Raw genomic sequence first — 71,597 nt, forward strand, 5'->3', positions numbered from 1 at the left:
GTCTGCTTCAGTTCCGTCTCCTGCAACAATATTGAGTTATAAAGTCCATGAAGACAGTCCTGACGTCCACTAGAATGGACATTTATAAAAGGGCTGTTATTTGAAAACTTAAATTATTTAATTGCTTTCAGAACTAATTATATAGTTCCTCACATGTTAATAAACAAGGACATATATGATTTTCATGGTAAAAATTACAATTATTCAACAATATTTGACTTGACAATATATGCCAGCCATTTTGGATGAAAAGAAAGAGGAACTTCCCAGCATGTAATTTTAACCAATGACATCACTGGAAAGACCAGGATGTCCTCTGTACAGCACATCAGGGATTGATAGAGTAGCTCAAACGAGTAAAAGGAGATGCATGTTAACAAAATGTCCACTACAGTGGACATTTTCAATGGGCTGGGTCCCAGGAGGATGTATAGTAGGCCTACTAGTACTTTCACTTTTAAAGGGGGCATCTAAATCTGGAAAAACTGGTGCTCTGGCTGCTGGATTTGGCACCCTATCTCTAACTTTGGCCAGGATGGTCATCATCTCACCAAAATCAGACAGGTGTTAGTTATTCCACTCTAGTATAAGCAAACAAAAGCAATTTACTCCGAGCCTATCAGCTGAAATATTAAGGGGCCCTATTATGCTTTTTGGGGGTTTTCCTTTCCAATATTATGTTTAATAGTTTTTTTGTAAATGGTATAAAAACACTAAAATCCTGTGTTCCCTCCAGAGGGATTTTCTCTCCCACACACTCCCCCCCTGCCTGAAACGCCTCCATTGGACTCCTTTGTTTACTTCAGTAACATAATGACATCTTTACTGTGTAACACTTGCACTTCTATTGGCCAGTGCTTCAACACATTGTACGTGATCACAACAGAGCAACATCCATCTAATCAATCTCAGGCAGAAGGAGAAAAATAAAGACCTTTTTCAACATTAAAGCATCTAAAAATGTCACAGTAGAGGCGAAAAATACAAGTAAGAACCTAAACATTTGCATAATATTTCCCCTTTCAGTATATTTTAGTGCAAATAGTCTTCTACTTTTGCTTAAGTAAGGTTTTTTCAACAATAGTATTGCAGCTTTTAAAAGATCAGAGAACTTCCTCTAACAGTGCAGGTAAATGTATTGTTACAGCTGCAGAACATGCATCTCACAGTAGGCAGATGTATGGTCTTTAAAACAGCAGCTGAACTGTTTGCCTCCTACAGCAGGCTGGAGGACTAACTGGGGCGGTGAGGCCTGGCTGCTCTGTTTGTGCTTTTAATCTGAGACAAAGCGCGCCCTGAGGGATTCACGCTCAGCCAGCCAATCAGAGTGACCCTTAAAACTTTTCGGGTTAATCAATGCCAGGCAGGGATACTAAATGTGGCTAATAAGGCTACAAAGGGGCCCTGTATTAAAGGTCTCCTATTATACTATTTTTAGGCATATATTATAGGTCTTGGATATATAAAAAAAACATGTCTGAAGTGTTTTGCTCAAAATACCAAACAGATCACCCATTCCAGCCCTGCCTCATCTCATACCCCTCTATTTCGGCCCTGTTATGGTGCGTTCACACCGGACGCAATGCGATTTTTGGGGGCGGCGCGATTACATGTAAAGTCAATGACTCCTCTCCGGTCTCCCAGCCAAATCCATCAACCGCTTGCAACTTGTCCAGAACAGCACAGCCAGAGTTCTCACCGATACAAAAAGGTCCGCACACATAACCCCCATACTTGCACAACTACACTGGCTCCCAGTCCACTACAGGATCCAGTTTAAGGTTCTGCTCCTCACGTACAGAGCCCTGAATGGACAAAGCCCAAAATACCTCTGTGACCTCATTCATACCAAGACATCTACCCGCTCTCTCCGCTCCAGCCACGCTCCTCTTCTTTACATCCCCCGCACACGTCTCCGAACAATGGGAGACCGAGCCTTCTGCTCATTCGCCCCGCGCCTCTGGAACTCCCTCCCAGATCAGCTGAGATCTGCCCCTTCCACCGAGGTCTTCAAAACCGTCCTTAAGACCCTCTTCTTTCGGCAGGCCTTCCAATAAACTTTGAGTACGGTACACCTGGAGTACTGCCATTTTTATCGCTATCTCCGACTTTTATTTTTGTACTCTATTTTATATTTTATTTTTTATTTTTTTATTTCTTATTATTATTACAATTATTTGTTTAATCTCTCAAAGTGTATCAGTATCCCTTGTTGTGAAGCACTTCGAGATTTGTCTTGGCAGATGAGAAGCGCTATATAAATTAAATATATTATTATTATTATTATTATTATTAATGCAAAGACGCGGACAGACGCAAATTCACTCCGGCGGCGCGCATGACGCGGTTGATGCGAATGCCACGGCGCGATTGAGGCAATTGACGGGGGCCGCGATAATCGCTCGAGTTGAATTTTTTCAACTCGAGCATCAAATTCACATGACGCGTTCGCACGGTAGCCAATCAATAGTGAGGATCTCAGCCTGCCACTGACGTTGAACCAGAAAACCAAAATATCAGCCGTTAGCTGTTAGCCCTCAGAGCTCACAGCTCCTCATATCTGTTCAGAAACTAGACACAAGTTAAACAAGTAAAAACCACAGACGGTCTGTGTCATGGTGAATACAGTCGCTGGTTTATTTATGTCTGTAGGCCATTTGTGAGTGTGGACGGAGCGTATACAACGTTAGCTTAGCCTGATCGATCTCCATTCAGAAAACACGCATTTTAAAAGGTGTTTCACCTGCCGTCTTGTTTGCACACTTGTCAAAGAACTAAATTCATGGTTTTCACGAACCGGTATCAGTATGTAGTCATTCCGGCATCATTTTGAAACGTGTATTACAAATACCTCACAGTAAAATATGTTAATTTAGTTGTAGTTGGTATCTACCATTATTTACATGGATATAGGCCCCGCCCCCTGGCCAGTGTGTCTTGCTTGAATGACGCGAATAAACACAGCTGACAGCCGCGGTGAAACTCCAGTGATTAAAGTCATGCGAATATTCGCATCGCGTCCGTGTATAGACTGTATATATAACGCAGCATTAGAGAAGTGCTGATTCTGGGTCTGTTGCTTTAAATGTTGCAGAGCTGCTTCTGGCCATGCCCCTTTAGAGCATGCATAAGCTCTCCTCTGTGAATAGAGAGGTTTCTACTCAGATACTCAGCTAAACGCTGCCGTGATTAAACGCCATATTATGTTCCAAACCACAACAAGGATTATTTCTGAAACAGTATGGAGCTCAAATGCTTGTTCTCTCGCGGGTTTACTACAAGGTGAGTACCTTTTTATATCCTGATTTTTTACATTTATTCTCTCCAGTACAGGTGTGCTCTGTGTGTTAGCGATGCTTGCTAATGTAAACACAGACCATATTAATTCCAAAACACATTGTGAATTGTTTCTGATACAGCAACGTTTCTGATAGGGTCGTGGGTGTAAATCCAGCCCACATTTCCGATAAGACGTCATATCGGCAGAAAATCTGGATCAGCTCCGTTGTACCCCCGTTTTTAGAGATGTGGGTAAGGAGGAAAAGAGAGAGGGTTGTAATTTCTGACACTTTGTGAGTCTCCTTACACAACGGGGACACATATGTATAAAAGACATCAAAAAGCGCATTTTATTCAAACCATATTGTTATTCCTTTAAACTGATCACATTTATTATTTTAACAATCAAAAGATTTATGCAGATTCTCAGAAATGTGAATGAATTAATGGTGTCAATTAGTTTAAAAATCATATAATAATCTGTGACTAATCATATGTCTAAAATACTACCATTGTCTTGTTTTTTGCAACCCGGTATCACGGCGAGACGTGAACATGTGACGATTTACCATGCTGGGAGACGTGAAGATGTCACGGTTTCGTCCCTTCAAACGTGACAGTTACACGGTATTGTTAACAGGTATGGAGGACAGAACATGACATAAGTATAAATAAATAAATAAATGTGTAAATAAATGTATGAAGAAATACAGGAATAAATAAATACGGAAATAAATAAATACAGGAATAAATAAATACAGGAATAAATAAATAAATACAGGAATAAATAAATGAATGTATAAATAAATAAATAAAAGTCGAAAATAAAACAGTTCACACGTTATTATCTTTAATATATTTCTACATTTACGGTCACTTACATTTATTTATGTATTTCTGTGTCCATATGCTAATGAAGTGGGCGGTCCTAACCTCAGTCTGAAGCATGATTGGTTACAGGAGTGTGATCATTTCTGGCAGATTGGGCTCTACTTCTAACGCCTGGCTGACAGCGCTGATTCGAATGCAGGAGGAGCATTACTGTTTAGCCCTTATCTTTATACATCCATGGTTTATCCACAGTTGTAATAGTTGACAATTCAAATTTACTCAGGTTTATTTATGGTTGTTGGTTTAAGAGCCATTGGAGATCATTGGAGATCATTAGCGGACCATTTAGAGAATGGAGAACCAAAAGACTATGTTCAGTTTCGTGTGGAACGATGTATAGAGGACTTGCCCCCAAATGTTATTGAAGCACACGTTCGATTGCGGTCACCTCAAACCCAATCTGTCAGAAATGATCACACTCCTGTAACCAATCATGCTTCAGACTGAGATTAGGACCGCCCACCTCATTAGCATACGGACACAGAAAACATAAATAAATAAATGTAAGTGACCGTAAATGTAGAAATATATTAAAGATATATAATAACGTGTGTTCTGTTTTATTTTCGACTTTTATTGATTTATTTATACATTCAAGTATTTATTTCCAATGTTTATTTATGCATTTATTCTTTTATTTATTTATTTATTTGTGTATTTATTTCCACATTTATTTATTTGTGTATTTATTTCCTTATTTATTTATTTCTGTATTTATTTCCTCATTTATTTCCGTATTTATTTATTTATTCCTGTATTTCTTCATACATTTATTTACACATTTATTTATACTTATGTCATGTTCCGTCCTCCATAAACATGGCCCAACCATGGTAGTAAGTGAACACCATGCTACCGATTACTATCCGATGACCATGAACGCACCGGACATCGGCTACAACTTCCTGTCTGTCTGACTTCGCCAAGCAGGTAAGGTGCTGCACCGCATGCCTCTAATATTTTAATGTTTATTGCAAGTAAATCAGTTGTAGTTACATGTTTTTTTAAAGCACGAGCTAGCTAAACACATATTAGCTTTACTTGACCGGAGATATAGTGCAGTGATGAGTCCTACAACTCGGAAGTGAGTTAGCATTTTACAACTATTGGTTCCCTCGTATCAGAGTCAATGGGATCTCTCCATAGGATTTTGGAAAATAGCTCGTAATAAGATCTGTGGAAAACGAACCTGTTTGATAAATGCACGTTTTGTTCAGCCGAATAATCTCCACATATCTACCCTACTTTTATAATTTTCGAATCATAAATCTAATAGCCAGAAGCAAAATGCTAACGTTATGCTATTGTCACTACCCGATCTGCTGCTCTGCCCGATCTGCAGTGCGCATGTGCGAGATGGACAACTCCGGTCGGCAACCCAAGTAGGACACTTGACACAGTGGCTTTTGGCAAAGCTCAAAAAGAAAACTCGAGAGAGATGAGTTATTGTTATTACAACGTGACTTTACTATTATTTAACAACTCTTTTTATTGGGTTATTTTATTTGGGGTACATGGTCAGAATAAGTGAGAAATGGATTTAACTTCTGTTGGACAGCTATATGCCATAAATGTTTGCATACATTCACAGTAAATATGTATTCAGTATGATAGCTGTCTAACAGAAGTTAAATTCAAGTTAGCTGTTAAATTGAAATAAATAAATATATCTGAAATAAATGGCAATAAATTGACAGCGAGCAAATAACTAATTACCTTTAGAAGTACACCAAAACATAACTGCTAACAATGTAAATGTTGTGTTGGAAAAAAAGTTAATGTAAGAAAATGTTGAGCTAAATACTTTTGGCACTGTATATACAAAGCTTGGAAAAAGGCTTATTGTGGCTGTCATACTTGCATACAGTGGCAACTAATAGTATTGTGAAGAAATGTCATGACAACCATCTACAGACTGTTACTGCACGCTGATTGTTGTGGTCCTATTTAGGACAACACGTTCAGAGCTGTCCTTGTTCCAGTCCGCCCCTGATTGATTATTGCTTTAACTCGTCATTTACCCCAATGTTAAAGCTTGTTGATGATATGTGAGATTGTAAATTGTCATGCATTCAAAAGTGTTAACTGTATTTTTTCTTTCAACAGATTCCAAACCAAAGCAAGATCAAACAGCACTTTTTCTATTTCTTCTCTTCTCCCTCCTCAGAGCTACATTCCCTACATTTCTTCCTGTCTTCTCCCCATTCTTACCATCTTCATCTCCGTCTCTTTAACACTTTCTCTTTTGTATTTATAAGCATGTGTACACACACACACACACACACACACACACACACACACTCTAGGGAGGGACAGCTAGAAGACGCCATTTTCCTTGCCGATTTACTTTGTAAACAACGAAAGGTAAATTGTTTAATTTCAATGGTATTGGTTGTGTGCCCGATGTACTGATTAGGTTGATTATTATGTGCTTGTAATTCAAAGTGAATAGGAATAAACTGGGAATGAAAAGCAGCTTGTTGTGAAAATGCATGACTACTTTATTGAAGGAGGAAGAAGACGGGGCCAGAGCAGCATCTAGCAGGAGCAGAATCCGCTGGGTCGGCAAAGATGCTCAGGGGCGTCCTCTAAAGAGGAGGAGCAGAAGTGGGGCAACCTGCCGACGTACTAAAGGTTTGTGCATGTATACAGGTATTCATGATTAACATATCATTTTTCTTTTGATTGTTCGCAACATGATTGGTACAGCATGTTTCAGCTTAGAGAGGTATTGAACAAATATCTGTTATTCCGTCGTACGTATAAAAATAGGCCATTGTAATAAATAGTTAGAGTTGGTTAGAACTGTTAGAACTCTTTTCATGCATAACATTCGCCTGCGATTGCCTCCTGTTCTCTGTAATTATTATCCGTTATCAATATATCTATTCTTCCAGGTATTTCTCCACTGGTTGGGCCATGTTATCAATACCGTGTAACTGTCACGTTTGAAGGGACGAAACCGTGACATCTTCACGTCTCCCAGCATGGTAAATCGTCACATGTTCACGTCTTGCCGTGATACCGGGTTGGTTTTTTGGGTGGAGATGAAACAAAAATATGTGTGGTGGTGTTATGAAGAAATGTATTACACACTGTTGAGAGAAATTAGAGTTTGTTTATTTTATTATAACTTATAGATAGATCTTTATTTGTCATTGTACAGGTACAACGAAATTACAATCGACTCAAGGTGCCAACACGCAACAACAGGACAATATAAAAACAACAGGACAATATAAAAACATTATCAGCCCTGCTCTGATGATTTCAGATGTATTGGCATGAAGTCCAAACATTACACTCAAAGGATCAACAAACCAGCTATCAGACAATTCATCGTAAAATCCCATGCTGGAATTACGGGAGGAAGTTGGGTTCAATGTTGTCAATGTGTTTATTTTATTTTTTAAAGTTTAAAGTGAGAGAAAAGTGTAAGCGCATTTACACCCTAATTATAAAACTAAAACTACCAAGATTGTTCAAAGCCTATACTTATTGTAAGGGTTCTTATGGGGAGTTCTTTCTCGTCAGCTGCAACAGTCTAAGGACTAACTATGAAAGCCCCCCGAGGCAATTTGTGTCATTGGGACGTAGGATTTGATTGATATAATGAATAGTTTAGTTTATTTCCTAAACATTTTAATTGTTTGTCAATAACTGCTATGGATGGAAATACAACAGTAAAGAGATAATCATTGTGTGGCAGTTTACATTGACTTCTGGACGGGGGGCCAATTTGGAAATGTTTCTTCTCCTTTCCATAATGCACGAGTAAATGTTACTTTTGTACCACCGAAATGTAACTCTTGCAAATCTTTAAGTTCCAAACAAAAGTACCTTACACCCTGATCAGAAATGATAAATAAGATCTTTAAAGAGTGATACTTAGAACAGCAGTTTGGAGTGAGATATTGTCTAAAATGCCCTCGATAGGTTTATACAGAAATGAAACAAAACTGGTCTGACTTCTGTTTTGGGTTTACATTGTATTGACATGTTATATTACAAATGCATTATTTAATATTTATAAAATATATATATATGTCTTAAAAAAATGATTTACAAATATAATAATTATTGAAATTGTATATGTAAGGGATAATGTGCAGCGCGGCGGTCATTATGGGCAAAAGAACACCCGACAGGCAGATCACCTGATGCAGTTTGCTTTTCAGCCAAACTGTATACGGTTCAATCGACCGGACTTCTTTGTGCAGATGTGAGCGTCCTTAACAACGGTCTGTCTGTTCTGGATAAACTACGTGTCACATGTTCTGAATTGACCAATCAGAATCGAGTATTCAACTTGTCACGGTCGAGTGAAGGAAGCAGGACCCAAATGCAGATAACTTTTGAGAAACCCTTTATTTCCAGGATAATGCCAAAACACGGAACACTCACCGGTGAACTCAGTCACCAACAAACAACGACCCAACACTGAACACAGAAAGAGACGAGACTAAATACAGGGAGGGGTAATCACGACAACGAGAAACAGCCGGGCAGGGGAGGAGAAACACAAGGACAACAGGTGAACACAATCGGGTAATCAGGGAGGGAAGCAGACAGAAAGCAGACAGGCAGGAAACGGGGGTGAACACTTTACACAATAAGACAGGAAAAACACCAACACAGACAAAACTACAAACGTGACATAACATGAGAATCGTGACACAACTAAGCCATGTAATAAATGTACATAAATATATGTATTACATTATTTAAACAGTTGATATTATTATCACTATCATTACAATTGGTATTTTTATACAAATTATTATCATCATTACTATTGTTGTTATTAATATCATCATTACTATTATTATTACCGTTACCATTATTTTTATCATTATTACTATGTATTTTCTTTTTGTTGTTGATTAAAACTAATATTGATGCATTAATGCAAGGGACTTCAACAGGGGGGCATTACCCATAGGGGGGTCCCTAATCCTCCACACTTCCGCATCCAAACATGCGGACAACCCAACTCCTTCTGGGGGACCTCCTGGTCAGGATCTGTTGAAACCTCCCCTCCCAGTCCTTCTCCATCCGCAGCAGCACTTTAGAGTCCTCTTCACGCTGGTCCACCAGCTGCTTCTGGGCCAGCACCAGCTGGTCCATCTGCTCCCGCTGGCTGCTCAGCAGGGGGTCTACGGTCTCCCACACCTGCTTCGTTGCGTCCTCTGTTATTTCCTGCAGCTGGCTGATCTTGATGTGAACCATTCCCTGTTTTACTCTCTCGATAAACTCGTCTTCAGCAAGGTCTTCTCCACTATCTGGAAACCTTGGGAGACCTCCAAGGCTCTCCCTGCTCCCTGGGGTCTCTGCAGCGGGTGCATTTTTCTTCTTTGCTCCTTGGAGCGGTCCCTCCTCCTCAGCTGTGAGACCGATATCTGTTCCTGTAGCTTCTGCTTCTGGCTCTTCCTGCTCATCACTAGACAGGATGTTGGCAATCCAGTACAGAAATCCTGGGGATTTCTTCAGCGGCAACTCTGGCAGATCCTCAGGAGCCTGTCTGCTCATGTGACTTGGAGGCGGCTGCAGCCGTTTACTGGCCACCTCCAGCTTGTTTTGGAGATCCATGTTGATGGCAGATGCAAGGCTCAATCTGGAGGCTGACCTTACCTGGGTCTCCTTCAACTGACTGCGGAGGACCTTGTTTGTTGTCTCTTCGTCCAGTTTAGTCTTGGACTGCTTTGCATGCATTTTCTGAAACTGGCACTTTAAGTCCTTATTTAATTTGATTTGGAATTTAAGGTTTCTAGCAGTGTCTTTCTCCCTGCCCACAGCCGCATTCAGCTTCAATGTCAGACTTGCAATTTCGTCTCGCTGCCCAGAGCTTGACCCTTCTACTGCATCTACGCCACGCAGCCGATCAACGACTGCACTCAGGGTCTCATACTTCCTTTTCAGTTGGGCTCTTTCTCTTGCCTTACACGACAAAAGGTCGGTCCTGGTGCAATCAAGTTCTTTACAGGTGTCCATCACCCAATGTGTATTAATATAGGCATCCACACGGCTTCTCAAATCCTTGTTATTTGCCTTTGCCATGTTTGCTTGTCTCTGGTTTGTGTTGAACTGAATAGATTGAGGAAGAACTTGTGTGCAAACCTGTAACTTTCTACTAATGAGAGTAATATTTGAACAAGTAAATAATGAAAAATGTAATGTCTTGCTACTCAAATTCACTTGTGCTAACCTTTGCCTAATGACAGAAAATGAGTTTCCCAAATGATTTTATAACATTCCATCCGACAGTAAAATTGGCTTTGATGATGTCATCACATTCCATGTGATGTGTACAAATTGCAGTTCAAAACAAATCCACTGATTGTTACCATGGTAACAGTAAGAAATAAACACATTCATATTTTACAGGTGAATTAACGTAAAAGTATTAATGAAAAAGCAAGAGGAAGGTGCACTTGCTTCTCGAGTGCTAAGTTAGTTCACATTGGCAAAGTAAGGCAAATTCAGCAATTCATCAAAAAAAAGTTATTCGCATATTTATTTTTGCGTTTTTTGTGCTGAGGCGCATAGTGCGTAAAAGTGGCCAAAGCTCTGCAGAGTTCCAGCTCTGGCATTAATATCAGCACCAAACTGTGCGCCGGGAGCTTCATGGCCGAGCAGCTGAATCAAGCCTTACATCACCAGACACAATGCCAAGAATCCAAGTCATCTTGGACAGCTTGGGGAAGGCCCTTTTCTGTTCCAGACTGACTGCCCCACAAAGCAAGGTGCATGAAGGCCTGGTTGGATGAGTTTGGTGTGGAAGAACCTGACTGGCCCGCACAAAGCCTTGACCTCAACTCCATTGAACACCTTTGGGATGAACTAGAACAGAGAGCCAGCCTCTGGTCCAACATCAGTGTCTGACCTCACAAATGCTCTTCTTGCATTCACATACACACTCCAAAATGTTGTCGAAAGCCTTCCCAGAAGAGTGGAAGCTGTTGTAGCTGCAAAGGGGGGACCAACTTCATATCAATGCCTGAGAATGTGGAATGGGATGTCATAAAAGCTCCTGTAGGTGTAATGTGTAGGTGGCCCAACACTTTTGTCTATGTAGTGTACGTGTGTGTGTTTTAGTCTTGTTAGAGATATGAATGGACAACTAGTCCGCTTTTTCAAATCTCCGCGCGTCCCTAAACAAGCTGATCTCTTACAGGAAGGAGTCCAGAGCATACAATTAACCGTTCAACAATAATCCACTTTAATGGTAATATGACAATGCAATACAATCAATACATTACCATATCATATCATATGCGTAATGTCAGGAGTAGGCCTACTCCTGGCCCCTGTTCACAGGCCGCCACGACCTTCCGGTCCAAGTGGCGCGAGAAGAGAGAGGCAGAACAGAAAGCTGGATAGGCTTTCATACCAATGATACAGGAAGGGGTGGAGTTTAAGGACAACTGGTCGTCTTTTCCAGTCATCTCAAACAAACACCTCTGACACTCACTGTCTCCTATTTCTGCAGCCTCCACACATACACACATCCCCCCCACATTCCAGAGACCACAGTGGGGTCTTGCTCCAGCTCCCCCACAGCAATAAAACCCTTAACAGCCCTTTGTCTACCGCCATTTTAGTCCTCACATTTATGAAAGGATGAAACAGATAAATCAATATAAAACACAAACACAGGTATTGTTTGAACAGTATTCACTTAACTGCTACTATTTGATAATTACCAGAGGAACTCAAGGGACCTCTTTTAATATCTGGAAATTGCAACAAGACTTTCTGCCATTTTCAAATGTAACACACTTCTTAAATATCAGATGCTGCAGTCTGCATATATACATTTTTAAGTATGCAATTTACTTTTTGCTTAATGGTGTCTTCACAATTAACAAAGTTAACTACATTGATTAGCATTATAATTATTTTTAAATAATATATGTATTCATATTGTGACAGAGTTCATATGCACTCGTGTTTTTCTTTAAAAATAACCTCTTTTTATGTTACACGTCATTTCACCTACATATTCTTCATATTTGTATTATCACTAGTATTGGTTCTAAAAGTGCTGCTATTGTTTTTCTTGCATTTTTACATGGTATGTTTTGGTCATAAAAAAAGAATAATAAAAAAGCAACAGGGATCAGATCTGAGGCGGGACAGTGTTCAGGATCAAATGAGAGACTAAGACACAAACATGGCCGCCTGTTGTGACGATGATCTTCAGAAACCTTTAACCAGTTATTTTAATATTAGGGATACATGGATTTGTCCTTGTTGAATGTTAAAATCTAGTTTTTACAACAAGGATGACACTAGGATTGTAAGGGTATAAAGGTATCTTGGTATTAAAGTTGACCAATTTATCAAATTGTGTACATTTGTTTATATACAGTGTTGAAAAGAAATTACGTTTAGGTGTGTGAGTAAAAGGTACACACATACAAAATATGTTCACATTAGGACATTATTAAACTTTAAGCTGATGTCATTTTCATTCATGAATTGAACATGCTAAAATAGTGCTTGCATGTACACTACATGCTTTAGTTAAATTAGGAACTAATTCATGTCACCCCCTAATCCCACCAGGAGCGTCTGCGGCGTTTTTAGCGATCGCGGCCACTCTAGTCAATGGGTGCTATTCCACCAGACCCGCGGCTCGAAGCGCAGAAGCTCCTCGCCGCAAGGAATTTCTAAAATATAGGATGAATCCTATTTTTGACGCAGCGCGGCGCAGGCAGGAAGTGGAACGTTCATCCAACAACTGCGAGGCTGCACACACAACGCTCCGCTTCCGCAACGTTTTGAAACGCGCCTGGTGGGTTATGACGCAGGAGGAGGTCGCAGCGCAGCCGCTTCCGGTGGGATCAGGGGGTTAGTCATACAGCATCTGCATATGAACAGAATGCAGCAAAAAGGCCTTCACAATTCATCTATCATAACAGAGGTATGTTTTTTTTGTATCAGATTTATACCGTAATTCGGGTCCTATTCTTTAAAGGGTCACTGTAAATAATAAGAAAACTAATTTGAATAAGATACTGTAATATTTGACTATATTATACTTTCAAAACCTTATGCCGTTACAACCCTAGCTGACAAATCAAGAGCGGGCTCATTTATTTGTGTTATTATGCAACGTACTGTAGGTATTTGATAGGGTTGATTTTAAAACAAACAAACTCAACGATTGAAGCAGCAGTAGACCTATAGCTCCCATGTTCTGCGAGGTAAAGATTGGAGACTGGTTGCAGCTTCAGTTCCCTGACAGAAAATGTAAGCTTTGAAAATATTATTTTAAAGCATTCACTTAAACGGATATAGATTTTATTTAAGAAGGCCTCTTGTTTTTTCCTCTGTTGTGTTTGTTTTTCCAAACGGCTACCGCCATGTACTGTAGGTGTTACACTGACTATGGATCGGTACCTCATATAACCCAGTTTAAAAAAAACTATAATAATTGATCAACTATAACTTATACTGCATTTAGAAATCTCAATGTCAGTTAGGATTCCAGTCGCTGCAACAGGAGACACCTTCATTGCCTGTTCACTGTTCACCCAGGACATGTTAATGCATAGTGAATCTAAAACGGCAATGTTCATATCGCTCACTAACCCCCCCCCCCCCCCACGAATACACTTCACAGTAGTCCCTCCACCTTCTGACAGAAAAATATCAGCCCCATAACTCTAATGGAGCGTTCACATCAAACGCAGAGCTAATGTTTCCTGTGGTTCGATTGCTTACAAATATAATGCAGAGGCAAGATTATGAGTGGATTTGTTCGGCGTCATGATCGAATTACTTCAGTAACCTTTGGATCTTTTTATTGAAGTTTAGCCATAAGTAAATATATTTTATTTTGGGTTTGTACCATTGTAATAAACAGACCACTAAAATGTCGCTCTGCGTTTGGTGTGAATTTCCCGCTCTCTATAGCAGTGCTCACGCAAGACCTTTAACCTCGACAACATTCAGGACATTATCGTCCAAGACCATGCGTACGCCATTGTTTCTTATTGATGGACGGTGCAGCCAAGCAGGGCTAAAAATAGTCCAATTATAAACAGAACGGGGGGGGGGGGGAAAACACCTTCTTGTTCTCCTTTGCCTCCTCTTTCTTCTTCTTTCCTCCACCCCTCTGTCCGTCCTTCTCTCTGGCACAGTTTGGGTGTCAGTCGAGTTCGTATAAAAAGAGAGGCGCTGGTCTTCCCTTCCTCCTGCCGCTACATGATGATCCGCGGCTCTGGGACCGACTCGTTGATGGATTTGTGAGGCAGCACGTTGGCACCGTTCAGGTAAAGCTCGTCGTTCACGATCACATCCTCCCCCAGCACCGTCACGTTCTCCATACGAACCTGACGACACAGAATTACCCAGAAGTCAGTTAACCTCCGCTAACATCAGAATCAGGTTTATTGCCATGTAGGTTTACAGAAACAATGAACTTGTTTGTGTGCACAGTGCTGCAAACCTAAACACAGTATAGGAAATCATTTGTAAGAGAAGGATCAAAAATAGAAAGATGATTAAAAAATAAAGAGAAATATTTTCACAAGCAATATCAAATATCTACATATCCATAATGAGAAGAGATTGAGAATGATTTCTGTTACTACATTTTTTATTTGACGTGTCCGTTTTATAAATATATTTATAAATATATATATTAATAAAACGGACAAGTCAAATCAAGCAATCTGATTGGTTCTTAGCCGTGATATAATGAGCGTATATCACGGGTAGAATTGTAGTTACTTTTCACAACAAGTCAGTATCCCCCCGCGTCTGAGAAAAACTGTATACAGTTGGGCTGAACCACGGCCCTTAGCTGTGATATAATGAGCATATACCACGGCCTGTCGTGAGCTGTTGCTTAAATATATATTCATATCTAAATACAATGCGGTCATTATTCCATGCAAAGTTACTTTTCCTATGATGACCCACTTGCTGCATAGTATCCTGCTTATTACACGACTTCTTACTAAGTAAACATATATATCCTTTATTTAACCAGGTAAAAGACTCATTGAGATTAAAATCTCTTTTCCAAGAGTGACCTGGCCAAGAAGGGCAGCATGTACGAAGTTACAACAGATAAAACACAGACATGACAGGCAGACAAATACAGCTGTAAAACACAAATAAAATGGCACATTAGCCAGTCAATATGCGAAGTAAAACAAACTATTCAAAATCATTAAAAACTGGCAACATTTAAAACGATTTTAGGATAAACGAGCACTCACATCTACCAATGGTGTCATGTTCTCTGTCCTTTAAGATGGACCTGAATTTCCCAATAGTGACTACATCTGAGAGTTTCAGCTCCTCCTTCTGTACATTGTTCCAAGCTGTGGGGGCAGCATATCTAAAAGCTGTTTTTCCCAGTTGTGTTCTCACTGTAGGAACCAGCATCTTGGGAGCGCCGGCCATATAGACTTTCTCTTTGACACATATATGTGCAAATGTAGGAGGGAACCAACCCAAGCAGAGATTTATAAATAAAACCCAACCAATGGGAAAGTCTGCGAGCAGACAAAGATGGCCAATTAGCAGCAGCATATAAAGTGCAATGGTGTACTCGATATCCACATCCAGTGATAAATCGTAAGGCACAATGGTACACAGTATCCAAGCTCTTTAGGCACTGGTCGGAGGCATTCATGTATAGCAGATCACCATAATCTAATACAGGTAAAAACGTTGCAGATATCAAATGTTTCCTTGTCTGAAAAGAGAAATAGGATTTATTCCTGTAAAAGAAACTTAATTTTATTTTTAGCTTTGAAACAACATTTTCCGTGTGTAACTTGAAAGACAAGTTCTGTTCAATACGAAATCCCAGATATGTGTAAGTAGTGACCCTCTCAATGTGCAGTACAAATCTTGGGTAGAATAGATGGTAACTTTTTGCCATTCGAAAATATCATCACTTTGGATTTTTCTTCATTTAATACCAACTTTAGTTGATACAAATGGGTTTGTATGACATCAAAGGCAGACTGGAGGAAATCTAGACTTTGCTCTATAGAAGCGGAGGAACAATAAATAACAGTATCATCTGCATAAAAATGGTAAGAAGCATTTGCGAAATTATTACATAGATTATTTACATATATGGTAAAAAGAATCGGTCCTCATATGGAACCTTGTGGCACACCCTTTGCTATCGGGGGGAAGGAAGAAGAGGACCCAGAAAATTGGACACATTGGGTTCTCGCTGATAAATAATTTAAAAACCAGCAGGAGTTGTTGTGCTGTGTTGTTTTCTAAAACCGGATTGGTGCTCTGACAAAATATCATTTGTGTCCAAGAATAATTTAAGTTGTTCACTGAGAAGCTTTTCAAGGACCTTCGCTACAACACATCATTTTGAAATTGGCCTATAATTATTAACAGATGAGGGATCCCCTCCTTTCAGTAAAGGAAGAACATATGCAGATGTCCATAAGTTAAAAATCTCATCGTTGGAAAGAGATAAATTAAAAAGATAAGTAAGCGGCTCAGCTATAAAATATGCAGCTAATTTAAGAAAATGAGGAGGAAGTTTGTCCGGACCTGCCGATTTGTGGGAATCCAGATACTGCAATGCTTTATGGACCTCAATCGCCTCGATAAAAGTGAAACTGAATGGCTGAGCCACGGGATGGGATGGAGGTGGTGAGGAATCAACGTTCTGTTCAGGGTCCGAATGTAGGGACTCAAACAAAGAACCAGAAGAAATAAAATGTTCATTAAAGCAGTTGAGAATGGCCGATTTGTCAGTGAGAGTCTGCGAGTCTGTAACAATGCAGGCTGGTAATTCCTTTGTTTTCAAACATCATATTGTGGTCTGTTGAATGTCGAAGTTTACCAGAATTAAATGTACACCTAGGCCATGTCAAAAATATATCTTATTATTAACCATAAAAATAACTATAAAATGTATTGCCTTTTTTACATTTTAGGAAAAAAATGTGTTCATAATTAAGACATATGTCTTAATTATATACGACACACTGATTTTAAGCAATTTGAGATATATAATAAAAGTCATGCTTCAGTGACTGTTTCTGCAGTAAGAAATCAATAGACTTTTACATTACTAAATGGAAAACAATGATTAAAGAGGACATATTTTGCTCATTTTCAGGTTCATATTTGTATTTCTTGCTTCTACTGTAACATGTTTGAAGTCTCCATGCTTTAATGTTCAGAAAGCCCCTTCCCTTTCCTGTGAAGGAAACAGGAAAGGGAAAACCCCCAAAGGCAAAATAGGGCCTCTTTAAATGTGACTTCTGAAATCTACTGCTAACTAAACTTCAAAAACAGCTACATTTGTATTGCCATTTTTTTGTACTTTCTAAGAATACTTTTTGACTCATCGGTTCCTGATGGTTTCTTCCCCTCCGCTACCGGACTCATCAATAAGGCCCGCCCCCCCACTGACACATAACATCAGCCACATCATAGACTCTTGTGTGCATTACATTAAGAGTACAACAATATCTGTTTTCTTTTCTTATTACTTTTTATTTTTATTTCATTACATTGCAATGTAAATACTGTTATATTTATATTTTAGTATATATTTTATTATTTTTCTAGTTCTCTATCTATGTTTTAATTGTTGTTTTACCCTTAATGTATGCACCTAGTCAAATTCCTCGTACGTGTCAACCCACCTGGTAATAAACCTGTTTCTGATTCTGAAGTGTTGTTCTTTATGATTTCTTAATGTCTGCACAATGAACACAGTTAAAGATGAAATTGCCTTAAAAAATGTTTTTAAACTTTCTATAACTTGTAATAATATAATTCCCGATGGTCTCTGTCCTGTACTCACCCACTGGCCCACAGAGGAGCTCCACCCAACGATGCAGCTCTCCAGCCAGGAGTGAGATCGGACCCGCGCCCCCTTCATCACCGTGCAGCGCTTTATCCTCACGCCGTCCTCCACCACCACCCCCGCACCGATGGTGACGTTCGGCCCGATGGTGCAGTTCTCCCCGATCTGCGCTGTGGGGTCCTGGAGTCAAAGATTCACTGTCTTAAAAGTCATGAGCACAACAGCTACAGCCTAGTGATGCAATGTACATCTGAAGACCAAGACTCCTCCAACAGTGAAACATACAACATGCTTATAACATACCTATGTTGTAGAACAAAGGGTTGTAATCTCTTCATTAACCACAGACCATATTTCATGCATTTTAGCAACACTTATTTCCGATCTCTAGGACTCATTCCTGCACCACTAATTATAACCGTGTTTATTTGACATCATGTGGCGGCCATCAGCAGAACTCACCACAAGAACGTTGCCAAGGAAACCGAGTCCCGTGCGTAGCCTCTCAGGAGCGTGTTGCCGTAGCGACTGAAGGTACATACACATCCCTGTGAGGAAGTCTTTAGGCTGACCGATGTCCATCCAGAAACCTACAGACAGAGCAGTTAGTAACCATTGCAACAAGGTGATGTTTCTATGGTTACATGAACAACAGCAAACAGCGACAGCTTTTGGTTAGGGCTGGGAAATATGAAGAAAATCATATTTTTGGACAAAATATCTCAATATTGATATTCCGCCATATAGTAGGGTTGACTTTTGGTTCTTTCAAAAACAAATATGTACACAATTAAATGGTTGATAGATAATAATAACAAAACATTAAAAAAAGAAAATGTAATTCTACTTTACTCTAATGCAGCTTTTAAAACCAGGGAATTAAATGCGATGTAAAGATATTACGATATCCCAAAAAACATATTTTCTCAGATCACGATATCGATATTATATCAATATATTGCCCTAATTTTGGTAAATGGACTTGCATCTGTAGCGCCCGTTTGCACTACATGCCTACATTTACACATACCAAGCTGCTCTTCATCTGATCGCATTCACAATTTCCAGTTTAGTGTCTTTCCCAAGGACACTTTGGGAGAATTGAACTTGAATTGAATTTTCCACAGATTCATGAAGCTTCCTGAGAGAAACAAAGCCACTACAACCTGCCAGCGACACAGACTACAGCATGGAAGGAGGCTGGTCGATAAAGAGAAGGATAAAGTATGGAGAAGCACCGATTCCAGATTCTGATCAATTAGATATGCATCTGAACACGACTACAGGATCCAAGATTGAATAATAACCAGAGAGCAGTGTTGATCTGCACATTGTGTTCCTGATGTTTGGTGAGAATCGGTGCTTCTCTACAAGCGTTTCCTCTCCACAGACTACGTGAGTTTGGGTGTGAGGAGAAGCCCAAACACTTACGTCTGGTGGAGCAGTGAGCGGTGAGGCCGGAGGGAGCACACAGGTCAACCTCCCACAGTAACATGTTAAAGTACTTTCTTACAGAAATAACAGTGATATGAATAAGACAAAAAGATCACGGGAAATATGACTTTTTATTTCTACCCAAAGTGAAATGAGGAGATGCATCAATTTGATGTCTACTTTACTGCACTTATTTATTTTCAGTAATTTGACATTTCTATTTTATAATTTTTTGTGCATTCATATTTAAAAAAATGTAAGGGTTAAACAATAGTTTTACTTATATAAATATCTATGTGCTCTTATATGCACCGTTATAAAACTAAGAACAATCCTTAAACCTACCAATAAAACAATAAATAATGATCCTCGATCAAACTGTCTGGTTTCTCTGTTATATATGATCACGGTGTGAAGATTTTGCCTTTTCAAATGTTGAGGGACAAATCAAGACTTTGAAGAGGTCCCATTTCAAAATCTTTCGACATTGTAACTTTTTTTATGTAAAAGTGTCATCTGTTAGAAAAGTTAACTGATAAAGAAAACGTTTGTTGGATGCAGCCATGATTAAAATAAATATTAATGATCGTTTAGATAATATTGCATATAAGATTTGTGCTGTAGTAGTTACCTTGTAGCTCCATCGTGTACAGCTGCCCTTCCTCTGCCATGACAGGAAATATCTCTTTCTCTATAGATGTTGGTCTTAGCTGCACACACACACACACACACACACACGCACACACATAATTAAATGCCAGATCAACGTATCAATACGTAGAAATATTGTAAGGTTAAAATCACTTGCTTTTGTATGTGTGTGTGTGTGTGTGTGTGTGTATGTGTATGTGTATGTGTATGTGTATGTGTATGTGTGTGTGTGTGTGTGTGTGTGTGTGTCACCTGGATCCTGCTGAGCATGCTGGGATTGAAGATGTAGATGCCAGCGTTGATCTTGTTGGAGACGAAGACCTGTGGTTTCTCCACAAAGCGGTGTATCCTGCCGCTTTCCGCCTCAAACACCACCACGCCGTACTTAGAGGGCTCCTCCACCCGCGTCACCTACACACACAGAGCCCAGACTGATTCATAAACAAACTTCACAGAACAGGTTCAGAATTCAATTCAAGCTTAGAATCAACCACCATTCAAATGAATTTAATGTGAAACTTTTCACATTTAAAAACAAACCACGTCAACTGTACTAGGAAAACACAGTATCTTACATGTAATGTCTTGAAAATGTCTGTTTGATATCTGTGCGAAAACTAATACAAAAAAACCACATTCTATTCAAATGCCCTGAAATGAAGTGTTTATTGTTCGTCGATGTTGAATTCAGTTACTGAAACGTTTGCCCTTTCAATACCAACAAATGCCCAGTACGGAATTATTCCACTAGATGGCAGTAAAACATTTAACAACAAGTAATTTAATTAAATGTTTACCTTTTTCTCTTTTGAATTTAAGAAGTCAACTTTTGTTCAAGTTGCCACTTACATCATTCATCATTCCAAAATGTCATTCCAGTTTTTGTTTTAGGAATAGATATGATATGATGAACACAACAATAATACGTTGCAATTGTCCATATCCTCCTTGATTACAAGTCTGGGTAAAAGTATCCTCCATTGTCTTTTGTCTCCCTCACTACTGTAAATGTTTCGCACTGAAGTTTTACCACATATCTGTCATGATTGTCAACTTTCATCTAAAAGAGCTAAAGTGACTGATCAACCTGTAGTCGGGATGGAGTCTGAAACACACTTTGAGCAGTGGTAACTCACCACGATGGTCCCCTCCTTGCCGTGGTTGCTGTGGAACTGCAGCAGGTCTTTGAACGGAAAGTCACAGATAACGTCTGAGTTCAGGACGAAGAACGGCTCGTTGTCGATGTTCAGAAGCTCTCGAGCCAACGCCAGGGGGCCGGCTGAAAACAGACACACGTGTTCATTTCAAATTTTTATACAATTTAGTGACGTTTTCGCGGTTGAATTGTGTGATTTGGGCACAGGGTGCAATTGTATATATTCGAGACGGGTGGTGGTGAGCAGAGCACTAGTAGACATGTTTTTTCAACAGGGTGATTCGAGCAGGATTAAACAAAGAAAGCCATAGGAAAGGTTTCAGGAAAGGAAATAAGAAACCCTTGTCATTGGACGTTTGGTGAATATTGGAACGTGGAAATAAATGGAACAAACCGACTCCTGCCTGGACTTGGATCATTTCCCCCCTGCGTAAGATTCGCCATCTGGTGCCTTGACGGCAGTTCATTTTCTGTTTGACTTTTCTATGAGTTTGGCCACTCCAATGGATCGTACACTACATGGAGTGGAAACCTAGTGTCTGAAAAAGCTTAATGCCCAGCCTTCCCATCGGTCACTTGGATACAAAACAATTGAAATATTATTCAGGTTGAAGAAGTTAGTTAAGTGTGCACAATGAATCCCAAATGTAATGGATATTGCAATGTTGACTAGTGTAATATCCAAATCACAGGACCCCAGTATTTTCTTTTAAAAGGCAAAATATGTGTAGAAATACAATTCTGAGGCAAGTATTGTGCTAAGAGATATTGCAGCTTAGTAGCGTTTACCGCTGACTTCAGAACAAATCTTTGTATGATGCAGAGAGAACAGCTTCTGCAGACTTGCACCGTTTCAAATCACTGGACACTGTTACAATGCACTTTGCTGTGTTGCATCGACAGTTTCCCGTCTGCAGAGAGGAGGAACTCACCTGTGCCCAGAGGCTCCTTCTCATGAGACAGAGAGATACGAATCCCAAGCTGAAGAGAAGACAAAAAAACATTCAGGATTCTGTAGATGGAGAACAATGAGCATTTCTGTATCGTTTCCTTTCATTCTAATTCAGAGACAGAAAAGGGACGTACTCTCTCCTCCTGGACTCTCATCTCTCTCTCCAGCAGCTCCGACATGTAGCTCACCGCCAGAATCACATGGTCCACCCCCGCCTACACACACAAAACATCAGCAACAAAATGATTATAAGATGGAGTCCAGCCAACACAATAACATAAGATTTTTTTCTAAAAGGTATTTATGTTTAATTAGGGCTGGGTTATAATTAATCTAAAAGTATGGAGGTCAACAAATAAGAAGTCCTCCTCCTCCTCCTCCTCCTCCTCCTCCTCCTCCTCCTCCTCCTCCTCCTCCTCCTCCTCCTCCTCACCTTCACCAATGCCTCCAGCTGGTGCAGCAGGATTGGTTTGTTGCAGAAGTCCACCAGAGGTTTTGGGACGCTGAGGGTGAGCGGTCTCAGTCGCGTCCCGTAACCTCCGACCAGGATCAAAGCCTTCATGCTTCTGCCGTTAGCAACAGCTACCAAGGTGACCACAGCTCATCAACGCACAGCAACCAGCCTGAGGAGGACAGAGGAGAGGAGTAAATGGTTATCCATCGATATCGTGATATTAGACCGTTGTTTTAAAGGCTGCAATACAGTGCTGTACTTTTCTGAATTGAACAGACTGTTCCAGCTGCTTTATTATGTTCCCCTACCCACTTGGTCATTATACATGTTTTCTACAGTTTATATTTAAGATGTTTTAATGCCACTCAGAATTCAATTTAAAACCAATTTTACTCCCAATTTAGGAGAAAAAGGTGATATTCTGTTTGTGCTTTACAACAGAGCATGATCATGTCAGTGTGGAACGGCTGCACACTTGTTTTGTATTGTGCAACAGATGCAACATGTTCACTCTGATAGTTTGAAACATCTTTTTCTTCTATTTCAGAAATACCTTCAGAACAGCAAAAAAGTCAGTTGACAACTAACTGTTGCTCAAAGTCAATAAGACATGTTGACACAGTGGAGCTAGGTGGGGCTACATTGCCTCACTGTGATAACAGACTTTAGTAAGGGTCTCCCAACAGAGTATGCTCCCAGATACTGTTTTCCATTGGAATCCTCGAATGGCTTTATCACTCTGTGCTTGTAGCAGGGCTACACATGCAGCCCCCCATGGTGCATTAGTGTTGTCTTTCTTCACTTATTTATTCAGAGTTGTCCTCTGGTCTGGAACCCATCAGTAAGGTCATGAAAAGACGCATTCAAAGTCTGGCCTAAGAGAGGGGATACTGAGATGACATATTTGCACCTTTTTCAGCCAGAATACCCTTTACATCAGGGGTGTCCAAACTACGGCCCGGGGACCAACTGTGGCCCGTTGTCCATTTTGAAAAGACTAGTAGCAAATTCTACAGTATAATGGAATATGTCCCACACATGAAACTTGTGCTCGTCTTATGTTGTACTTATTAAATAGATATGTTCAAATATATTACACAGTATTCATGTGTTAATAAGCTCACTTTTCAACTAAATTCAGTCAATCTTGGTTGATAAAAAAGCCCAATGACTTATTAACATAGTAAGCTTGAAATATACCCTTCCTATTTCCCCTTATGTTAAGCAATATGAGGCTTCTGTTTTAAGACATGAGCTGCTAATACTTTCATCACTTACAGCGCCCATCGTACAGGGCAAATTAAAAGTGTAACCGGGGTGAAAAGGGTGTTACCTTGACTTAATTATGAATGTTGTTACACCAAGGCCGAAAATTAGGATGAGCGCAAAAAAGTACAAATGTTTTTTTCCCTCCCAGAGCTGCCAGCGCAGTTTGGTTAGCGTGTTTGACAGGTATGAATGACTCGTTCAAAAGTCCCATGACATAAAGAACCGTCACCGTCTCCTAATGAACTGTCACCACAGATAAAGACTTCATTCATAAGGAAGTCTGGCTGTAGTCTTATGTTAGTGTCTTATTTAATCAACCAACCAGCCACATACAGGTGTTCAAAACAACTATTACTTTCATCACCAGCAGCTACATTGAAAGTGATTTCCCTACTGTAATATTGTGATCATTTATGAATGGACGCTGGTATTCTTAATATTAACTATAGATTTGTGAAATAAATACAAACTGTGCTCTTGTTTAATAACACAAATGAACTCACAGTGATTTAAGCTAAGCCATGTTAGCTCAGCTAAGCTAACTGATTACTTGATTTAAAGCTTTTAAAACGACAAGCCGACAAGAGAAGTAAGCAAAATGCTCCTGTCCTCAATCTGTGGCAAAGTGAATAAAGACAATGAAAAGCTACTTACTGGGATTTTGTTCACCAACAGTGTCCAGGAGGTTTGAGACTCTGGGAATGACACGTATAATCGTTTAAATCCGAATTCCTTGTTTAGTTTCCGGTGAAGCAGCTGAGCGTCAATTCAGAAAGCGTGATAAGTCAAACATCCGGTGCAAGGTTTCAAAATAAAATTATTTTTTTCAGTACGTTTTTTTATAATGATTCTTTATTGAGTCTTATGATATTTTCCTTTTATAAACTCGTTATACAGTCTCTCAGTCCGAACAGTATTATTTGTATACTTTATAAATAAGGCTGTCACATTGAGTATTGAGTAGCCTACTATGCAAATAATAACATTACAAATAAAATACAATGCGCATATTATGTAAGAAAGTCAGACCTAAAACCAATGAAACCTCCATCCACAATTAACCAATTATTAATATCAGTGTGTAAGTATAGATGAGAGCAGTGGCGTAACTATCGACGGTACAGCCGGTGCAACCATATATCGAGCCCGATCGTCGATTTCTAATTATTTAATGTAATTGTTTGCCTGTCTGGCCATCGTAATCGGGCTCTTTGAAGATCCAAAAATCCATGGTTTTCTTACATTTCTGATCGGATTGGCAAAAACTTCAGAATTTGTATTGACCGCCATTCAAATGACAGCGTTGTTTTCCCCAAAAAGGGGTCGGCCGTAATTTTTGCCCGGAAGTGACGTTACTCTCATCAATATTTAAATAATACTTTACCTGGCTGGAACCAAGCCCCCAGGAAGTGCGCCGGACTCAGATGGAAATATTCGTGCTGGCCAAACGGCGGTACTGCACATCCGTTTGGTTGCCAGGCCCGGAAACACTTTTTCCCATTGATTTACATGGGGAAAGAATGGTCTGTAACTCGTTGGATAATTTTTTTTAAACTACATAAACTACCCAGTATGAACACTTGTATAGCCCTTATTTACGGTGGCCCTGAAGTGCAAGACACCACAGCATTTCAGAAAACACCACAGCATTTCACAAAACACTACAGCATTTCAGAAAACACCACAGCATTTCAGAAAACGCCACAGCATTTCACAAAACACTACAGCATTTCACAAAACACTACAGCATTTCACAAAACACTACAGCATTTCAGAAAACACCACAGCATTTCACAAAACACTACAGCATTTCACAAAACACTACAGCATTTCAGAAAACGCCGCAGCATTTCAGAAAACACCACAGCATTTCAGAAAACACCACAGCATTTCAGAAAACACCACAGCATTTCACATTGGACGGAAAGGGTATTCCTTTAGGGAGAACACTTCTTGTTTGTGATTGGACAGAGCCAGCCAGAGAAGCACTGCTGTGATTGGTTGTTTTTGCTGCCAGTCAAGAAATGACGCTTCGTGATTGGTCAACACCCGACAGCGAAATATGTCCCAACCATGGTCCCAGAACGTATGGTCCCAACACATCAGCCGTTAGCACACACTGGACAAAAGTTAAACATGTACAAACCACAGGCTGTCTATGCCATGGCGAATACAGTCGCTGCTTTATTTATGTCTGTATGATGTTGTTGTGAGTGTGGACGGAGCAGCTACAGGTTAGTTTAGCCTGATGAATCCGATTCAGAAAACACGCATTTTAAAAGCTTTTCGCCTGCCGTCTTGTCTGCAGACGTATCAAAGCGTTAATTCATGGTTTTTACTAACTGCTATCAGTATGTAGTTACTTCGGCATCACTTTGAAACGTGTATTACAATTAAATCACGGTCAAATATGTTCATTTTGTTGTAGGATTTACATGGAGATACGCCCCGTCCCCTCTCCAGCGCCTCTTGTTTGAATGACAGCATTGACAGGAGCAAACACAGCTGACAGCCACGGTGAAACTCGAGCGATTAGAGCGATGCAAATATTGGGTGGTCTACCATAGTATTTACATGGAGATAAGCCCCTTAAAAACCATGTTAATAAAGCATTAATTCTGTGTTTACTCCTGTCATTCAAACAAGACGCTGGAGAGGGGGCGGGCCGTATCTCCATGTAAATCCTATCGGAATCGGATCCATCAGGCTAAACTAACCTGTAGCTGCTCCGTCCACACTCACAACAACGTCATACAGACATAAATAAAGCAGCGACTGTATTCACCATGACATAGACAGTCTGTGGTTTGTACATGTTTAACTTTTGTCCAGTTTCTGAACAGATATGAGGAGCTGTGTGCTCTGAGTGTGTGCTAACAGCTAACGGCTGATGTGTTGGGCCAATCACGAAGCGTCATTTCTTGACTGGCAGCAAAAACAACCAATCACAGCAGTGCTTCTCTGGCTGCTCTGTCCAATCACAAACAAGAAGTGTTCTCCCTAAGGAATACCCTTTCCGTCCAATGTGAAATGCTGTGGCGTTTTCTGAAATGCTGCGGCGTTTTGTGAAATGCTGCAGTGTTTTGTGAAATGCTGTGGCGTTTTATGAAATGCTGCGGCGTTTTGTGAAATGCTGTGGCGTTTTGTGAAATGCTGCGGCGTTTTGTGAAATGCTGTGGCGTTTTGTGAAATGCTGTTGTGTTTTGTGAAATGCTGTGGTGTCTTGCACTTCAGGGCCACCGTACATATTAAAAACATTCGTTCCTCAAGTTGTAAAAATGTGCTAATAACGTTATTCTGAGAGTTATTTCCCTCGGCATTATGAACGTGCATCTCACCCACGGGACCGCGCCGCCCGGCACGTTCATGTTACGTGTTCAGCACTACATGAGTTTCTCTTTACCCATGGATGCACAATAACAACGGACCCATAGCCCACGGAGCTGAAATAATGGATATATTGCACATGTTTGCTGTAATTCATCATTTGTAAAATATTATACTACATGGGCTGTATGATGTAAATCTTGTACCGTAAATGTTGTATTAAATAAAGTTAATATTACCGACGTAGATTAACGTTCCTGTAGCTTCTTATTGCACTAACAAGTTTATTGCACTGTGTGTATATATATATATACAGTGCAATAATTATTTCATGCTAAATGAAGCTCTGTTGGATATCACTAGATCCTGTTACAGCATAATAGAAGTACATAACGATTGATGTGCACATTAGCATAATTACTAGCTAGCCGCTAGCTGCTAACTGCATAATAACAAGCCACTAGGCTTGTTTGATACAAGCAAGACCTGCGCAGACCTGCGCAGTTGCGATCAACGTCTTGCTAGTGCGTTGCATGATGGTTAGTCATTTTGTCCGACTTGCTCTGGAGGCTCGCCCACATGAGACTTTGAAATCTCGCGGGACAAAGACGCCCGCAGCCTTGAGAGCGAGGCGAGGCGAGTTGGCGCAGTTGCTCTCCACGAGCTGCGGAAGCGAAATGCTTGATGGGAAACGGCTCGCTGGTATCTCGAGCTGAGCGCTCATTGGTGGTTTTTACCACGTGCTGCTGATTAAACTCTCCAATTGGCTGGCAAAAGTTTGTTGTTGTTTTGTGTCATTTTGCCATTTTAAATGATGTATTCAACAAATAAGGTTAAACCAAATCATTACATTACAATAGATTTTATTTTAATGATTTGGTTTAACTTAAAGAGAAACTTTATTGTTATTGCACATATTACAGGTACTGAGACAATGAAATGCAGTTTAGCTTCTAACCAGGTGCAACAAGCAGTGAGGTGGAAAGTAATGTACACAATCTACAGAATAACATATAATGAATTGAATGATGAATAAACAGTGGGGTATGAATACACTAGATATCAGCCTGTGAGCAGTATGAACAGTGTGTATGAATATGCTAAGATATATAAAGTATGAAAACGGTAAGCAGTATAGTATAAAATATATAGATATTAATTTCATGATGATAAACATTGTGGAACAATGAGGAAAAATGGGAATGGATGTGGCGACGTAAAACGGACACAAAACAACAACAAACTTTTGCCAGCCAATTGGAGAGTTTCATCAGCAGCACGTGGTAAAAACCACCAATGAGCGCTCAGCTCGAGATACCAGCGAGCCGTTTCCCATCAAGCATTTCGCTTCCGCAGCTCGTGGAGAGCAACTGTGACTACCCGATCCATAGATATATATATAAACACTAGATGGCTCACACGCGCTGCTGGCCAATGGAGACCGACGTTGCCACTTGGCCGCCATCTAGCTACAGGCAGTGCTCTCATTCATAACATTATGGTTTACTATTTAAATAACCATAGCTTGCTCAATTTTCAACCGATTTTCAAACGGTTTGGTTTTTTATAAACATCAAAGGTGTAGTTATGATACTGCATACTTATAATCATGGACTTTCATATGAAAATAACATTAATCAGATAAAGCAATAGCTATACACACACACAAGGTATTTATATTAAATATTTGCCGGTGTATATATTTCCATTTATTTTATTGTCAATATTTAAAATAAATTATAAATAAATTATAAAATTAAAATACATTTATATTTTATATATAAAATCGGTCTCATGTTACCACTCTGTAAACCAAGAGTTGTTAATTGAGCAATGCCTTAGCTTGAAGAACAGGGACACAACTAATGACAATAGCATATGTTGGTATATTATTTAGATATTCACACCTTTATCAGAAGAACCAAACCAACATAAAATGTGCTCACAGACAGGCCAGTTCTGTCTAATTTATCACAATTATTTTTGACATGAGATCTTCATATCATCCTAGTTTTGTATTTAGTTTCTAGATTTGTAAACAAATCCAGAACCTTTGAAATATGTTATTGAAAAAAGACCAAGAATAATATAAACTGTACCATATGTCCTTCTGTAGTCCATGTGTGGTTTGTCTTGACTCACCCCGGCTGATATATCACAAAATCCACTGTTTAAATTGTTCCCTATATTGCCCCTATGCCCCTGTAAGGTGTCCTTGGGTGTTATGAAAGGCGGCCCCCCAACATAAATGTATTATTATTATTAAGAAGAACAACTTGGTGTGGTGTGGAGGGGATGTAGGAAGCAGGAGCTGGGGCCTATGCTACGAAGCTGGTTCAACCTAACCTGGATATGTTTGAGTTAGCCGGTTGGCCTAATCCAAAACATACGCGCTCTCGCTAAACTGTACTACGACGCTGGTTATCAAGTGGATCGCTCAAGCCAGCCGTGTCCTATCTAGTTAGGTGCGCGTTCACATAAAATGGGTGGTATTTGGAGCATTCGACCAATCACAAACATGGAGAAGCGTACTGACAGCGCAGCGTCATACTTCCTGAATGAAAAGTGAACTTTAATACTAGTCAAAATGAAGAAGTTAAACTTTAAACATCCATGACTTAAACACTTTATCCAGGATCAAAGCCTCAGAGCTGCACCTGCAAGGTGAATACAGCTGGCAAAAGAAAAAGTGTTTGAATGCGTACATTAACAGGTTTATGATATCACTGCCCCGTCTAAAACACGATCTGACTTCAATTACATTTGTCTCGAGTGTTTCGTCAACTTATGTGTTGCTTAAAATAATACTTCTGCATACAGTATGTGACACAGTGAGTGTTGCACGGCCAGATACGGCTCAGCTGACTCAGATAAGGAGAGATATGATACATTATGAAGTGATATGCCGCGGACTGTACTTAATGTACTCTGATCCGGTTACTTATGTTGTGGCCGATATTTAATTAAGCTTTCTTAACGCTAATGTTATAATAGTCAGATTGCTCTGAAGATGGAGGTGATATTCTATTCATGTTCACGTTCACACAGTCGGTGATTTTTGCCGGCCGTCTTTCCTGCGACGGCAGTTTTTCTGTATTTCCTTTCTCCTGTAATATGACTTGATCGCTTTAAACTCCGCACACTGAGCTCTGATTGGTCAGCAGGCGGTGCTTTCACTGAGTTGATCTCTTAGCCTGCAACCTAACCTGGTCCCGACCAGGTTAGCTGCTTAGCATATATTACCATGGAGATCTAGCCTGCTAAAAAGAGAACCAGCTTCGGATGACCGGAAAGCCGGAGTTTTCCCTGAATTTAGCCGGCTAAGCGAAAATCCTGCTTCGCAGTATACCCCCCAGGTGGGGAGAGATGGGGCTTCAAGGTTATTTGTTTTAAATGTGTCTTGCACACAATAAAATAAAATACAGTATACCACAAAACCAATAAGACACACAGTGACACATGGCACACTAACAATCAATCATCGTCCAGCCTCAGCTTTGGTATTCTTTCACAACCATGTTATGGGTTTATTAGACTGAGCAAACATAAACATATGTGGTGATCCCACGGGTTCTTGTTTGCAGACAGCGGCGATTGGAGCATCCGTAGGCTGCACAAAAGTCCGGCATAGTCAGGTACTTCTGTAAACACAAAGCCAGCAAATTCCTGTATCATAATGCAAGATGTTTTCAACAAGCCAAACCACTTGGAAGAAATCATGTGTAATTTAAGTTGTGTTGAAAAGAAAGAGCAGTTCTGCCTCTCCCACTGGTGTAAAGTTGCTGGGTGAACTTTGTAATACTAGGTCTCACTGACAGCCTCTTGTTATTAGCCAGCTAATAAATACAACCACATACACAAAGAAAAGCTGCAATTTCAACATGTCCAAGCATCCTGTATCATAGCCATGCTAATAATGTTTATAATAAACCAAACCGTTTGTAAATCAGTCAAGATTTCAGCGAGTTAAGAGTATTTTTGTGCCGATCACTCACCTGACAACAGCTACCATAACGCGAATCAGAGTAACTGTTGACTGTAGCAAGATGGCGGCCAGTCAGCTACGCTGGAAAATCTCCCATGAGCCATCTAGTGTTTATATATATCTATGACCATAGACATATAAAGAGTCTTTATATATAAAGACTTTATAAATCGCTGCTGTAACAAGTGAATTTCCCCGTTGTGGGATGAATAAAGTAACATCTAATCTAATCTATCTAGGAAGAAGAAGGAAGAAAATAAGCTTGACCTCCTTCTTAAAATGTTTTTGTGTTGACTCTCAAATCTCCCGTTTTTATTTTGAAGGTTTCCCAAAGACAAAGATATGAGAAAGAAGTGGGAAGTTGCTTTGAGGAGGGAAGGGTTCACTGCAAGCGAGTCATCCGTGATTTGCAGTGAGCATTTTAAGCAGGACGAGTTTGACAGGACAGGACAGATTGTCCGACTCAGAGATGGTGTTATTCCCTCCATCTTCAGCTTCCCGGTTCACCTCCAAAGAGTAGGTGTATCATCATAAGGCTATTAGCATTCATAAATGTAAATATTCTATTATCAATAACAGGGCAGGGTGACATACCTGTGTGTGTGTGTGTGTGTGTGTGTGTGTGTGTGTGTGTGTGTGTGTGTGTGTGTGTGTGTGTGTGTGTGTGTGTGTGTGTGTGTGTGTGTGTGTGTGTGTGTGTGTGTGTGTGTGTGTGTGTGTGTGTGTGTGTGTGTGTGTGTGTGTGTGTGTGTGTGTGTGTGTAGTATTCTGCTTTTTCATTTTAGCCAGAAAAGGGCAGGACTACGTCTCCTTCCAGAAAAGCTGAAGAGAGCCTGTCTGTGGCCCCTTAGGACGACCCAGAAGCTTCACACTCACAACCTCAGCCTAATGATGTGAGTATTTCTATTTTCAACATCATTCATAATGGTCCTAGACAAAGTAAAATCTCTCTTGTTTGCTGCCACTCATATTAAACACACTCACAAATAAACACATACACACACAATTGAAGACATGTTGAACATGCATTCCTGGCACACGCGCACACACACACACACACACACACACACGCATGATGCTGGCAGTGGCTTTGACAGGTGATGACTATAAGAAAGAATGTGGGCCATACTCTAGTTGTGTCAAAGTGATGTGTGTGAAGTGAAACATCACTCAAACCATGTTCATCCCTCTTTCTAGGATCATAGCTATGTCTCGCCTGCTTCTCCTACTGCTCTTAAGGCCAGACTCAATGAAGCTTTAGCAAGAGTGGAGAGTCTCGAGCGAGAGAGGAAGAATGCCATGGCTAGAGAAAAGAGGGCAGAGACCACAGTGAGGAGTCTTTTGGGGGATTTGAGGGAAAAGAACCTCATTAATGAAGAACTCAAAGAGGCTTAATTTCTACTCAGGTAAAATTAAATTAGCACTTTGAAATTCATGTACATCTTACTCTTACACTCTTTATTAAACTCCTTTGTTATTATATGAAGGGGACTTATTAATTTTTTCTCATACAATTTCAGATCTTCAAATAGACTTGAAGGCAAAGCAGGGCCATGAGTACTCCAAGGACCATAGAGAATTTGCCCTCACACTCCATCTACATGGTCCAAAGGCATACAAATACCTCAGAGAGACTACAACAAAAAGGTAGTCTTAATGTTGTTCAATTTCATTTTTGGAAATTACGGTTGCAAGTACATTAAATAGCTACTTCTCAATTTTTTTACAGGTGGCTGTGTTCGGTGGATGGCAAGCCTGGCCTGAACAAGATGATGCTGGATATGCTGGAGAGAAGATGCCAGGACGACCAGGCTAAATATGGATGTGTTTCACTCATGTTGGATGACATGGCCATCAGAAAACATGTGCAATATAATCCACATAACCAGTCAATGTCTGCTTTTGTAGACATGGGTGATGGAAACAATGAGACCGATGCTGCTACTGAGGCTCTTGTGTTCATGGTGGTTGGCCTACACGGACATTGGAAGGCTCCCATTGCATATTACCTGACGAAGTCTTTGTCACCTGAAACACAAAGGGTCCTAATCTAAATCTAAAATCTAATCTAATCTATCTAGGAAGAAGAAGGAAGAAAATAAGCTTGACCTCCTTCTTAAAATGTTTTTGTGTTGACTCTCAAATCTCCCGTTTTTATTTTGATGGTTTCCCAAAGACAAAGATATGAGAAAGAGGTTCTCAGTCATGCTTTGGAGGAGCCGCATGCACGGGGCATTCGGGTGTCATGAGCAACTTTGTGTAAATATGGTTTGGGCGGGGTGGTGTCATGTTCTTGTGTTTAACTTGAACATTTACATTTTTTATATAGATGTAGAAGTACATTTTCATTTTTTATGACGTAGATATTCATTTTTACTGATATATAACTTCTGTCTATGTATAATGTATTATTGTTTCTTCATTTTTCAATGTATTAAAATAGCTGAGTATAGGCCTACACAATATGCTTCTATCATATATAGACCATTAGTGTTTTTTTATGTGTGTGTATATATTATATATCGTGTGTCTTTTGCAAAATACCTATCATACATAACATAGGCTATCAAATACCAGAATATTCTATTGCTGTTAAGCCTACTATGAATATTAAAATACGCCGAATCATGTGTCCGGTATCATGCCTACATATATGACGTTTGCAGAAAACCCCCCCCCGTGAAAATCAGTTTTGTATTCAGCGAGTTATGATTGATAAAATGCGCTGACACTTCATTGCGCCTGCCAGACAGATTACATGAGTGGAGCGGGTGACCGGTCCAAGATGGCGGCCCCACGGCTCGTCAGCGCCAATAGGCAGCAGCGGTCGATGCGGCGTCTACTCTTTATATGTCTATGGACGGATCGGGTAGTGACAGCAACTGCGCCAACTCGCCTCGCTCTCAAGGCTGCGGGCGTCTTTGTCCCGCGACATTTCAAAGTCTCATGTGGGCGAGCCTCCAGAGCAAGTCGGACAAAATGACTAACCATCATGCAACGCACTAGCAAGACGTTGATCGCAACTGCGCAGGTCTGCGCAGGTCTTGCTTGTCTCAAACAAGCCTATTCTCTCAAAAAATTGGGCCATTTTATCATCATGCGCTCATGAGCAACTCTCATAGGAATGAATGAGGCCCCGCCTCCCACGCTGTATCCAGTTCTTATTATACATCCATGGCTGGAACCTGCAGTGAGATAAGTGTTTATTATTTTTATTTTATAAGATAAATCAACCGGTGTCCGGTTTGCTGGATGACTCTGGGGAACTTGACCACACATGACGCCCTGCCTCTCGCCTCTTTCACTGACACGGGTGCGTTAAAAACCATTGGCGTATTAACTGAAAATAAATGCTAGTTTTTATACTAGAAATCAAAACGGGATAGATGTTTAAATACTTTTGAATTATTGTTTCTTGATGAAAAGTCGTCAAGACTGTCCCACCTACAGCGTAACTTTTATTTACACTTTTAGTTTTGACCCCCACATACGACACAATGGTTTGTTCTAAACACTAATCCCCGCCTCTTCCCTACTTCTGACCAATGAGAGAAAAACAGCGTGGCGATGGAAGGTGACGCCACTGCACTGGAGTTTGACAGCTGACAGCCAGTAGGCTTGTTTGACACGAGCTGCGGCTCGACTAGAAAGTAGACGAGAATAGCCGATCGCAGCCGGGGGAGGTCTCAAAAAGCTCGCCTGAAGTCGGACAGCTCGGAGTCGGCTTCTTCATCTTCTTCTTCTCTCGGTTTTTTGGGGGATTGCAAACAACTTTAAGGTGCATACCGCCACCTCCGGAGTCGGCTTGACTCGGTTTGCATTTATAAAGAATGCACAAAGGTGTTTAATCGTTAATGTCAGATATGTACTAAGTAAATACATTTGTTCCTGCTCAAGATTAGATTCAACTTTATTGTTATTGCACATAGTACAGGTACTGAGACAACGAAATGCAGTTTAGCTTCTAACCAGGAGTGCAACAAGCAGGAAAGTGAAAAGTAATGTACACAATCTACAGAATAAAATATAGAATTAATTGAATGATAAATAAACAGTGAGGAGGGGTATGAATAGATATACACCGCAGCCAGTGAGCAGTATGAACAGTGTATGAATATGCTAAGATATATAAAGTATGAAAACGGTAAGCAGTGCAAGTATAGTATAGTACAAAATATATAGATATTAATTTCATGATGATAAACATTGTGGAACAATGATGAAAAATGTTAATGGAGGTGGCGACGTAAAACGGACAGAAAACAACAACAAACTTTTGCCGAGCCAATTGGAGAGTTTCATCAGCAGCACGGGGTAAAAACCACCAGCGAGACGTTTCCCATCAAGCATTTCGCTTCCGCAGCCCGTGGAGAAGAACTGCGCCGCCTCGCCGCACCTCGCTCTCAAGGCTGCGGGCGTCTTTGTCCCGCGAGAGTTCAACGTCTCATGTGGGCGAGCCTCCAGAGCAAGTCGGACAAAATCACTAACCATCATGCAACGCACTAGCAAGACGTTGATCGCAATTGCGCAGGTCTGCGTCGGTCTCGCTTGTCTCAAACAAGCCTACAAATATATCGGTCCGTCGTCCACTTTAACATCAACTTTCAAATCACTTTAGTTAAAGTTTTTCTCGGTCAGAATGTTTGACTTAATAATTGTTTCTATTTCTTACCAAAAAAAGTCACAGAAACATTTACAACCTCTTTTGTTGGCTTTAAGTGTTGTTGAAAATGTACAAATCAAAAGCAGAGCCAATAATATGACCAATGCTTTGAGCAAGACTTTGTTTCAAATAAAATAAACAACTTTAAGCACCACTCAACTTGTTTGGCCAAAATAAAAGTTAAAGTAATAATAAATAACTGAATACGTTAATATATGTATTTCTTTACCATATCATTGGGTCTCGAAACCATTAAGGGTCCATGTGAACTAAGATGTGGCACAGCCATTTTAGAGAGTGATAAAAAACCTGCAGTAAAAACATTACTTCTGTTTCTAATATTAACTCGTGTGAACAATAATTATTAACCACATATGAACCAGCAACCTGTGTTTGGTCAAGTGTTTCAGCCAAATAGTAATTACATTTAATAAAAATAACAAACAATGTGCAGCATTTCAGCTCAAACACTGAATATCAGTGATTAAAATGTATTATTTATTGTACTGTAAATATTACAATATTAACAGTACATTTCATATTGTAATTTAAAATAAGTATTTCATTTTTTTTTTACAGTTAACCTGCAGGATCACATCTCCATGCTCAGACTTTATTCTAGTATTAAGAAAATCCAAAGTCAGGGTGTGTTTGAGGGAGAAGCCTGGTTCTCTAGTATTTGGTTCAGGAAGTCAGAGGTCAGGGGTTCCAGCGCAGGTCACAGATCAGGGCGATGTGGTCTGAGGGGTGAGCGACGCTGGGCAGAGCCTCGTAGGTGGTGACCTCCTGGTGGCTGGGCAGAGGAATCACCTGCTCCACCTGCAAAAACACAGATACTGTTATTATATCTACTCCCCTACTTTAGTAGGAAATGAAATTCAAACTTGTACAAAAAAGGTTTCCTACTTCTGTATACAACCAGAATTTGGTTTCAAACTAGTTGCAATGACACACATTATTCATAGGACTACTACTCTTACAACAATATAATATGTTAATATTGATTTCACAGTGGTTGCGCTAACATCATAGCTTGTCAATTTGTTTTCGTCATCTACTCCCATTTGCATGTGTCATGTGGAGCGTAGGGCAGCTTGTGCTCAAGTGAAGGTGTTTCTGACCCTGTAAATAGTTAGATTGTGTAGCGATAAAAATAATGGTTTTAAATGGCTGCTTTTTGATCGGTAAATTGCGACCTCTTAGTTCAGAAATCAACAGCAAGTATACTCCTAACTTGAGTATTTCCACACTAATCTGTCGGTGCTGTTTGTATCAGTGGCCCTGGCAGCATTACCAGTAATGAAGTGACAGTATTAGCTTGACTTCAGTACTAGTACCTGCATGCTGTCCGGCTGTATGAAGATGTAGTCCAGGCAGCCATGGAATCCTCCCACGTAGTTGGTGTAGGCTGGCTGTCCGTAGGCGCTCAGCAGAGGGGGGAGGGCAGAGAGCAGCTCCATGCTGCAGGACTCCTCCGGCCCCAAGCTGCTCCAGTCTGCGTGCTGCAGAGGAACAAGAGCCTCGCTGAGCAGCTGGAAAACACCTGCAGACAGGAAGAGGAGACAAACAATGACTCAGCAGCTTTTAAATACAATATGAAGTCTATGTGCTTTGGCTGGATTAAATTCTGGCAGCGACCGGTGTTGCTGTGGAGTTACCCGAGTCAGGATGTGAGTTGAAGTCTCCACAAAAGATCAGAGGGGCTCCAGGTGCGACCTCATTGATCACATGATTCAGGTGTTGCAGAGCCACGCCCATCTGGACCAAGCGGATGCTCCCTCCTTCAAAGAAATGTAATTTGTTTTTAGAAATGTGTTGTTGCACTTTGCTCTTTTATATGAGGTGTGTTCATACAGCGGAGTGAGCTGTTTCACCTTTGGGGAGCCAGTACAGGTGAGTGTTTGCCACGCAGACCTTCCTGCCAGGTTTAGTCACATCCTCAAGCACACTGACCTGAAAACAAACAAGTCACAACAACAATCTACAAAGACAGCCAGTGTGTCCATTTGACAGCATTTTGGGGGGGATTTGATCATTTTGTTTATTTCTTTAGATTAATTCATTTGCCTATTAAATATTTGAATTAACAAAACTACCTGACCCAATGCTCTAATGCCAATTAGAGCTCAACGACTACAAGCCCAAAACTCTACTAGTATGAATCCTCTTTTGAATGATTCTGGCGGTGCAGCATGTGAGCAGCCGTACCTGCAGGACGGTGGACCTCTTCAGGATGTTCTGCTTCAGAGCCGTGCTCGCAGAAAGATTCTCCAGCAGCGCAGAGTGGATTGGGTCAGAGGTTAGCGCCTCGCTCAGCGAAATATTATGACTGCTCAGAAGCTTCAACTTTGACCTAAAAAGACAAAATGATGCACTTTTTAAATACGTGGCTTAATATAGGATTGAAAGATTTATTACCATCTAAAAAAACAATATAAAATAAGCACTAAGAAAATATAAGGATCAGATTGCAGCTTTGTTGGGGTAGTCCTGTGTTATGATCAGCCTTTTGCCCCTTCAAGTGTAGCGACTGTATTGGACAATGTACTTCTGATCAAGCCCAACCCGACTTTTATCCTCAGATTCTTCACCAAGAGGGGCTGTTTAGTAACAATCCTATCCCAATCAACCTGCTTTTAAGTGATGCACCACATTTATAGCTAAAGTTAAGTTTTGGAAAAAAGTACGAGGCTTTAACAGAAACTTAAAAAACTCAGAAGGCATTTTCTTCAGTCCGGGTGCTGGTGGACCTGACCTGCGGTAGAATGTAGCGAGTCCTTCATGCTGCCTGTCTTTGGTTCTGAAAACACCGTCCAGACCGAAGGCATCGAGGGCTGGAGTCAGACTGTTAACGAACACCCCTAAAGAGACCAGGGAACATGAAGGAAGTCACACGCAGGGTTTCCAACCTTTTTCAAATACAAATTCAAGCATCTTTCAAACATTTTGCTGCCCCTTGGTAAATAACATATTTATATGCATCATATATACAAAGTATACTTTCTGCACCCCTTCATCAAGTTCAAATTAAATGCTTTTGTAATAAACAACTTAAGTTATATTTTTGTGGTAGTATTAGTACAAAATGGTGACAATTAAAAAAGGTAAACACAACAAAAATGTAAAATGTGAGTGACACCTCTGTGTGTGTACTTGGCCTTCCATATAATCAAAATGTTAAGCAGCTAATCGCAAACTGAAGCACATCGCAAACCTTGAAACATTCAAATGCAACCGTTTTGAAGGAATTCCAGAAAGCGTAGCAACCCTTCTTAAAGAAGACTCAAATATCCACCAGATGATGGTACAGAAAAGATGGAGGCTAGCTTTGATCAACTATCCATTTCTCTAGTTATTACCTTTGTCCACCTCCTGCAGACAGATGATGTCAGCGTTGTACCCGGCGAGCTCCTTCTTGATCAGGTTCTGCCTGTAGTCCAGCTGCAGGGCGTAGGGGGCGCAGTACGGGTAGAGCACCGTCTTGGACAGTTCTGTCTGGGCGTAGGTGTCGGCGAGGATGTTGTACGACACCACCCTCACAGACGGCCACTCCGCCTCTTTGAGAGTGTACGCGTGCCTGTTGTCGAACGTGCACACCCCCGGTCCGGCCTCTATTGCCGTAGAGAGGAGCTCCTTGGGCAGGCCGCTGCGTCCTCCATCTTTAGGGGTGCAGCGCAGTTTGAGCCTGTAGCCGATGTCCTGAATGGACGGAACGTGGACTCTCCCACATCCTACCTGTGTCCACTCGCTGTCCTGACCTTCAACTTCTACCGCAGCTTCAGTGCTATGATATAAAACATCAGAGAGAAAAATAATAACAAAAAAGGTGCAGAATTTTCCATATCTTCTTTGACTTTCTTCTCTTTATGCTGCCCAATTATATAAAATAAACAGATTTGTTTGCTTCACGGATTGTATTTTCTCTCAGATCCTGTCTTTTGTGTTCAGAAGTTTAGCTTGATCTTATTGGCACAAGTCTGATTACATACCCAATTTCCAGTGCTGGTAGTAGTGTCAGTCTACAATAAATACTTGCATCATCATTTGACAAACTGACTCCTATACTGGAGTAAACAGGACATTGGATTAAAGCCTGATCATTGCTGGATTTGTAAGGCATTGTAAGGAAATTACGTTTGTAATCTTGTTAATTTGTGTGTGTTTGGATCATGCTGAAGCCTCTACTACAATGTCGCCTAGACTAAACCATTGTAAGCCTCAACTAAGGCATTGTAGCCCACCTTGATTACAACAAAATATTCTGACTATTTTGGCTTTTGAGCCTTTTCTCAACGAAACATACTACCTGAAAGACGTTACTTCAAACAAATATTATGTATCTAAAAGTACTTTGAAAGTAACACATCCCTTGTATGGGCACAAATGTTTTGGCCAATAAAGCTGATTCTTCCTACCTTGTGTTTGGGGCATTTTCTCTATACCACGTGAACTCGCAGTCTTCCAGGTTCCCGAACTCTATCTCCAGGTTGGGGCAGACGGGGAACTCTGCGAGCAGGGACGCGGGGAGCTCTGCGTTGGTCAAGGTGGGAGTGTTCCTGCGGACAGAGTACTCCACGTCTCCCACCTCCAGCACGGCTCCGTCCCGCCACGCCTCCGAATTCAGCGACATGCCGGACACCTCCTCCCCGTTGTAGTAGAGCTTCACCGCGGTGAGCACAGGGGCTTCGCCCGGCGTCTCTCCTTTCTTTTTCTTTGACTTTTTCGCCTTTCCTTGGCTCTTGTTGAGGCCGTGGGATATCCTGGCCAGGGCCTTTCCCAGCGGCTCATCCTGGTCCCGCATCATGTGTTTGTGGCTGCCGTACAGACTGAAGGAGATGGTGAGTTTGGACTCCCCGGGGAGGCACCTCACCACGGCGGGGTTCATCCTGCCGAGGAGGCGGCAGGCTCCGGTCAGAGTCCTCGGTGAAGAGACGAGCAGTAGGCGGCGGGGGAGAAGTGTGAGAGCAGCGGAGAGGCGGTTAAACATGAAGACCCGGCGGCAGGTAGAGGACAACAGGGAAAAATACACTGACGGTAAACTAAGTAATGTCAACGACCAGCGACAGGTAAAGGACAGCGGGGCAAACTACAATGACGTTTAACAACACTGGCGCTAACGTGCACTAACGTTATTTTACATTAACATGAACCTACACCAACATTAATCACCCACGCCGGTAACGTCAATGACAAGTAGAGTGCTCCCTATTTATATGACGTCAACAACTGCCCGACACAGTGCTAACCCCATGGTGCTAACTAGCAAGCTAACCAGAAGAGAACACCACCGAGTGTTATTCACCCTCCAGCAGTCTGATTTAAAACTAAACAACACACAGGATTCAGAGATATCTTAAAACAACATGTTATTTTTTTAAATATTCACAAACAATGTTATCTGTCATTTCTTTCCCTGGTAAGTCATGCCCATAGAACATGGATGTATAGTAAGAACTGGGCTGCAGTCGAATAGTCCATTTAGCTTAGGAACCTTCCTAACCGAGTGAAATGACCCGGAAGTCCCTCAGTGGCAGCAGCCATGATAAGCATGATGATAAGTGCCGTTCGAATTCTCCAAATGATAGGAAAGGAGGTTTCAAACTTCCTTTATAACCTCCTTTAGTTTAGGAACCACTGGACCTCCCTTTACGAAAGGAGAGGAGAAAATGCTGCCCCACAATGCCTTGCAGCCGCAGCATTTGTTGCGGCACAACAGTCGGCCGTTCACGGAAACAAACGATTATGACGGAGAAATTATATCATGAAAGTTACGGTGCTTATAAGCATTTTAAAACGTATGTGGTAAGTTGCCAAAGTGCTTTGTTTTGAACGTGCATCAGTATTATAATCAAAAAGAGAAATATGAACGTTTGTTTTTACTGAAGTTATCAAATAAATTCAACATTTCACAGTCTTTACTGAGCTGTGTGGGGTTTGTTAAACTTTTAAAATATGTTTGAATGGTGATATACACACTGTGATAGATGTTAAGGACTAACTTTTATAATAAATACATCTCTATTGATTTTAAGATATTTGCATAGTTCATACAATCATACGTATTGGGATCATTTGACCGGAGGGAGAGGGTGACGATCATAAGTTTCAATTCCTTTTTTATTTCAATTCCAACTTTGGTCATGAAGAATATGTTTCTCTGTTGTCCACGTTCATAAAGCAACAGCATCAGAGCACGGTGAAGAGTCTCGAGATGAGTTTACAGTAGTCCCTCCTTCTTATTAAACATCCATGTTGTAGTCCGCTATAGAAAACTGTAGTCTCCATAGTTTCCCCACAGCAGCAGACGCACATTCATGACGTCCGCTGGCGCATCATAAACACGTCGGATAGTGAAAGTGCATTCGGATTCTCTTAAGTACCGCAGTCAATTTAGGAGCGTTCCGATAATCCAAAAATCAGCTCCTAAATTCTAACCCTATCTCCTATTCCTTGAGCTCTGAGTGAAACGTCACGGGGTTAAGGGATAGTGGATAGGAGAATTCAAAAGGATTTAGGAGAAGAGACTGCGGTACTTAGAATCCGAATGCACTTTCACTATCCAACGTGTTTATGATGCGCCAGCGGACGTCATGAATGTGCGTCTGCTGCTGTGGGGAAACTATGGAAACTACAGTTTTCTATAGCGGACTACAACATGGATGTATAATAAGAACGAGGGACTACTGTAAACTCATCTAGAGACTCTGCACTGTGCCCTGATGCTGTTGTGTTATGCTTTATGAACGTGGACAACAGAGAAACATATTCTTCATGACCAAAGTTGGAATTGAAATAAAAAGGGAAAGTGAAACTTATACTCGTCACCCTCTCCCTCCGGTCCACATTAATACAAATTATCCCAATACGTATGATTGTATGAACTATGAAAATATCTTAAAATCAATACAAGTGTATTTATTATAAACGTTAGTCCTTAACATCTATCACTGTGTATATCACCATTCAAACATCTTTTAAAAGTTGAACAAACCCCACACAGCTCAGTCAAGACTGTGAAATGTTGACTTTATTTGATCATTTCAGTCAAAACTAACGTTCATATTTTTCTTTTTGATTATAATACTGATGAACGTTCAGAACAAAGCACTTTGGCAACTTACCACATACGTTTTCAAATGTTTAATAAGCACCATAACTTTCATGATATAATTTTTCGGTCATAATCGGTTGTTTCAGTGAACAGCCGACTGTTGAGTGACGGCAAATGCTGCGGCTGCAATGCATTGTGGGGCAGCATTTTCTCCTCTCCTTTCGTCAAGGGAGGTCCAGTGGTTCCTAAGCTAAAGGAGGTTGTAAAGGAAGTTTGAAACCTCCTTTCCTTTCATGTAGAGAATTGGAACAGCACGGCCACTGACGTACTTCCGGGTCATTTCACTTGGTTAGGAAGGTTCCTAAGCTAAATAGACTATTGGAACGCAACCCCGGACTGTGTGGCCATGCCGAGCGTCTTCTTCTTCTGTAAAATGTGGCTTAAAAGCGTGCCACTGCCACCTACCAGACAGGATGGACATAACACCAGTCAATTTTCTTTGACAATATTCTTATTCTTTGATTTATATGGTTATGATTTGTATTTTGATAAATGAATCATATAACCATGGATGGGGATAACTGAATACTGAGCCTACATACAGCTATAACAGCTATAAAAAGACACAAATTCACTACAAGAGACACTCAACCACGGAAACAAATCTACAATGAGATGTAAAACAACCACACAAAAGAGGAAAACATTGCTCACAGTCTATGTAGGAGACTTTGAGGGGCCTTTTGAAGTCTATGCCCATCTAAAAATGTGATTTGTCTCGCTCAGTAACAACAAGCACAGAAAAAAAACAACTAAAAGGAAAAATTGTAGAGAAAACAGATCGGAACCAAATGTGATTTTTTATATTTTTTTATTAAATTAGTTATAAAGACAAATGCAGATATTAACTAGCAGGCAAATAAAAAAACACTATAAATATATATATAAAAAAGTCTAACCCCGAGCTGAAAGTAAACCATTGCACCAGCAGTTTATAATCAGCTCTCTATCTCTTTTTAAAGTGTAACAGTCTCTAAATATCTTCTTCGCTACACTACAGAATATTTTTCTCAGCGTCGCTCTCCACACAGCAGTGTTCGGGCTGTTCTGGGCTTTGGGGGAAGTAGACGTCAGCTTTGTGTTCGTCCTCGTGCTCGATGTGTTTCAGGTGGATGACCATGTGCAAGGCATAGGCCAGCACCAGCAGCAGGATGAGGGAAGTGACCAGCCCCATCAGGATGGCCGGCGTCATGAAGGTGGCGCAGACGGTCGCCGGAGAGAATCTATCGGAGGTGATGTTGAATGCCTGAATCTGTGGAGGGGATGAAAAATAATTAAGAAAAGTATATGTTCCTTTCTTATTTATCCTTATTTATTGTCACACAACGCAAATAAATGAAGAAATTTCATGAAATAATATTAACGTAGTTCTGCATGTAAATCCGAAAGCAGTATTTTTTGAAAAAAAAGCCAATTTTATTCCTGTTTTTAAATTTTCAAATAATAATATTAATAGTAGTAAATAATTGATTTTGAGATTTTTAACAGTTATTTATATAAATATCCAGCATCATCATAATTCATTTGGAGTCCTGTTTTTGTCTATCCGATGAATACAAGTTGGGGTAAATATGACCTTAATAAAAGAATGTTCTGTGTAATACTGACTGATTTATTTTTAGATTTAACCAAAGCAATTTTTTAACTGTAATGCTAATTACACAAAATATATTTTTATATATTATACTACATATTGAGCGATGATCTGTTTTCATCATCCATTTCTAAATAAATACTAATATGTCACGGTATGTATTGTAAAATATTTATAGTTGTATATTGTAGTACAACTTACACATTTTATCTTAACTTCTTAGTTTAAATAAATATTTGATTTTACTTCATATTGTCTTCTTATTACACATTTTGACTTTAACTTAATATGTTGAATAAATATTTGATTTTATCTTTGTAATTTTATTTTATTCTAAAATTGAGCAACTGTCAGGAAACCTATTTGCCCCCTGGGAGAAATAAAATATTCAGATTCTAACTAAATGTATTTTAAGTTTTATAAGATCTAAAGTTACAAACCCTCTTGAATCTGAGACAGTGAGTCCGTTAAAAGGAGGGTACCTGGAAGTTGGTGAAGGTGAGGCTCCAGTGGTGAGCATCCTCGCTGCTGGGCAGCAGCAGGGCGCTGTAGCGCTGCAGGCTGCTGACGTGCAGGCAGTGGTAGGAGGAGGAGGTCGGAGCGTACACGTCGCTGGCGTTGAACACTGCCTCCTCAGAGGAGTTGTAGCGCACAGACACGCTGTCCACCGAGAACCACCACTGACCCGAAGACTCGTAGAAAGTGTTGGACAGCTGCAGCCTGACGCCAGCGAGAGGGGAGGAAACAACACTTCATTTATCCTAACAGCTGCTGCTTCAATGGCTGTAGACAGTTTTGAATGTAACTAAATACTTTTACTTTTGATCCATTAAGAACTGTGTGCTGATTATACCTCTGTACTTCTACTTAAGTAGTAAGTCATTTTTAACTGAAGACATTTTTTTTCAGACAACAGTATTTCTATCATCTACAATGTCGATTTTTGTACAATCTATAACTATAGTTTTATGCATAATCAGCAGACAAATGTTATGACTGACCTTATGGAAAGGCCTCTCAAATCCTCCACATCTCCAAACCTCATGACCAGCCTGTTGAAGATAGGCAGACAGGAAGACATCTTTTTACCTTTTTTTTAAGTATTGTTGGACTTCCCTCATTAACATCCTTACTTGAACATACTCTATTGCTATTAAAGTATATATTTTTCCATTTCTTAATGTCAATTATTTGTAACATTTCATTAGATTTTTTATGATAAATAACTTTTGTTTGAGGAGGGATAACTTTTTTCAATACATTTGTAATCAACATCAGAAAACAGCCACATCTTTCTGTTTCTGATGCTATCACCAGGTTGGTGTGCATCAGACAGGCGTTTGAACGTACGTGGCCTTGTCCTGGCGGCAGACGGACTGGCTGGTGTCGACAGGGTTCTGGGGAGAGAACGCTCTCTCCGTCAGGTCCAGCTGCTTCTGCTTCTCGTAGCGCAGAGACAGCTTCCGGGCCTGGAACATGACGCAGGGCTCCCCATCCGACATCACCTGGTGGGGATATTTAAATATGAGTTCATACAAAATTCATTTTCATACCACCACCAATTGCAATACAAGTGTTTTATTTGTGTTATCTATAAAAAAAATAGGTATTATTACAGCTTACCTTTTTGGTTCTCTTGGGGAAGTTTATAAGCTACCCAACATTATATATATATATAAAAAATAAGCTTCTCCTTAACACATTTATGCATCAATAATAATTACACAATAGTAAAGTAGACAATTCATTACTCTGAAATTGGCCCTTGAGCACACACATCATATTCTTGGAAAACTTTTATTTTTCCACCAAGAGCAACATTTCCAGTTGACCTAAGATGATCTCTCATCACCTCATTTTAGAAAAGCCTACAAAGATTTGAAGGATTGGAAACTGCTACTGTGAACAAATGTGGTTAAGGTACTATCACCACCTTGAGGGGAGGAAAGGGAACTGCAATTCCTGGAGTCTGAAGTAACTTCCTCCTCGACACATCTGCAGTCTGTAGAAGGAAAGAGACAACCATTGAGAACAAATACCTTTGTATCATGTGAAACACCATTACACTTTAAATGCAATAACGCATGCCTATATAATAAATCAACAAAGAAGCCCGTGTGGTTTGTCAGCAGTTAGTATATTCACCTTTGCATCACTGTGAAGCAGATGTTTTTATTTTTGTTTTACTTTAGGTTGATATTGATCCTGACTTATTCAATGCCTTCTCTTTTTTCCCTTCCTCAACTGTTTCTAAGAAATGACTACTTAGCAGTGAATTCAACAAAACTCTCTTTCACTCTGTCTTGCTTTTACCTATGACAATTTTGAATGACGGATTAGAAATGTTGTGTTTTACCACCAGGTTATTGTTGTTGTTTATTGTGTGTTTTTACCTTTTATGAGTTCTATTTTGTTCTTCAGTAAGTGTTTACCTGCAGTCTTCTTTCTGTCTGATCTGCCGATACCAAAGGCTCCTCTGTCCACATCCCTCCATCCCTCTGAGCCACCTCTTCATCTGCAGAGACAAGAACAGGATGAATTCTCTCATTTTATAAAAAAAACAATCATGTATAGGTGTTATAGTGTACGTTAAATTGAAATATACATATCTCAAAACATTTATCTGCAGTAAAACATTTCAGGTTTCAACAACAAATAATTTTTTTATTTTTTATTTTACTCAAGGTTGCACCACACAAAATAAAATATATCACTCCTCTATTACGTCTACTGGCCTTTTACCACGCTTCAGGTCAGCATAATACATACTTACTGAGTTCATGCCTTACTATGAGTGGCACCTGATTCCAGCTGACTCATGATATCAGGTACTTATATATTTATTCAAGTATTCAGGGTTACACATGCACCTGACACATTAGATGTACTCATTACTTACATTAGATTTAAGTCCTGCATTTAACTGCAGGGAATGTATTGTAATGCTCTGCAGTTGATTTGTTTGTAGTAAGTATCATTATGTCTGCATCATGCTACCTATCTACTTATCTGTGTAACATTTAGCAGTTGGGCACAGTTGTACTACCATGCAGCTGTAAACCAAAGTGCTGAAATAATGTAAGCATGTTTGATTAAATTGTTATTTCCCCCCGTGATTTTTTGTATTATTTTGTTAAGCTCACTATAAACTAATATTGATTGTCATATTGACATATTATTAGACAGACAGACAGACAGGCAGACAGGGAGAGAGACAGACAGACAGGGAGAGAGAGACAGACAGGGAGACAGAGAGAGACAGACAGACAGACAGGGAGACAGAGAGAGACAGACAGACAGACAGGGAGACAGAGAGAGACAGACAGACAGACAGGGAGACAGAGAGAGAGAGACAGGTAGACAGACAGGCAGACAGGTAGACAGGGAGAGAGACAGACAGGGAGAGAGAGACAGACAGGGAGACAGACAGACAGACAGGGAGACAGAGAGAGACAGACAGGTAGACAGACAGGCAGACAGGTAGACAGGGAGAGAGAGAGCGACAGACAGACAGGGAGAGAGACAGGGAGAGAGAGAGACAGACAGACAGGGAGAGAGACAGACAGTCAGACAGACTTACCTTGTATGAAAGAGACAGCCCCACTGTGAACAGAAGGAGGATCAATACATAAAGTTATTTAAATATAATATAAGGTTTCTCATTATATCTGACAGTATCCTCATTTTTTTATTACATTTGTATATCTGCAATGATATGTTTTCTTTCAATAATGTTTTCTTTTTATTCTCATTTGTGTATCATCTCCATTGGTTCCTTATCTTTACCAGCTGGTCATTACTTGTTAGAGAAAGAAAATGGCGGTACAGGATATACTGTATATCCTCCACACCAAACTACAACCAATAAAACAACATTTTACCTTTAAAACAAAAATATCCTTTGCTGACCGTGCTTGTCAAATCTATTTTAGAAATAATAAAATATCTTTCTGAAGGGATCTGTACACTTAAGTATAAATCAGTAAAATAATAGAAAATATAAATATAAAATGTTAAAATTCCCTAAGCAAGGATACATTATTAGGCTTTGAAATAGAAGACAGTAGGTAGATGTCAGGGAGATAAACCTGTGAGGTGTTTGACTTCCCAGAATGCATCTTGTTTTCGTGCCATGACCCACCTGGTGGATTAGTGTGTCAGAAAACAGAGATCAGGCTGAGACCAGACTGTATATATAATGACTGAGAGAAACCACTCTGACCCAGGTTGTATTTTCTAGCGTAACATATAATGGACCGAGACTTAGATTATAATCATTTATCACCGCTGCTCTTGTTGCTTTTTGTAAAAAGAAGGAGCAGATTGAGGTTTTATGTAAAGAATCCTGAGCTTGCAGGTCAGAAGGTCGAGCAAGGGAACGAAAAGGATAGAGCTTCATTACATCCTAACGCCCTGAAACCTGGGTTCAAATCCAATTATTACCTCAGCCAATAAGAAGGATATGTTCTCTTTGGTTTGGTTGTCCGTCTGCGTTTTGAGGAAGCGTGGTTCAGGAAACATTTGGTTATATTTTGGAGCAGATCCAAATCGTACGTTATTATTTATTATGAGGTTAACACATCAAGACACAATCGTTTGACAGTAGCAAACAACTCTACAAATGTCAACAGATTTTGAGAAAAAATGTTTCTAAATTCTTCAACTTAAAATATTGAGTGAGATCATTTTACTAATCATTTTACTAATTAATTAACTTTATTATTTTAAATAACCCTCCTCTTTTTCTGCCGAGAGCTTCTCTTTGTAAGGGAATTTATATTTTGCTCATGCCCTTTTCATTTGAGGATGCTAAATGCTGACAGATGACCGGGGTGAGGCTGATATACTGTGTATTGATGGATGCTGCTGTTGCTACACGCTTCCTCCACAAATGGCCGCAACGCCCCAGAGTGCAGCGCAGTTATTATTGCTTCTTTGTTCGTATTTAAGTGTTGCTGATAATACTTTCTTAAAAAGAGGTTTAAATACATTAATTTGACTGGTAGTGAAGTATGTTCAGTGTTGAATTTGTGCTTTTACTCAAGGGAAGAATCTGTAGACCGTGGTGGTTTGCCCCAAGAAAAAGTTATGTTTTTAAATCAAATATATATGCAATTTAAAAAAATGGTTTTAACCATTATAATGACCATAAGCGTGCACACAAGCTAGAGCACTTTATAAATAGATTCAGTCATGCTCTCCTCTTTTACATTTTCAATCATTCATCTTGGCTGCTGCACCATTAAGAGAGAACGGTAGTGAAAACGCCAATGTTTCAAATGAAAACAATACTCTTGTTTTCTTGTTCGTAGCCGGGTTCTTCTGCCTTTCAGTAAATGTAGAATACATTATTTTCATGTTACATTATATGTATTATTTAGCGCAAGACACATATTCATCAAATCTTACGCCACTCACTGACAGAACGTTTTCTCTTGTTTACAGGGTCAGAGCACAGGATTGTGGGATTGCACTGATTGCATAACACACACACACACACACACACACACACACACACACACACACACACACACACACACACACACACACACACACACACACACACACACACACACACAGGTCATGAAGGACCAGGTGACTCTCGGTCATAAGGAGATTTGGCAGCTTCTCCCTAATTTTGCCCTCAGAGCATCTGTACACTAAAAAAAGACCAACAACACACATCTGGTTTTCTGCAAATCCAGCACACACAGAAAAACATCAGGCTCTCTTTTGTGCTTTGTTTGGGACAACAATAGTTTACAATACTGAAATCTAATGATTCTGCACAAGCTCAGATCATTGGTCAAATGTTTTTTAATGCCCAACATGATTGTATGTCTGCTACTATGATAAAGGTTTGGGAAAGATCATTGGTTAAAGAAAGCTCCCAGTCCTGAACAACAGAACAATAACCACCATGCAGCACATTGACGTACGGAAGCACCATGGATGTGCAGTGCAGTGGCTAATTCATAGACCAAACATAACGAGGAGGTGGAGAAATAGAGTCACTGTATGTGTGGGTGTGGAGTTTTAGCCAGATATACGTAAGGTTACTTTGAACTAATACCTACTTTTAATGTTCAGAAAGCTCTTTATGTTTCTCTTACTGCCTGTGCTGCAGCACCTCTTTTCACCCTCTGTCTGAAACCAGAGCCCAGTCTGCTCTGATTGGTTGGCTGACAGGTTGTTATCGTTCAACCGCTTAGAAATGTTCCGCCCCTTAACCTATCACGGACAATGTGTTGGAGCGCTAGCCAATAGGAGCGCAAGTGTTACGTAATGATGTCACTATGTTACAGAAGTAAAGAAAGGAGTCCAATGTAGGTGTCTAAGGTAGGGAGTGTGTGGGAGAGAAACTCACTCTGAAGTCAAAGTTTGGGAAATCATAGCTATGGTTAAAGAAATGTAAATGTTAACTTAGGACACTTTACTGTGCATAAAAGTTGGGCGGGCTACACCGTAATAAGGATATTTGGTTGTGTCTATTCGATTGAGTGTAGTATTCACTCTCTAGTGATTAGCCAACATAGCATTTTTACCAACTCTGCGGATCCACAGAGCTTTTCAGCCAATTTTACGCTTAATTTTTCTCTCAGCAATCTCCTTAGTGATGAGCAGACCAACTCTTATATCACAATATACGTTTCTTTAAGTTGAGAAATGTGTTGAACAGCTCATAATATGCTGTCAGTTTCTCTGTAATACTAGATACATGTTTGCCAACTAGTAAACGTATCTTCAAGGCACAACCAGTCATCATGCATGAGGTTACATCAATAACGATAAAATAGCCACATATTGGACTTTTTGATTTGTGCACATCACTAGCTCTCATCAGTGTTGTTTCCAGCTGCAAACAAGCTCCAACAAACAGCCTGTTTATGAGAGTCAGCACAAAGCTACAGGCAAATGTGATTGATTGACCTTTAGAGATTAGCTGCATTTAACCAATCAACATGGATCAATCTCAGTGGGAAATAATGTTTTGTCACAGATGCACTATATTAGAATAAAATAAATAATGTATTATTTATATAAACAGAAGTTGAAGTAAAGATGTGCAATGAAAGTCCCTGTAGGCACTAGACACAGCAGCTTTAGCAGCTAATGAGCGGGGTATTTCCCTCAGGAGATGTTAGAGACCATAACAGAGCTGAAAGAGAGTGAACATTGGATCTACATTCATCAGATCGACAAAACTGGGCTTCCAGTTGGATAATAATGTTGCCCTCTGTCTGCTGTTTGATTACACATTTGACTCCACTACTGTATTAGGTAACAATCTGTGACCAATTAAATGTTTAAAAGTAGTTTGGTTATTTATATCACATTTACTGCACAGTGATTTATACTAACACTGTTATTTGATATTTTATTATATTTTCATATCATGAATAGCTTATCTTCCTAATTGTCAAATCGTTTTTTCTGTTTTCACAGTCAACACGTGTTGATGTATCTGTTTGTTGATATGACAGGCTTCTCAGATGAACCAGAGTGAGCTCATCTCTAGCAGCTTGGCAGGAAACAGAGAATAATATCTATTAATGTCGTATAAAAACACAGTCTAAAGCTCCACCAACAATGCAACATGTGACATACATAGGAATAAAATATATGAATGTTGTATAAAAACAAACCGTTACCACTGAGTACATAGTGCCATTAAATCAACAATATTAGCAATGGCAACAAACACAACATTATGACACTATGCATGATGCATGATGGGGAGAGATTTTAGTAATGAGTTCATCTTGAATTTGAAATCACTAAAGCTGCAGAATCTTTTTCTCTGTACCCACCTATTCAGTCATCTTCGAAGCACCTCAACTAACTTGCATGTATTTTTTTACAAAGTGAGTTAGATTGTTTTATCTATTGATTAAATAGATTGAGTAAGCTTAGATCTATTTTTGTTAGATTTTATGAATTACTCTTTACATCTCATATCAATTAATTAAATACTCAATAAAGGAACACAACATGTATCCAACTGTCGCAGGACTGTAATAAATCTGAAGGCTATTTTAGATTTAGCAACTATTGGAGCAAAAAGATTCAAGGGCTTTATGTAGCTATTATGCATATGACACATGTATGTTAAGTTTAACATACAAGTAAAAGACATAAAATAGTGCAATTGACAAAATGGTTCAAGTAATCTGCAGGATTGAGGAATATACGTTCATATAAAGCAAATGCTACTATCACTGTAAAGGAGTTTGTAACAAAGGAATGGATTAGTCTGCAGAATCATTTGAAAAGGTCTAGCCTCCTATGCTTGCTTACATACCCTAGCTTTAATTGATTTTTGGGGAACATTAACGCAGAATGCGGCTTTAAAGAAAGAACACACATACAGCACACACACACAATTAATGAAACTGCCCTCAAGTCATCATTAATCTGCGAACTGCCCGAGACAAGAGTCAAAGATTAGAGAGTCACTGGAGGTCATAAACAGCAAGCATCAAGGTGCACCATCATCCCTTTGTCTGCTCCACCTACCTGCCAGCAGCTCGCGGGTCGAGGCACGAGGACGGCTGCAGATGGAGGAAGAGGAGCGAGAGGAAGAGGATGCCGCAGCTGCAGCGTTTCCATGGTGGAGCCATCATTGCTGTCATGACCAAAGCGAGATGCCAGCACACAGTGTCCCCCACTCTCCCCCTCTCTCCCCCGCGTAATCTCCTTTAATCAACCCACCGTCTCTAAACCCCCCTGACGGACAGACGCATCAGCCAACCAGGACGGAGCACAGAGAGAGCCCCGCCCCTTGCAGTTCAAACATCAATTCGGTCATAATACATTTCATATCTGCAGATTAAAGGTCATCCCAATGACAATACATTAGAGTGCAGAATAGAGGAATTAATAATCTGTGATTGATATTGAGGTTGTTCAGCGCCATCTGGTGAAAAAGTTTTGAATCTGCAATATTTCAGACAAACACTGGTGGTTTGTTATTAATTTCATATATAGTTATCCTACACTTCCTGTTTCACTTCCTGTTTCACACTGTCACTGCACAAACAAAGAATAACACACAATTAAAGAAATAGGTAAACCCCCAAATGAAATAAAAAATGTCTCTTCTCTGAAGTTATCAATTAGATTGTTTTGGTCATGATATTATTAAAAGGGGCATCAGTTGTTCAGATAAATGTTTTGCACTTTGAGCAGCGTTAAGTTGAATAACACTGCAGTGTTATTAAACTGAACCATATAGTCTATGGTATGATATCTACAACCCGCTGCAACTCAAAACAAAACAATGCAAACCATTACTGGTCAGAGGAAAAATTATGTAGCCAAACTATTGTTGGGTTAATTGTCCTAATAACTTTGATTTACTCTGTTACATGCTGCAAGAGTGTTGATGGATATTCATCTTTTAGGCTGCTCGCATTGCTGGTCTGAATAGTCTATTAGCATGCTAGCATTACCTGAGCACAACAACACACATTTTAACAATTTCAAGCTCAATCAACTCTTTTCCAGTACATTTTGAAGTGTTTATTTGAGGACCATAATACTATACGCTAATAACTAAAACATTTTCTTTCCACTGGCCACCACTCAAATGAAAATTAGACATCAGTCACACAGTACATCCATATATTCTACAACCCAGTAACATGTAACATCCACCTCGACTGAAAATTTGAGTACACTGTTTGTTTGTTGTTAAACATGTAAATATAATCACTGTTAGACATTAAATCCAAGCACAATATCTGTACAGTTACTTTTTTTGTTTTGTTTTATGTCTGTTTTCTGTGGATGTGCATTTAGAGCAAAGAGTCAAGATCCTTGTATGTGCACTCATACTTGATCATTAAAGATGATTCTGGGTCTTATCTTATTACCCATACAGTGAAGAACTATATATTTTTTAAAGCCTTTAATCTGAGCTGACAAATGCATTTATATTCACATTGTCAGCATACATACATTACTGAGTTCAACAGTGTGGGGATTAGTATTTGTTCTGCATTTTTTAAACAATTATTGATTATTTGCATGTTTAATAATCATTGCTTGAATTTCTTGAGATTATTAAACATACACTCAAGATTACACCTGTGTATGAGATTATTAAGGATACACTCGACTCAAATCATAACTGCTTTATAACATAGAGTCTATGTTATTAAGCAGTTGTAATTTGAGTCAGGCATTTCTTTAACCACGCCCTGCCGGGGTCCTGAGACTAGACATTGGCGCGGTGCATGCTGGGTCCTTCCTTTCGATCCCAGGCTCGCTTCTGCAATCATGGGTACGTCTCAAACATCATCTTAAACTCACATTTATTCTGATAACTGCTGGTATTTTTTACACCGATGTCCTGTATGAATATCTTACAAACAGTTTTCGATGTTTTAGTGACAAAAACAACCCCTCAGTCACTTAAAAAACTGAACGATTTACGGGTCCCTTTCCGCGCAACGTGGAGCGGCCATAGCAGGCGTGATAGCACGGCTAGATTAGCATAGCACACGTCTCTTTTTAACACGTTTACTGTCGTCGCTCTACGTATTGTAACATTTAATCAAACCAATGGAAATCACAACACACACACATGTTATCTTCTAACGTATGAGTTGTACATGTAAATTCAGTGTCTGTTGTTGAGTGTTTGTTAGCCCGGTTTGCCTCATGCTAATCGTTGCTAGCCGTTAACGTAAAGCTTTATGTTGTTTGCCTACCGATTTAATGAAGGCAAAATATGGGGTGAATATTAAGATAAAACGCCCAGCGAAGATTTATGAGTGTACGGTCTTTGTAGAGGCACTAAAGCTAGCTGTATTTGGCGTCCCCTCAGAGTAACATGACTGATTAAACTGACAAATGAATGTATTTTGTCGATGTTATTGGCTTTACATCGGGATTAATCTATCCATATTGTCTCTGAAGGACTTATTTTTTAACTGAACACAATACGTGTGTGTATGGACCAGATGCACTGTATGTGGTGTTAACAGATGTTAATTTGCAACTAATGCCCCACGTTTTCAACTAAATATGCTTCAACACATACACAGGTGTGACCAGGGGTATTGGGTGTGAGAGCAATGTGTATCCCTTGTAGCAGGTGTAAATACTCGAAAATCATTTCAATTCCCTGATGTTAATGGACACTTATTAACACTTATCCTGAACACCTATAGTCAAACTTGAGGTTTCTGAGTCTCGTGGTTTTCTAGTGTCATCAGTAAGGACGTTATTCTTCATAGCAGTGATGTCAATTGTTGTTTTGCTGTAACATTGCATATTTTTAGAAGAATGCAAAAACTGTTTATTACCAGACTTAACTTAATTTATGCTGATCTCTTCCAGGAAAGTGTCGTGGTCTGCGCACAGCCAGGAAGCTCCGTAACCACCGTCGTGAGCAGAGATGGCACGATAAACAGTACAAGAAGGCCCACCTGGGCACAGCCCTGAAGGCTAACCCCTTCGGAGGAGCCTCCCATGCTAAAGGCATTGTGCTTGAGAAAGTGTGAGTACCACAGGACATGTTTAAATGTTAAAGGCTGAAGATGGAGTGATGGCTTATTGCAAAGCACTGCAAGTCCTTTTAATGTTTTTGTCTGTCATCGCCGACTTTGATGTGAGGAAAAAACAAGAATTTAAGTGAATCCATGTAGCTGTTATCATGAAATTCAACTTGCTATGCAGTCTGAAGTTCCTTCCAGGAAGTTTTGTTAAAGTATTTTTGTTTTGCATCTACAGTGGTGTTGAGGCTAAGCAGCCCAACTCTGCCATCAGGAAGTGTGTGAGAGTTCAGCTCATCAAGAACGGCAAGAAGATCACCGCATTCGTCCCCAACGATGGTTGCCTCAACTTTATCGAGGTAAAGCCCTTGTTAACATCTTTTTTCCAAACAAGCATTTTATTTGTGATAATTGTGCAGAAAAAAATTCACTTGGGTAATTTAGTGTTGTGCGAAAACACACTATAAGAAATAGTTTGATCCTGATCACAGCTTTACAAAATGTATTGGTTCTGTGAAGTCACTGCATGTGCTGGAATGTCTTGAAGCTAGATGTCATTTAACCCTATGTTAAGTTGTTAAAAAATCTATAAATGAATGCACTGATTTTTCTTGACTGACCGTTCGCTTTTCTTTGATCCTGCAGGAGAACGATGAGGTTCTGGTGGCAGGATTTGGGCGTAAAGGTCACGCCGTTGGAGATATTCCCGGCGTTCGTTTTAAGGTGGTCAAGGTTGCCAACGTGTCCCTGCTGGCTCTCTACAAAGGCAAGAAGGAGAGACCCAGGTCATAGACAGTAGATGCATAAAATAAAATAAACACGTTTTCGATGACAATTATTTGTTGTGTGGTCATTTAACCAGTTATGCCCCCGGTACCGAGGGCATGACGCAACATCTTGCAAGAAAAAGCATCTGAGGGCTTAACATTTAATAAACTATGAATGTGTCATACCCACTTAACGGGAAGAAACTCAGCTTTCAGACAATATTAACCATTTTTAGCAAAACGAAACCAAGGGGTAATAACAAAGGCTCTGAATTAGCCCGGAGTGAAAAAATGCTAACGCAGTTAGCACAGAACTCACGTTAAAATATCCTTATTACTTATCGTATCTGCACAAACAAGATATCGATTAGCAAGCTGAGATTCCACAGATTAGATGGGGGAAACAAACACATTTTTACCTTAGCTGTTCTGATCAAAAGTTGTATTCAATGGCATCAACACGATAAAAACGCTGCTGAAGGTTAAGCCAATGTTTCTGTCACTTTGAAACGATGACTGATAATCCATTTTCATATTTACTAGTTTGAGCCTAGGTTTCAGTTTTCAGAGCGTAACATAGCTTCGACTGCGTGGGCATAGCTCTCACTCAAAGGTAACGTGTATGTATGTGGAACTTCCCCTTCGATTCTATGGGTTCCAGAGAAACGGCAAATATACCCAAAGGTGTTTTTTTTTCTTTTTCTAAATCTCTGAAAAGGTCAACGGTCACTTTTGCATCAATCTTGATACAGGGTATTTATTATATGTTATAGTTTGGATTCCTAAAGCTTTTAGTCTACTATCCCATCATTCAAGGCTGGTTCTCACTATAAGTAATGTCTTTTTTTTTTAACGGACAATATAATTTACATTTTTTTTTTACTATGTTCAATCTGAATTTACTTTAAAATAAAAAAAATCTATATTGATTCTGACTTTTCTACAGCCAACTCACTGGTTTATCAAGTGCTTTGAGAAAAAAGATTATTAACTTACCCCTTTTTAGAAGGGAAGTTATGGTTATTTGTTCTGGGAATGTCATTTTCGAGCCTAAAACCTGAAAAACAGGCTCGGGCATTAACTGGTTAATGATATGTCACACAATAATTCCAAATGCTCACAGATTGAACTGAAACGGCCCAAATGGGTTGTTGTGTTTTAAGAAAACAATTATTAAAAGAATCTGATTTATAGGCATTAGTGGTTAAATTAGTTTTAATGTCATGCAGACATTAAGACATTTGTCTACATTACATGTTGGACGCTTTTATCCAAAGCGACTTACATACTCAACACTGTGGGCAATCCCCACAGGAGCACTTTGGGCTGAAGTGTCTCAGGGACACAACGACATGCTGACTGCAGTGGGGTTTGAACCTGAACCTAAACATTTTGCAAAACGGACCCTTTGCATAGCAGTCATTTCAACATGTTACAGTAGGAAAGCAAAGGTGAATTTAATAACATTGAATATGTACATTTTATATTTGCATTAAAATAGCTTACTGTACACTAAACAAAACAGAGTCTCCATTTTACTGCCGTTCCTACTAAACATTAGTACAATGTCGAAGGACATTTTTTTTTGTGTGGGTTTTGCTCGTACACAAATGTTTTTAAAATTGCATTAGACTTCTGGTAAAAATGCTGGTATAAAGTATTGAATGTCCAATACATGTTGGGTGAAAATAATGGCCTCCTGAAAGAGGATCTGTTTTTGTATGGATTGAAACGATGCAGTTTTCTTCCAAGCATTTATATACTAATACAAATAGTAAGAGTGTGGGAGAAGGGCTGCTGGTCAAACCGCTGACACCGCGCGACACGTCTTTCTTTGTAGGAGCTCTGTGCAAAAATGTAGTTTGAAACATTTAATACACTTACATTTGCTACACATGTATCATCTGCAATGAATTTGCATGTTTTCAAACAAATACAACATTTTATTTGGTCCAACCTTTAGTGAAGAGCATACATTTGATAAATCACCTACCACAAAGGCAGTATAGAATAGATTTTTCCTAAAAGTTGGGGCATTTTAACGGCGAAACCAATCGTCTGAAAGGCGGTTGGCAGATGACTTGTGTCAGTCTGTATTTGCAGCACGACTGATGTGTTCTGTTAATAGGACACTGCAGTGGAATTGTCATCTTTTTGTTCTGATATCACCATGAAACATCCCCTGTTAGTATTTGCATTTAGACAATACATTATATTAAGCATTACACATTTCTCAAATGTCATGTTTGAATATCTAAATGAGACATTATCAAATAATTAATTGCCTAATGTTTTTTGAAGGCTTTATTTCATCAATCAATCAATGTTTATTTATATAGCCCAATATCACAAATGTTACATTTGTCTCAGTGGTCTTCACAGTTTGTTCAGAATATCAGTATGACAATACGACACCCTCTGTCCTTAGACCCTCACATCGTACAAGGAAAAACTTCCAGAGAAAACCCACAGTTTAAAGGGAACATGGGAGAAACCTCAGGGAGAGCAACAGAGGAGGGATCCCTCTCCCAGGACGGACAGACGTGCAATAGATGCCGTGTGTAAATCGAAGAGATAATACATTTTACAGTGTAGGTAGACCAAATGTTTGGAAATGCATGTGTCTGAAATAATCAGATCCAGTGCTCAGGATAGAGGGTCCAAGACTCAGGACCACAGCAACAGGATTAGCCTCGACTCAGGATCCCGGCGTAGATATGGACACAAAAAAGAGATTTGGGGGAAGCTGGGTTAATAGGAACATGAGAGTACAGGTACAAACAGCCAGAAAGGCGGAGTAAGGTGCCCCCCCCAACAGTCCAAGCCTGTAGCAGCTAAACTAACGTGTCTACATACATGCACTCCCTTAGGATAGGTTGAGAGAAAAGGGTAGCAAGTAGGAAACAGGTGGAGAGGCACACAGGGAGAAAGGTCCCCACTGGAGTTGGTGAGAGGTGAGGAGTAGGACCGTGGCTACGTTCCACACTCCCCGGCCGGGATAGGCCTCTCTGCAACCTGTTACCCTCTAATAGAACCTCGAGAGGTCAGAGAGGGGAAAGGTTTGGGTAAAGTTTTAAATATAAGATCTACGTTTTTAGGATTTAAGTGAAAGAGTAAGAACTAAAATGTATAGGTGAAGGTATTTCCTCAAGTCTGCAAGAAGACATCTCATGGAAGCTAAATAACAAAAAAGACCAGTGCATGAAAATGCTTCTTTTGCCTGTGCTGTTTTTCTTAAAGGCATATGAAAGATGAATTCACTGCACGGTTAAAGGCAGCCATAGCGTGTCACTGAGCGTGTGCTGGTCAGCTCACTGCACACAACTATCTGCAGGAGGTAAATACAGTAAGAGGTATCAGATCTCTGACCCCCTCAGGCCGAGTGCTGCAGCTAGCTGAAACAAAGAGATCTAAATGTAATGCATTTACTTATTTCCCTGCAGAATAATTGTTATATTTTATATATCTTTTGATACAGGTGCATTCATCTGTGTTTGAACCATGCAGGCAGCTCTCCATTCTTTAATCTCAGTGTTGAACTTGGATTCATTAGCAGGTCGTGTGCAGACACTCAGCTCTTATTTCACTCACTCCTCCTCCGTCCTCAACAACATCACATTATTTTTGAAAAAACTGCTGGAAGTCCACAGACGATTAGAGGGAAGCAAAACAACGACCCAACAGCAAACCAAAAGGTAAAGACACCCAGAGACGATGCTCAGTGTCTTAAATATACAGTGTATACAGGCTATGGTCAGTGCTTAAGGGACTCATGTAGACAAACAGACATCCCAGTACTCCATCTGGTTACTAATCTGTACAGTATTTGTGAATTGCAACTACAGTTTGCTTAGAATTTGGTACGGTTAGTGCTACATTATATAATTACAGACATACCAAAAGTACGCTAGACAGAGTGGACAATATAAACATTGAGATGAGGTATGCAGAATATACAGTACATTCACAACATTGAAGATGGAAAACATCCATTAAAGTGACACAGTTGGAGTTAAACAAGGGATATCGCATTTAGACCATAAGCATACCTGAACACACCACATTTAACATGCTTTAAGTTGTGCGCTGATTTGGCTTCCCAGGGACTAGTTAAACATTTTTCAAATAACACATTTAAATAGTAGTTTTCATCCAACCTGGCACTTAAATCTCAGAATCAGAATCAATTGGCAAATATGATCAGTGAAATATTAACAAAATGCTCCTTTTTTGAAAAGAGCAAGGAGCCTGTTTGTGGTCGTTTTGGAGTATGTAAGTTATGAGGATGATGATTATGAAGATGATGAAGATGCAGCGACTCAGTACATGATTGAAGAAAGTCTGCTGGAGAGCAACAAACAGAAGGAAACACAGCGAGGTTCCACAACAGCAGACAGCAAAAGGTCAGTTCAAAACAAATAAAGCTCACAAATGTTTCTCTGAGGCTTGGTTTTCTTTTGTGAAATTCCTCCTGCGTGATAGAAGTTCTGCTCAGTCCTCTGTTACGGTACAGCCCTCCAACACTATATACTGTGTTAGGGATTAATTTAGTCTTTGCTTAAAGGTCCCATGTCATGCTCGTCCGGTTATCACCCGTCCCCCTGTGTGTTATGAAGGTTTGTCTGCATGTAAACGGTGTGCAGAGTCAAAACCCTCAAAGTACACCATGTAGCGAGTAAAACTCTAACACAGAAAATTCCTCCCCAAAACGCCTCGTTGGAGATACGTCACTGTCCATTGATTCTTCCGGGTACGCATGATGTCATGTCGTCCCCGGAACGAAATGGACCAATCCGTGGAGCCGTTAAGTTAAGCCCCGCTGATTGGTCCAAATTGACCAATCCACGGACTTCCTCACACACTCAGTGCAGGCAGCTCTGCTGATCTCTCCTCCCTGGCTGCAGGCTGATAACAGACAGTTGGGATCGCGGCGAAATTCTCTCTGCAGACCCATTCTCACAGCGTTTATCAACCTTTTTCTTCTCAATATCAAGCCACACTCATTGTTTTTACTTCGGCTGTGACTTTGTGTGTGCTCAGGGTGAGTTTGGCTGTGTTTCGCTGTGTATCGCTAAACAAGGAAATCACACCTCCACGGACACCAATCGGAGCACACTGGGCTCACAGGGAGGGGGGGGCAAGAGCTGCAGCGAGCCGTTTAGTGGAGAGAGGGAATACACATACTTTACAGAGATGCTGTATGCGAAACCAATATGAGTTTGGAAAATTGCACAGTATAAATCTATTCTAGTAGACCTCAACAATGGAATTATGATCAGTGGAAATGGCCATGACATGGGACCTTTAAGATATTTGACCTTTCGGCCTGTTGACGTTTTACGACCGACCCCTAAGTCTGTTATCTGTCTTAAGGAAGGGGAAGTCTCAGCTATTGCTGACATTACCAGTTTTATGAACGGTCAACTCTCGGTCACAAGAGCCATAGAGTCAGATAAGTGATTCAGTGTCTCCAGGTGTTCACGTATACCTTCCCCCAATATGCTGAGTAGCTCTCGGTAAACTAGTTAAAGGGCTACCAAGATGCGAGGCTGATCAGAATTGACATGACATCCCACCCGTGCAGTCAGAACCTTCTGCTGCTGTGACTTGTGATATGAATTCTCCGGCCGATGCTTGTAATAAACTGCCAGTGTTTGACATCAGAACTCCTGCTCGTCCCGTGTCTCTCTGAGTCCTGACTCTCCATTGAAGCAGAAGTATCCCTTACAAACTGTATCAATAGTGTGAGTAAATATACGTTTTTCACTCAATCAAATGTATTTAAAGGTGTAAAGGAAAAGAGGCCGGAGCTAGGGAAAGTAGTTGTTTTTATCAAACATGAAATATGGGAAGAAATGTGTGAAGGAGAAATTAAAATTGAGGTATTTAAGAATTCCTTAAAGATGCCCTTATGCTCATCTTCAAGTTCATATTTATATTCTGTGCCTCTCCTCTGACATGTCTCCTTGCTTTAATGTTCAAAAAGCTCTTTATTTTTCTCATACTTCCTGTGCCGCAGCACCTCTTTTCACCCTCTGTCTGAAACCAGAGCCCAGTCTGCTCTGATTGGTTAGCTGACCGACTCTGTTGAGATTGGTCAAACGCTATATGTCCTGCCCCTTAGCCTATCATGTACAATGTGTTGGAGCGCTAGAAGCGCAAGTGTTACCTGGTAAGTTTCAGGCAGGGGGGAGTGTGTGGGAGAGAAACTCCCTCTGGGGGCAACACAGGGGTTTTAGCCTTTGCAGACCATTTACAGTACATGCACACAAACCTATAGAACATTACAGGAGAACACAATAGGCCCCTTTCAAGTCCTACTGGAAGGCATTCGTACAGAAAAGCATTAGTTTTGATCACATTTCATTCATTTAACAACAGTATTATTTGTATTGATGCATTCATTTTTGTTTTTGACTTGCAGCCTCGGGCTCATCTGATTTGATACTTTAAACTGAGTGTCCCTGACTTATTTGACCTATTTTTTCAGTAGAATCAGATCAGAAGACTTTTCCTGTTCTGTTTCACAACACTTTGATTATTGAAATTAGTCAGCGATTTTCTTTTTGCAGCTGAGTCCGCTGACAGCAGCGCGATCCTCACTGCTATAAGACAAGGTGAGGCTTGAATAAATACAACAACAATGAACAATAGGAATTGTTATTCCATGTATGGCAGGTGTTGGTCTAAAGGTGAGCAGACAATAACAAGTGAATACATAGCTTGCACACTGCAGCCTCTATGTCCAAATATAGTATATATTGCAACAATGAATGTCAATCAGCAGTATTTAACAATAATATCATAATGTAGATTTAATTAACTGTGTTGTTTGTTGCAGAATCTCATAAAAAGCAGCCTTGATATGTTCTGAGTTGTTAATCAATTGCTTCAGAAGTTTCCCCCACAGTTTAAAGCCCATATGAAAAAGGGACAGAAGATGATCTATTTCCTGTCACTATCCCTTCAGGTAACGAGAAGCTCTTGAAGGGTCTCAGTGTCCGGCGGAGAGACAGGTTTTCACAGACAGACAGCCGAGGATGGACTCCTCTCCACGAAGCTGCCGCTCAGAGGAACCAAAACATCCTGGAGTTCACATTCAAAGGTTTTGGTTCACAATAACATAAAACCCTGATAATGAAACAAAGGTTCATCGGAGCACCCTGTCCTGCAGCTTCAGGCTCTGTGGACAGTCGCACTCTGCGGGACAGACTCCTCGCCTCCTCCCTCCTCCAACACGGAGCCAAGCCGGACATTCAGGACTGTGACCTGGACTCCCCGCTGCTCGTAGGTAGGCTGACCGCAACAACTGTTAAACATTCAAAGGCTTTATTGTTAGAACTTCTACACAATGAAAATGTAAAATCCCAGGCTCCTCCAACAATAATCATATTCAGATATAAAGATCATTCAAATTGTGCAACAGAAACACATTTTTAACATTTGAACGAAATGGTTTTTGTTTTAAATGAAATGTGTATATGCTACAGTATTTCTCAATACTTTCGTTCATTTTAAATTGAAAGAAACTTCACATTCGCCAACTGTGTAGCTAAATATTGTAAATATCCAAAATCCACAGAGTTTAAATATAATGAAATAAATAATTGCTAGTGATTTTTTAACTTAAAATCATAAATAAAAAAGTTAAAATAATTAAAAGAGAAACTGGAATGAAAATAGACTGAATAGATCCAAATAGTTCTCAATTATTTATCTGTCAGTCAAAATGGTTGAATAATTATTTGTTTTTGTTTCATGTCACTAAACCTCGTGAAGTAACTATTACTGTCAAATAAATATAATGAAAATAAAAAAAGTTAGATACTTTCATCTTAATTGGAAAGCCCAGCATCGCCTGTACTTCATCCGGAAGCTCAAGCGAGCCGGAGCATCACCCCCCATCATGCTAGGCTTGTTTGAGACACATTGCGGCTCGCCTCGAAAGTAGACGAGAGTAGCCGATCGCAGCCGGGGGAGGTGTCAAAAAGCTCGCCTGAAGTCGGACAGCTCCGAGTCGGCTTCTTCTTCTTCTTCATCTTCTTCTTCGCATTCTTCTTCTTCTCTCGGTTTTTTGGCGGATTGCAAACAACTTTAAGGTGCATACCGCCACATCCGGAGTCGGCTTGACTCGGTTTGCATTTATAAAGAATGCACACATGTGTTTAATCGTTAATGTCAGATATGTACTAAGTAAATACATTTGTTCCTGCTCAAGATTAGATTAAACTTTATTGTTATTGCACATATTACAGGTACTGAGACAACGAAATGCAGTTTAGCTTCTAACCAGGTGCAACAAGCAGTGAAGTGAAAAGTAATGTACACAATCTACAGAATAACATATAGAATGAATTGAATGATGAATAAACAGTGGGGTATGAATACACTAGATATCAGCCTGTGAGCAGTATGAACAGTGTGTATGAATATGCTAAGATATATAAAGTATGAAAACGGTAAGCAGTATAGTATAAAATATATAGATATTAATTTCATGATGATAAACATTGTGGAACAATGATGAGAAATGGGAATGGATGTGGCTACGTAAAACTGACACAAAACAACAACAAACTTTTGCCAGCCAATTGGAGAGTTTCATCAGCAGCACGTGGTAAAAACCACCAATGAGCGCTCAGCTCGAGATACCAGCGAGCCGTTTCCCATCAAGCATTTCGCTTCCGCAGCTCGTGGAGAGCAACTGCATGAGCAACTGCGCCAACTCGCCTCGCCTCGCTCTCAAGGCTGCGGGCGTCTTTGTTCCGCGAGATTTCAAAGTCTCATGTGGGCGAGCCTCCAGAGTAAGTCGGACAAAATGACTAACCATCATGCAACGCACTAGCAAGACGTTGATCGCAACTGCGCAGGTCTGCGCAGGTCTTGCTTGTCTCAAACAAGCCTGCTGTCTTTTTACCGAGGCGCCACTGAGAGCATCCTCAGCAGCTGCATCATGCTGTGGTTTGGAAGCTGCACCGCCTCCAACCGCAAGAGCATTGTGAACTCTGCCCAGGATCCTCGCTGCCTCGCTCCCATCACAGGACATATAACACCCGCAAAGCACTTAGCATTGCGGGTGACTCCACCCACCCCTCCAACAGCCTCTTCAGCCTCCTGCCTTCAGAGAGAAGGTTACGCAGCCTCCGCTCGAGCTCCACCAGGCTGAGGAATACACAGGAAATATTGGTGAGTATTTTTTCCAGAGTAATTACTATTTTGGTCTGAAATAGTGATATTTAATCATTTTGGAGTGTATTTATTACTCATAAGCCGCGTTCACACTGCGGTACTTTTCCCACAAAGGTTCATGCGAACTTAGTTCATGATCGCGTTCACACCAAAAAGAGCCGGTACTAAAAGTAGTTCATGTGAACCTTTTTACCCCCTCGGTAGCAGGGACTTTCGAGCGGCTCTTTTTTGAGAAAAGAGCTATATTCCTGATTGGCTGGGCGAATTGCAAACCACGCCCCGTAAAACTCCCAAAAAGTTTTGTGAAGCCGCCATTTTATTATCCTCGCATTAGCATTATTAGCATTAGCCCAGCGCAGAAACGCAGAGAGACTAACTTATGGCAACACAAAATAAAACATGGGAGCGGTGGAGATGAGGAGGTGTCGGCGTTCTGGCGATTTACTCGGAAGGCTTCAGTAGAAGCTGCTGGGAGTCCCAGCAGCTTCTACTGAAGCCAGTCCCCAACTCCGGGGACTTCCGGCCGGGGACTTTGGGCGGCAGTATACGCCGTGAAGTGGGTTGCGGCCTGCCAGTAAACCCAAAGCAGAAGAAGAAGAAGTGACGTCAGCGGCTTCATTGGCCTAATCCACCCCCATGGACTTTTTCTGGTGTGAACGCGATCTGTACTTAGTTCATGCGAACTAAAGAGTTCGCATGAACCTTTGTGGGAAAAGTACCGCAGTGTGAACGCGGCTATTGCTTCTAGAGTGCGATCAAAAATGCAGAGTCAATTCTATTGGAGTCAAACCATGACCACGCTGTAACGGAGGTGATCTCTGGGGCCGTAGATCTCGGTCTCTTATATTATATAGCTTCATTATTGGCGAAGTATATTACTTTGTTCCACGCTAAAACATTGCACAGGAAGCATGTGAATCTGTCATTTATGAATCTATTTGTCACGACCTGTCTATGTTTTAGTTTGTCTGTCTCTGTTTCCTGTTGTAGTTTGAAAAGTGTTCCCCCTCCCGTCTTGTCTGTTGCTGGTGATTGCGTTCACCTGGTGCCCTGTGTTGTCTCCTCCCTCCTCACCTGTGTCCTGTTGGTTTGATTAGTCCTGTGTGTTTAGGTTCTGTTTTCCTGTTTGTGTGTGTGTGTGTGTGTGTGTGTGTGTGTGTGTGTGTGTGAGGTCCTTGTTGCTGGTGACTGTGTTCACGTGAGACAGTCATATTGAGGCTGTGTATCCTGAACCACAGCGATGAATAAATGCCCACACCGGGTTGTATTTGAACTCTCTGCCTCCTTGCTTGGTCGGGCCGCTCAATGGTCAGCTTCACACACGCCCACTCGTGTTACTTTGGTTTATTGACCTTGTTTATTATAAAGATCATTATGGTTCATTTATTCTATTCTGAGTAAAATGACATTCGATTGGGAGTAAAATTACCTTCTATTATGAGTAAAATGTCAGTAGAGTTGTTTTTAATATACACTATAGAGTACATAACCATTAAGCAGAGTCAAATATAAGCACATAATAGAGTCAAATGAACTCTAAAAATACAACTCTGAACAAAGACTACATTTTACTCTATATAGGTTGGGACCAAATGTAATATTTTTAGAGTAACATTTTCTTTAATTTGAGTCCATTTTACTCAGAGAAATGTACTGTGCAGCTTCCTCCACCAGGCGGTCAGGATGCTGAAATCTCTCCCCTCTCTGACATCTCCCCCCTGAACTCTCCACCCTGCCTCCCACCTTTCCCCCCTGCCCCAAATGGTCCTGGACTTTAACACACACACACACACACACACACACACACACACACACACACACACACACACACACACACACACACACACACACACACACACACACACACACACACACACACACGCGCGCACACAACCTTCCCTCATCCAGCACCAGTCACTTTTCTGCCCATCTCCGCTGCTACTGCACTGAAACTGTATTTTGAACATTTTAAATATATTATTAACATTTTAAATTGTATACCCCATTTATCTAGGCCCTTTTTGGTTTGTTTTATGCATATATGTCACACTGTGGGAAACGGTATATCGAGATTTCTGGATGTATAACACATGTAGTAATTTTGACAATAAAGCTGACTTCTACTTGTTGTAAATGTACTTAATTACTTTCATAAGGAGGATACAAAACACGTTATTTAAGCTCATTGAAAAAATAAAACACACATAAATCAGCCGTGTCTTTGCGCAGCGATCCGCTCGGGCCGTGCTGACCTGGTGCAGCTGCTGCTCCTTCAGGGCTCCAGCGTGGACAAGGAGGGCCTGCACGGCCGCTGCCCGCTCCACGAGGCCTCTTGGCTGGGTAACGTGGAGCTGGTGACCCGGCTCCTGGAGACGGGGGCGCGGCCGGACCCCCGCAGCCACTACGGGCTCACTCCACTGGCTCTGGCCGCTCAGAACGCACACCTGGAGGTGATGGAGAATCTGCTGAGGAGAGGTGAGGGAGCAGCATCACTCCATATTCATATATATTTGAATACAAAACGTTTCAAACTTCCAATATCCAGATTAGAGTTTGAGCGATTTTGATTGATTTATTCATTGATTTTATTTATGGATTATCAGGAAAAGAAACATAAGTGTCCAAAGTGTAACATGCTACACTAAACACTTGTTTCCCACATGTTCAAAGGATACAAGTCAAAGAAAACACAACAAAGCAACAACATAACAAATTAAACGGTCCTGAAATCCGAAATGTAAAATATCAGTATGACACAAATGTTGTGTAATTGTATTAATTATATATATTTAATATTCTAATGCTATTTGAAATCATATTTAGTTTTCATATAGAAACTTCTTCTTCGATACAGTATTGTATCGTATCTTATATTACAATACAATACAATATCGTATTGTATGTGTAAATGCAGTTGATTTGATTTTGAGGTGGACATAGATGAAGTAGGTATTTTACAAATTATCTTTCATTTTTTGTGTTTAATTCCCTTCTGATTTCTGTCCTGCAGGGGCGGATGTCCTGTCCCAGGCGCAGGACGAGGCCTCCATCCTGTATGAGGCGTCTGCTTCTGGAGACCCGGCGGTCATCAGTCTGCTGCTGGAGTACGGCGCTGACGCCAACGTGGCCGAAAACATGGGACACATGCCGATCCACCGTACCGCACACAGAGGACACCTGCAGTAAATGTTACTCCATCATATTACAAGAGGACATGTTGTCCGGTTTTTCTGCAAGTATGTAAAACCTCTAACATCAGATAAATTAAATGAAGCTTAGCGCAAGTTCAATTAGGAAGACCAATACCCCCTGGTGTTACACGTCATTTCAATACCCTCTCCTCTCCCAATCAGTGATCAGGGGCGTTACTCCCCAGCTAGCCAATCATCGCACCCGCTAACCCCTTTAAATCTGCTCTTCCCTCTCTGGCAGTTGTCATTTCAGGTGTCAACGAACAACCCTCCTCCACCCCTTCGCCTCCGTCTCCTAATACAGGGCCAAGCTAAAACCTTCTCCCTTCAGAACCGGACCGAACTACTTATCACCACCACCAGTGTCTAGACCCCGGGGGGTTCATCAGAGCGGTTTTCCCCTCCCGAATGATCATCCTGCAAACCGGGGCCTAATCGCCAAACATCAGTTCATCCATTTGTTGTAATCTGTCAATCACCATTCTCTCATATCATGTGTCCCGGTAATAAACATGTATTTCATACATCACGTCTCTCCTGATTGAAATTGTTTGTGTGTGTGTCAGGGTTTTAAATCTGCTGATTCCAGTCACTTCTAAGGGGGAAGTCGACAACAGCGGGATAAATCCTTTACACTCTGCTGCTGCAGGAGGACATGCACACTGCATCAAGGTTTGTGTGTGTGTGTGTGTTCTCATGGGCATGGTGTTGGAATATGACTTAAATAAAATGGCTTACTAGTAAACTGTAGTGTTTTACATACACCTGTATTGCTGTTCCTCGCAAACTCCCATCAGGCCTTGCTGGATGCGGGGTTTGACCCCAACGACATGCTCCATCCCTGGGCTCAGCGTAGCTATGACGACGGGAGGAAGTCGGCACTTTTCTTCACAGTCTTGAATAATGACGTGCCGTCAGCCAAACTGCTGCTGGAGGCCGGCGCCATGGCCAACCAAGACCCAATCAAATGGCTGCAGGTAGTGTGTGTGTGTGTCTGTATGTCTGATCATCTGAGAGCTGCAGTGTACATTTTTTTTTTTGCCCAGTAGGAAAATCTCAACATATCAACCTGTTTATTGATTGTTAAAGTATAAATGCAATTGCCAGAAGTTAAACGTTAATGTGAGGCTAATTAAACTACACTTCACTTCCATAAGCTTCCAATTAATTGTTGCTTGTTTACAACTTTAACAAAATAAACGTTACCTGTGAAGGTAGAATAGAGAGTAAATGATTTTCCGTGTTCCACGTAATGACGTTTAAATAACCTCCGAAGTCGTATTTAGCAACTTGCAAGCAACCTCCCTTTTTTAAGACATCTACGAAGCTTCCTAGAGATCGTTTTTCAGGCATCTAACCAAAATAACATGAAATTTGATGAAACCAGAAGTGCTAAAATGCTAACTAATTTCTTCCTGATTTTAGGACTCATTCTCGCAGCACTGAATCATATCAAGATAGTTTAATATGCACACTAACAGAACAGCTTTAATGGATTTTTTACATACTGAAACTTTGGTCTTGTATTCACAGTGAGGTTGCCAGGTTTGGTGCCATTGTAATGATCATATCTGGCACCCAAAGCTACAACCGGATTCGATGCACAGTATTGGGGATTAATATAATGTTGTTCGTCAAAAGGTTGTCCCACCAGTGATGCCAATGTTGATTGATTGTTTTGTCTTTAAGGTTTCGTTGCGCGTGGGCAACGAGTTGATCAACCTGTTGCTGAGGTATGGAGCCAACGTCAACTATTACTGCAAAGTAAACACCTCTCACTTCCCCTCAGCGCTGCAGTATGCCCTCAAAGACGAGGTAATCTGTCACTCCTACACTTAAAAAACTTAAATATTGACTTTAATTAAATGTATTATATCAATACATTTCACATAACTGTATTAGGTCAGTTGAAAGCAATACTATAACGTTGAATCTAATATTTAGTATTTCAACTTAAAAGTATTGCTTTCGACTCACCTGATACAGTTAGGAAGACATTATTGACATAATACATTTAATTAAAGTCACAATTCAGTTTTTTCAGTGTTGATTTTTAGTCAAATATTTTATAAAATGTAAGTTCCCACATGTTGCTGTTTTGTGTGTCAGGTGGTGCTCAGGATGCTGTGTAACTACGGTTATGATGTTGCCCACTGCTTTGACTGTCCCTACGGTAACAGCTCCCACATCCCTGATGACTACGAGGGATGGACTGACAATGTTATCAAAGATACCATGGTGACGGACTTCATCATTACCGGAGGCGTGTGGGGTAGTGAGTTGTCCGTAGGTGTTCGGATCAGAGGGTCACAGGTTCAAACCCCACTGCAGTCAGCATGTCGTTGTGTCCCTGAGACACTTCACCCC

At 40.4% G+C, this 71,597-nt stretch overlaps 5 protein-coding genes and 1 long non-coding RNA gene across 7 annotated transcripts in view; 3 read left to right on the forward strand and 3 right to left on the reverse strand.

Annotated features, from left to right (window-relative positions):
- Window positions 1-7,268: 7,268 nt before the first annotated feature.
- gmppb (GDP-mannose pyrophosphorylase B) lies at window positions 7,269-24,644 on the reverse strand. The gene is made up of 10 exons (XM_034083867.2): window positions 24,557-24,644; window positions 22,613-22,802; window positions 22,314-22,394; window positions 22,160-22,208; window positions 21,208-21,350; window positions 20,324-20,482; window positions 20,052-20,130; window positions 18,449-18,576; window positions 17,984-18,166; window positions 7,269-14,510 (listed from the first exon to the last, which is right to left on the reverse strand). Exons 2-10 carry the CDS (start codon window positions 22,739-22,741, stop codon window positions 14,379-14,381), a joined length of 1,083 nt encoding a protein of 360 aa, XP_033939758.1. The 5' UTR covers window positions 22,742-22,802; window positions 24,557-24,644; the 3' UTR covers window positions 7,269-14,378.
- Window positions 24,645-31,522: 6,878 nt separating this feature from the next.
- LOC139433894 (uncharacterized) lies at window positions 31,523-33,380 on the forward strand. 2 transcript variants are annotated; one of them, XR_011643288.1, is made up of 5 exons: window positions 31,523-31,730; window positions 31,979-32,107; window positions 32,412-32,620; window positions 32,735-32,861; window positions 32,944-33,380. It is a non-coding gene; the product is annotated as an uncharacterized lncRNA (long non-coding RNA). The 2 variants fall into 2 exon arrangements; XR_011643289.1 differs by having other exon boundaries at window positions 31,524-31,730; window positions 32,000-32,107.
- Window positions 33,381-35,152: 1,772 nt separating this feature from the next.
- Window positions 35,153-41,500, reverse strand: pde12 (phosphodiesterase 12). Its single transcript, XM_034083679.2, has 8 exons — window positions 40,293-41,500; window positions 39,237-39,661; window positions 38,633-38,738; window positions 38,086-38,230; window positions 37,752-37,830; window positions 37,536-37,658; window positions 37,215-37,420; window positions 35,153-36,696 (listed from the first exon to the last, which is right to left on the reverse strand). The coding sequence occupies exons 1-8, from the start codon at window positions 40,862-40,864 to the stop codon at window positions 36,577-36,579; spliced, it is 1,776 nt and encodes a 591-aa protein (XP_033939570.1). The 5' UTR covers window positions 40,865-41,500; the 3' UTR covers window positions 35,153-36,576.
- Window positions 41,501-43,291: 1,791 nt separating this feature from the next.
- On the reverse strand, window positions 43,292-53,260 carry atp6ap1la (ATPase H+ transporting accessory protein 1 like a). The gene is made up of 8 exons (XM_034083670.2): window positions 53,100-53,260; window positions 48,163-48,185; window positions 47,015-47,097; window positions 46,516-46,584; window positions 45,933-46,087; window positions 45,584-45,634; window positions 45,065-45,302; window positions 43,292-44,240 (listed from the first exon to the last, which is right to left on the reverse strand). The coding sequence occupies exons 1-8, from the start codon at window positions 53,213-53,215 to the stop codon at window positions 43,983-43,985; spliced, it is 993 nt and encodes a 330-aa protein (XP_033939561.1). The 5' UTR covers window positions 53,216-53,260; the 3' UTR covers window positions 43,292-43,982.
- A 1,526-nt stretch (window positions 53,261-54,786) lies between these two features.
- Window positions 54,787-56,918, forward strand: rps23 (ribosomal protein S23). Its single transcript, XM_034083292.1, has 4 exons — window positions 54,787-54,867; window positions 55,929-56,088; window positions 56,322-56,442; window positions 56,729-56,918. The coding sequence occupies exons 1-4, from the start codon at window positions 54,864-54,866 to the stop codon at window positions 56,873-56,875; spliced, it is 432 nt and encodes a 143-aa protein (XP_033939183.1). The 5' UTR covers window positions 54,787-54,863; the 3' UTR covers window positions 56,876-56,918.
- Window positions 56,919-60,787: 3,869 nt separating this feature from the next.
- The window catches only part of LOC117446377 (ankyrin repeat and SOCS box protein 14-like), a 12,140-nt gene continuing 1,330 nt past the window's right edge, over window positions 60,788-71,597 (forward strand). The window contains exons 1-12 of the mRNA XM_034082541.2: window positions 60,788-60,792; window positions 61,089-61,253; window positions 62,515-62,525; window positions 63,423-63,467; window positions 63,821-63,955; window positions 64,025-64,141; window positions 68,269-68,514; window positions 69,050-69,221; window positions 69,797-69,902; window positions 70,028-70,207; window positions 70,920-71,045; window positions 71,340-71,597. The exon at window positions 71,340-71,597 is cut by the window's right edge and continues 1,330 nt beyond it. Of these exons, the coding sequence (XP_033938432.2) occupies window positions 60,788-60,792; window positions 61,089-61,253; window positions 62,515-62,525; window positions 63,423-63,467; window positions 63,821-63,955; window positions 64,025-64,141; window positions 68,269-68,514; window positions 69,050-69,221; window positions 69,797-69,902; window positions 70,028-70,207; window positions 70,920-71,045; window positions 71,340-71,597 (1,566 nt within the window). The remainder of the gene's footprint in view (window positions 60,793-61,088; window positions 61,254-62,514; window positions 62,526-63,422; window positions 63,468-63,820; window positions 63,956-64,024; window positions 64,142-68,268; window positions 68,515-69,049; window positions 69,222-69,796; window positions 69,903-70,027; window positions 70,208-70,919; window positions 71,046-71,339) is intronic.

Source organism: Pseudochaenichthys georgianus, chromosome 5 (assembly GCF_902827115.2).
Source record: "Pseudochaenichthys georgianus chromosome 5, fPseGeo1.2, whole genome shotgun sequence".
In the NCBI taxonomy this organism is placed as follows: Eukaryota; Metazoa; Chordata; class Actinopteri; order Perciformes; family Channichthyidae; genus Pseudochaenichthys; species Pseudochaenichthys georgianus.

Coding starts and splice junctions, on each gene's coding strand:
- atp6ap1la (XM_034083670.2), bottom strand. CDS start 53,215: ATGACAGCAATGATGGCTCCACCATGGAAACGCTGCAGCTGCGGCATC. Junction 48,186..53,099: donor GACCCGCGAGCTGCTGGCAG/GTAGGTGGAGCA, acceptor TTCTGTTCACAG/TGGGGCTGTCTCTTTCATAC. Junction 46,585..47,014: donor AGACAGAAAGAAGACTGCAG/GTAAACACTTAC, acceptor TTCCTTCTACAG/ACTGCAGATGTGTCGAGGAG.
- pde12 (XM_034083679.2), bottom strand. CDS start 40,864: ATGTTTAACCGCCTCTCCGCTGCTCTCACACTTCTCCCCCGCCGCCTA. Junction 38,231..38,632: donor CTCGCTACATTCTACCGCAG/GTCAGGTCCACC, acceptor TTGTCTTTTTAG/GTCAAAGTTGAAGCTTCTGA. Junction 37,831..38,085: donor AGAGGTCCACCGTCCTGCAG/GTACGGCTGCTC, acceptor GTTTGTTTTCAG/GTCAGTGTGCTTGAGGATGT.
- rps23 (XM_034083292.1), top strand. Junction 56,089..56,321: donor GGCATTGTGCTTGAGAAAGT/GTGAGTACCACA, acceptor TTGCATCTACAG/TGGTGTTGAGGCTAAGCAGC. Junction 56,443..56,728: donor GTTGCCTCAACTTTATCGAG/GTAAAGCCCTTG, acceptor TTGATCCTGCAG/GAGAACGATGAGGTTCTGGT.
- gmppb (XM_034083867.2), bottom strand. CDS start 22,741: ATGAAGGCTTTGATCCTGGTCGGAGGTTACGGGACGCGACTGAGACCG. Junction 21,351..22,159: donor GAAGGAGCCTCTGGGCACAG/GTGAGTTCCTCC, acceptor GTCTGTTTTCAG/CCGGCCCCCTGGCGTTGGCT. Junction 20,483..21,207: donor GCAAGGAGGGGACCATCGTG/GTGAGTTACCAC, acceptor CTGTGTGTGTAG/GTGACGCGGGTGGAGGAGCC.